Below are 72,089 nucleotides of genomic sequence, written 5' to 3'. Positions count from 1 at the left end.
CCCTGAAGAAGTGAATGATTCATAAGGTCTAATATGGATTAATTTATATGTAAATCACTTGGTAATACTGCAGCTTCTGCTTCAAAATCTGTCTGCATTCAAGAAAGAAAAGCACTTTTTTGAGACTACAGGATGCTTTATATTTTAAAACCGTGTCACCCCTGTATTAAAAATCTATCACAGAAGTCCATAGGTTCACTTTCTCTAATTCACAAGAGTTGTGATTCTCACCCTCACCTGGCCTACCTGCTTGATTAATGTTTTCCTCTGAAGACAAAATTGACAATTGATCAGCAATATTCATTTCCTTATGACCTATTGAGAATTAGTTGTTGTTTTAGCACACAGATGATTTTTAACACATAATTCACAGCATGCATTTAGTCTTGAGGTCACATGGTGGTTTTGGTTCCCAGACTGGTTAACCTAAGTTTAATGAGAAATCTTTGTACCTGACCTACTTATCGCTGACAATAGTTCTGTTGCATGTGAGAATAAGAAATCATTCTGTTCAAAATGTCAGACATTTTAGGTGTGAATACTGCATTAATATATGTGGTAATATTGGGGATGGTTTTGCTTTAAGAGCTTGTTTATTAGATAGGCCTGAGTAGGTGATGAAAGAATCCTGTGCAAATGAATATGACCTAAGTGGGATTTAATCATAAGAATACTATACCTATTTTTTTTCTTTCTTTTTCTTATTTTTTTTTTTACCTTTTTCCCTAATAGCCAATTTCTAGTTTTTGTGCATAATGAAACATCTGCTTCTTGCTCTGCTTCTCAAAGTAAACAAAGGACAGTATTAAACAAGCCTTGCATCAAAAACATATTTTCAACTACAGGCGTCAGGTTTACAAGGAAGTACAGTTTGAGTGTTTTTAGTCTATTTTTAGTGCCTTAGAAAGTACAAAGGCTTATATAAATTGGAATGATTTGACTGAGTCCAGTGTCCTTTTAATTTCACAAATCCACTTTGCCAGAATGCATTATTAATAGAGAATCTTGTGAAGATATTATTTAAAGCATCAGACTGAAGTATGTCCTTAAAAATTAGCCTCAGCATTTATTTAAGATGACTAGAAAAAGTCACTGTTCAGAAGTCAGCTGTGTTTTACTATAGCTGTTCTCACTTATTATGGCCCCCTAGAAGAATCTTATGTGGCTATCAGCATCATTATGTAAGTGCTTTTGGGCACATTTAAAAGAAAGGAGTCACATAGCACAGTGATCCACATTCAAAGTCCTGTCAGGCACCAGTGTTTGTAGGCCTGTTTTGCGTGCATTCTGATTGGCTGGTGAACACTGAAGCATTTTTTCACAAGCACACTGATCTTCAAGGACTTATGGATATTTGTAGGTCACTCCAAAAGCAATGTATCCTATTTATTTCCATGGAAATAGATACAAAGAGCACAATAACATTTTTGATAGCGGAAATTCTCACCTGTAAGATACTATTTTTCAACACAGTCACCACTATTAGCTGTATTTTCTCCAGCAATGCACAAAAGCCTGCATGCTGTGCACATAACAGTCTGCATGGCCATCCAGAACATGGCTTGTCTTACATGTCCCTATTGCCACTGCTGAAACTCCTCCTCTGTGTGCTCAAATCCACTGTTTGGTCTCCATAAATGTTCAGCAAGCATCAGTGAATGTCCACAGGTGCCTTTTTTTCTGCAAGGAGGTATTAAACAACATGCCTTCGCTTTGTATGCACTTCTGTGTCAGACTGCTCCTCTGCTGCCATCTGTCCCTTGACAACAAAATGTGTTGGAATATTGGCAGGAATATTCAGCCTCTACTGCCATACCACCAACATCCACCTCTAATACCACAGGCCAGTATAATAAAATAAAAGGCATTACTTTCAGAGCAGCCCCTGTAGTCAGTACGGAACAGAGCCTCTAACCTAAAATGTGGCTTTAGATTTCGAAAGTATATACTAATTGTTCCACCTTTCACAGGCGTGGTCGACACAGTTTCATTCACTCCAGCTTCAAGTACTTGACAAAAGATAAGCCCCCGCTTTAGCCTACACAAAGAAATGAGACATTTCTGGTGGTGTCAGACAGACAGAATTTCTCTATTTCTGGTGACTATAAAATATGCCTATAACTACTGTATTTCTAACTTAAGGCACTTAAATTGTCTAAGTGAGAAGTGATGAATCTCAGCCACTGTCCTTGTATTGTTGCTCAACAGGAGGAAAAGGGATGAGCTAATCCTAAAAAGGCTGTCTCAAGAGAACAGATTAAATTCCCAGGTCTGCTGCAGACTCCCCTGTGCCCAGGGAATTGCATTCCCTGGAGCAAACTGCACGACCAAGGACAGACAGTTCCTCGTTCACATTAATATAGCTGTAGTGCTGTAAGCACATCTTTGATTGCTGGGTGATGATTCCCACTGTAACCAGAGCTCAAAAGCAGCTTTTCTTTCCATTAGGCAGTGGAGTGGCACAAAAACAACATGATTACAACTGGACTTGGCAATTGTTTTGGGGATGCATCTTCTGGGGAATGTGGGTAAAATATAGTCTGCAATACAGTCTGCTCTTACCAATGGGACCTATGGTTTCAATATCCACCACTGCTGTCATATATTTTCCTCTCCATTTCTCTTATCAAAAAGTCTGAGATAGTTTACTGACAAGGAGAGGCTCACGTGTTCAGTGCAGGTGCTAGCTTCAGCTAAATGCCAATTTATACAGATCTTAAGTAATGAGGAAACATTACCTGAGCCAAGAACACAGGTATCTTGAATTTGATTAGAAGCTTAAGTGTCTCTGTGGATTAATTACCAGCGTTTCTTGTGCTGGATTTGGCAGAGACATTCTCTGAATAGAATAACCAGAAAAATCTTTCTTGCTAATAGTTTAACGTCTCTGGTGTAATGTATTTCTCTCCTGCCCTCCCCCACTTCCATTTCTAAATCCCTTTAGCCTTACACCGTCATCCCTTCAGTTTTAAAAATGACTGGTTCTTCTGGCCAAGCCACTTCTCAAAATTTAGAGATGAAAGGAAGTCACGCTTCTGTATTTTTTACTGCTTCTTTTTACCCACCTGTAAGTTATTTCCTTCTATCTTAATAACTGTGTAACTAAATCTCAGGATGTGGTAGAGATGACAGCTTTCCGCAGTGCTTCCCTGAAAGGGCAGCAAAATTCAAGGGCTTGGCCTGTTCCTCTGTCTTACCATTGTTCTGCAAAGCCAGAACTGGCTGCTGTGTATCTGAGGGTGTAGGCACACTGCATCTCCAGCTTTGATCTGGCCACAATCCCTCAGTCCGAGGGAGCAAATCATAGCTATGCTTACTGAGCATACTAAGACTGAAGCATCCCATGAAGAAACCCTGCTCAGTGAAAAGCTGCTCACCCAAACAGTTTGCAGAGTCCTTCTTATATGCCCATCTCTATGAAATCTTCTGCCAGTCCTTATAAAAACTTCAGCCTATATGCACAGAAAACAAATCTTGCAGAAAAGTTTGTCTGCACAATGTAGACATACTTGCAATGAGTTGCATTGCAGCCTCATTTTTCCCTGTAATTCATTCATTTTCAAGCCTAGGACTTTGAAATACAACTTCTGAATAGCTCCACTGCAGAGCAGTTAATATTGGACATTTCTGTCATTTAATTTAAAGCTACCAAGTCCTTCCCATTTCTCCACATTCACCTCTCGCACACTGAGTGCCTCTCTCTCTCTTTCTCACTTCAGTCCTATGGCTTTTGAAATACACACCATTAAATGGAGAATGCCATAGGATTTACTCCTTGCAGTTTGTCCCTGAGGACTGTAGAAATGAAATTTTCAGTTTTATAGCAACTTGAGTTTGGTAGGCCCTCCGTGTATCCTGTGCTCCCCCTCACTTTTTGAGGGGAGAGAGGCACTTAAGGGTTCCACATCCTTCTCTTGTTTTTGGATGAGTAGAAGTCTCACAGTGCTGCTCAGCTGCACTAAATTCAGAGGGCCTTACATTAATAAATAAAAGAATGTATGGGAACAATATAGGCTATGTAGAGCTGAAATAAGGACTAGTGACACAGCTGTAAACAATTTGCTAACAGCAAGACAATAACATGAGATAGAATTGAAGTAAACCGTTCTGTGTTTCATGTCTGATTAAACTGGCCTATAGGGAGAGAGGTACAAAATATAATAAAGCCTTAACTTTGCAATATATTATGACAAGAAGGAACTATGCCTCTTGGAGGAAGGCCAAATGATCTGTGTTTCCAAAATGAGAAGGCACTTCTTTGAAAGTCTTCGTTACTCAGACCTCAATATATACATATATAGAAGTACAAAGTGTTGTTTCAATTAAAATCATTGCAAAGCTCTAACAGATTTTGTAGATGGGTCACTCCAAAAGTAATGTATCCTATTTATTTCCATGGAAACTCCAACCAATACAAAAAACAAAACAAAACAAAACAATGACATTGCTGGATAACTGGATAGAGCCAATGCTCAGCTACATAACATTATTTTTCAATGCAATAACCACTATTAGCTATGCATTTTCTCCAGAAATGAAGAAGAGTTCATGTCACACTCGTAGCAATCTGTGTGGCTATTCAGAACGTGGCTTGTCTTTCATGTCACTGCTGCCACTGCTGAAATGCAGTACCTATTGCCTCACTGTGCTCAGATCCACTGTTTGGTCTCCATAAATGTGCAGCAAGCATAGACGATTGTCTGTGGGTGCCATTTTTTTGCATGGTGTATTCAATGACATACTCCATGTCAGATGCCATTTTGTCAGACTGTCTGTCTGCTGCCAATTGTTGCATGGCACCAGAAGGTAATGGAATGTTGGTGAGAAGATTCAGCCTTTTTTGCCATACCACCAACATCTGCCACTGACATGGTGTGCCAACATCATAAGATAGGAGGCATTACTTTCAGAGCAGCCCTCATAGATATAGAGGAACACGGAGTCAATAGATCAACACTACCTAGTATTATCCACAAATCTGGAGTTGTTTTCTTTTTAGGGAACTTCAAAATTTCTTCTTTTTTTTTTTTTTCCTTGCAAGTGTTTCTGCTATGTATATCAGTGCATATGTCAGAAGTTCTTCCAAGTATATATTTTATGAAAGAGTGTGGTAGCTCCATTGCAAATTTGTTTGTTTTTTTTCTTTATTCTTTCTCACAGGCTAAAGTGCATAGTTCAGTGTAGGCTGAGAGTCAAAACTGATAGTGTTTGTTTATTTACAACTGGATGCCTCCTGATACTCTTTTATCTTTGACCCCAGACCTTGTATATTTGTAGGGTATCGGTTCACCCCTTTGATATGTCTTCATCTCTCTCAGGATGAAAGAGAAGTTTGCTGTGCAGGCTGGAGAGACAATAGACTCTGAATTTTGGCAAATGTCTCTCTTGCACTCCCAGGGAAGACTGTAATATATTCTGAGCCCTGGGGATGTCACAGGCTAAGCTATTCTGACAAATAAAACATAACAACAATCTGATGTGAATTTTATGAAGCCACTGCTAACATTCATCTTTCAGCTCCATGGAAACACACAGAAATATGGCATAGCTTCTTTCTGTCTGCTGAGGAATAATTAAAAAGTGTGAAAGGGATAAGAGGAGGAGGACAGGCTAGACTAAAGCTGTCTCTTTGAGACCTTCAATGCCTGGGTGTCAGTGTGAGGGTAGGAAGTATTTTGTGTGCACAGACAAAATAGTCCTGCTTTGTAGGCAGCAAATTTGATCTCTTAAGAGCTTATAAAGCAGCTCAGCTCAGGAAAAAAAATAAGGATAAAAGTGAACTTTGTCATGGGAAAGATGAAGCTCAACAAACTACTGCTGTTATCTGGGGAGCAAATAAGTTGAAATAACATTACGACTCACTTTCCCAGAATTGCCTCAACTATCTACTGCTGTACTGTGAACTTGAGAAGACTGCACAGCAAACCTGGGTTTGCAGAGCTGATTAACCAGGCAGTCAAAACATATTTGGTGAGGAAGATAATGACTTTTTAAAAGTAATCCATGTCGGCGTTTGTGCTTTCAGCTCCTAGGAATTTTACTTGGTGACAACTCTCTGCTTTCTGACACAAAGTTCACATTAGCTATCTGTGCATATTAATTTAATGTGATGGCAAAGGAAAGACCTAATTTTGATCCAACTTCACTGTTTCAAATCAGTTGTAACATCTTTGTGAGTGACACTGCCCCAAGGCCCTTCACTCCCAGGGAGGAGGAGCTCAGTCTGGGGGACACCGAGCGCAGCACTCTCCTCCAGCAGCAGCAGGCTGCAGCTTGCATTCTCCCTCCCAGTTCCCCTTGGGAAAATAAAATAAAATAAAATAAAATAAAATAAAATAAAATAAAATAAAATAAAATAAAATAAAATAAAATAAAATAAAATAAAATAAAATAATAATTTTAAAAAAAAAAAATCAGTAAAATTAAAGCCCAGCTCTAGCTGATGTTGCTCTCTGCTTGATAAACATGTGGTTTGCCTATGCAATATGACAAATCTCCCAGGAACTGGTGTTGATCTTCTAAGCACAGTATAAAAATTTGCTTTATCTGCTTAATAATGTATCTAGATTTAACCTCTGCTTTGCAACAGACAAAATTAAACGGAGTAAATCTGTCTTGGGATATGAACCTATTATTAAAACAGATCTGCTAACTGTATTTTAAAATACTATTGTGTTCCTTGACACATTCACTTCCACATGCATTATGGAAAGCTAATGCATTATCTTGGCAATAAAAATGCATGGCCTTCTGAAATGAAAATGCTGGATGAATGAATTCTGCTGGTTCTGTGTACAGCCTCAATGCATTTCTGCTATGCCCTTATTTTTGCAAGGATAAATAATAGAAATAGCCCCATGTTCAGCAGCTCATTTTGCAAGACTCACAAAGAGTAATAAACCGGTGGTGAATTTATCATCTCATAGACACCTCCCTATGCAGAAATATGTTGCATTTATTTTTTCTTTGCATGTGTGTGTATGTGTATGTTACTTTCTTCCTTTCAAAGCAGCGTATGAGATTCAGTGTGTTAAAATGCTTTCAGCTCTTTGCCGTAAAAAAATGACAGATATCAGAAACCTCTTTAAATATGGTTCTCTCTGTTTCACAAGCTCTACTCTCAGTCTGCAGAAAGGATTAAGACATCTCAGCAGTACTGTTCCAGGCTGTGATTACCCAGGAAACTAGAAACAAGAAACATTTGATGTCTAATGTTCACTGCATCTGATCTTTTCAGATTCACTACTTCAATGCCTGTTGAGTTCTTATGTTTCAGTATGTGCCCCCGAGAGCCTTTAAATGAATTGAAAACATTAATGCAGCTGGGTAGGTAGCAGCTTCTGAAAGGGTATTAATGGCCTTGTATGTACATCTCCATACAAAGTTCTAGCTGACCTAAACAACCCACTTGACTCCCCAGATGTCAGGATAAATGGATACTGAATAAAAGACCAAGCATCTGATGCTTCTCTGAGCTATAACACTCATTTAAAGGCTAAGAAGCCTGGTTCTGTGAGAATCACTCATGTGGGCGAAGTCTAGCCTGGTTTTACTGCAGCCCTTTTCTCCTAAAGTAATGTGAGGTATTTGTCAGTAGGTTTGCTTCCTTTTGCCATGTCAGTATAACCACTGGCTGATGTCCTAAGAGAGAGAGAAAAAAAAAAAAAGGCAATAAAATCAGAATGTCCTTCATAAAATTTCCTTTTTGTGCAGATCCTGCTTCTTCATAGAATATTTCAATCTCTTCAATTCAATCCCAGAACTATTCAAAACAGTAATACAATATGGCTCAATTTCTGGCTGTAAGATAAATGTAATGAAAGCAAACTTATGAGCTGAGTAGAAGGAACCCAGAGAGTACTGGAATTCTGGATATGTTTGAACAGAAACAAAAGTGACTGAAGTATACATTTCTCTCTCAGATATTAATTCTGAGGAAAATGAAGAGAATTCATCTAGTAATAAAATATTTGCCTGAAATGATTTTCCATTACTTCAGCAGACAAAATAGACATAATATAGATAAAAGTTCACGAAATAGTTTTCTTCCAGTATTGTGCACTATAGATTCCCCAAGAAACAGGGAAAAAAAAGGCAGCTACGTCTCAAAGATGAAATGAGCCACAGACTGTGGAATACTACACAGATCTAGCAGGCAAAGATTCCACAGTGGATGCTGATTCACACTTGTAATGACCATGGATGAGCATAATGACATCAAAAGACTGAGCATGAGGAAATCAACGCAGTTCATAAGGCTGTATCATTTATTGGTCAGTTAAACAAGGAAAAATCATAGTACATTTAGGGAATAGAAGGTAAAGGAAACTAGCACTTTTGCTCATTGTTAACCTCTATGACTGACATCCAGTTTCACAAAATGTGCAAGAAAGAAGCCAGTACCAAATCCATGTCACTCTACAACCAAACTCAGACCAAACCAAACCTAACTTGCTGATGAGAAATGAGTGACTAATTGATTGTTAAAATGCAGCTCATAAGCTCTGTCTTACTGCATGGATGCAGTTACTGATCTCATACTTACTTGGCCTGTCTGCATGATAATAGTCACATGAGCAGGATGGCTCTCTGCCCTTTAACACAGTGTGGTGGCCAACTGGCTAAGTGTGCCAAAGAGTAAAAAGGAACAGCTCATCCACTGAGGCTGAGTATAAGCCACTAGAGAAACTGGAAACAATGCAAGCAAAACAGTAGTTTTGCCAAAGTAGCCTTAATCTTCCTCAAGATGATCCTGTTGTTCCATTGCAGTGGTTTGGAGCAAGATAGGCTGTCCGCAAGGGCCATGAGCCCTGTTTTGAGTGAGTAAGACAAGACCTCAAGACAAACCTCCACAAAAAGCACAGCAAACACAATAGTGCAGCATGATTAAAGGTGATAGGATACACAGTACCCAGTTTGTTTGACAAAATGGAATAAAGAACAGAATATCAATTGACAAACATAAATAAAAGATATTGTATGGATTTTCAATTGTTAAGTATATATGGCTTAATTCACTTCATATATATTTCCCATGTTAACCCCAGTGTGAGTCAAGAGTGAATGGCCTTTCTTCTTTGAGTGACCTTTCCTAAATATAAATAATAATCAGAGGAAAGAGCTTAAAGCCAGTTAAGGAGTTATTCCAAGAGGACTTAGAAATAATGAGGTAAACAAGTTCCTGTTAAAGTTAAAAATTCATTGTTCTTCAGTATTTTTCTTTTGAAAACTATCAGTCAGCATGGATATCATGAGGTTACTGTGGGGAAAAGAAATGAACTAGCAAATCTCTCCAGACTGCTGGATGAAAACAAAGCTTAGCACTGTTGTCAGTACAGTTTCTCCCTTGTGGAGTGAATAAACTTGAAAATTATGATTAGATATAATATAATATAATTTTCAACAACAAAAGGCAAGAAAGAATGCATTGTTAAGAAAAAGCCAATTAATTAATTTTTTAAAAGCAAGTCAAAAGGTAGTATTCAGAGCATATTTATGAGGGATATGACTTCTCTTTACCTCTCATAAGCACACAAACTTTGAGATACACAAGGTTAATGGCAATTGTGAGCACAGAATACATGTACTCCTTAATTCATGCATGGGGGAATAAAGAGTAAATGACTTTCACTGAAGAGGCTTCTCCAAATCTTGGGCCCAGAAATGGGCTACTTACCACTAGTCAGTGTCATTTTTATTCCTGTTAATCTCCATGAAAGCCAGTTAATTAGCCGCTGTTTTTCCTTTCCAATATCATCTAAGTCCCTAAAGCAAAGACAGAGTAGAAGGAATGGTTTTTTCCACATGTATTTTTCTAATGATCATGCTCCTCATTTCATAGTCATGACTACATGTTTACATTAAAAAATATTTCCTATTTGCTTTCATCATCAAGTGTATGCTGTATATCTATGTATATCTAGTATATTTAGGTATGTATATCTAGTTTAGCTGAAGAAAATAATTAGAAGATCTGGAATGTCTTCCTTCTCTTACCATATTAATACAGAAACCTTCTAGGGAAATTGTGAACAAGCTGGTTAAAATGCAGACTACAGCTATTTTTAGTGAGTGAGAAATAAATAATTAATGTTTCCCCAGATGCATTTGCTAAAAACAGCCAACTTCCATTCCATAATATGCTGCTTTTGTTCTACATAAAACACGTACATTTCAGCTTCTTATATGGGAAGGTATTTCCTGTTGCCCACAGTCCTGTTTATCACCAGTTAAAATCAAGAATCAACAAAGGCAGTTATTTCTGTTCATTAGTGTTATCTCTATGTTTTATTTTGGTTTGTTTAATTTTTTTTTTTAAATCACATATATGAAAGGTGGTTAAGGTTTTGTGATTTCTGGTCTGAATTCCAAACGGAGAGGAGTCAGTCAGACAATCCTGCTCTATTTGTCCTTCCCTCTAAAGTTAGGGTATGTCTTCAATATATTTGATTTATTCTAGATTAATATGAACTACAAAGATTTCCAGAACAAGGTATTGTATATTTCAGTGTAGTAAGCAGCATCTGTTCTATCTCACAGAATGGCAGCTACCCCTGCAGACTGCCCACTCCCATAAATTTAATGTTGTAGTCTACAAAAAACAGGTTTCTAATGGTTATATATCTATAGACAGAGATTCATGGTGCTAGAAAAGCCCATTCAATCACCTAGTTGGACTTTCTATATATTGAGGTGGTCTTAAATTTTACACTGTAGCCCACAATGCAGGAGTAAGTACATAGTTAGTCATCTTTATCACCTATGGCAATTTGTTATGAGATTCAGAAACCACACTGGCAGGTCCTTCAAGGTGCACAGGAGGGACTGCCACCACCTCTGGGACAGAAGAAGGGCATCAACCAGAATGGATGTTTCTTCCTAAACCTTCTTCTTCAAGCTCATTTTCTTTCATAACTCTCTGTTTTGACATAAAAATCTGTGTGTCCAGATTTTACAGTATTTGAAAAGACAGAATGTAAAATCAAATATCCTTAGAATTGGAAGGATTTTTAATGATCATCCAGTCCATCTCCCCTGCAATGAACAGGGACATCTATAGCTAAATCAGGTTGCCCAAATCCTGGCCCAACCTCACCTTGAAAGTCTCCACAGATGGGCCTTCCACCACCTCTCTGGACAATCTGTTTCAGTGCCTCACCACCCTCACTGTAAAAGACTTCTTCCTTATATCCAACCTAAATCTTCTCTCTTTCAGTTTTCAACCATTTTCCCTTATCCTATTGCAACAGTCCCTGCTGAAGAGCCTGTACCCTTTTTTCTTACAACCCTCCTTTAGATACAGAAAGGCTGCTATCTGGTCACCTCAGGGCCTTCTCTTCTCCAATGTGAACAGCCCCAGCTCTCTCAGACCTTGTAGGAGAGGTGTTCCATCCCTTGGATCATTTTTGTGGCCCTCCTCTGTACATGCTCTAACAGGTTCACATCTCTACTGTACTGACAACTCCACATCTGGATCAAGTACTATTACTTAGATTTGCTGAACTCAGCCTTCAGAGCTTCAATCTTGATTATCAGGCCTAACTAGCCCATTCAAATTGCATGACCATCCCTACTACAGATGAATATCTGTGTACTTGAACTCAGAGATGAGCTATTAATTCACAGAGGTCCTTATATTAAATACATGTGCTATATAAAACATACTGTCACCAGTGTCTTTTTCTTTCTACACTGCATCCATTTCCCTCTTTCATTAATCTTGCTTTCCAGATAGTTGGTTAAGTTAATGTATTTGCACTTGGCTCATGCATTAATCTCTGCAAACTATGTGACATTTTGTGTACTGCATACCTTGTCATAAATTATTACTTCATAATATGTATCATTCTATATTTTTAACCACTCTAAAAGGTAAAAAAATGCATCAGCTACCGATGACTCACAAAATAACGTTGACAGAAGGAAGCCATTCACAAGTAGAGAAATAATGAAGATCTCTTTCCAATCTAATGAGCATTAGTGAAAATATTTTAAAGTTCAGCAAGTAGTTTGAATTTTAATATACAGTTTACTAGCACAACTCCTAAAGCTGGCCACGAATTCTAAGAAGGATAAGAAAATGTCACTGTGCTATGAGATAAGGAGTCATTTAATCTTCTCTGTCTTATTCCATCTTCCATTCAATTTTCTTTTATTAACACAAGAACAACAGGTTTCTCTAGGTCTTGAAGTATTCTTATTTATTTCCCATTGCTGAAGTTCAGTTCTGCAGTGAGAAATCAACTAGCTGGGGGTTCACACAGTGCCTGTCACTCCTTTCAGCTGGCTTCCATGATATGGAACAAAAAGAAGAGCTCTTAATATATGCAGTAGGAAGATTAGATAGCAATCATCAGCTCATCACACACAAGGCATGGTGCTCCAGTCCCTCGTTACAAATTACCCTGGCATCACGGATCGTCCCTCTGGGATCTCACAGTTTGTCCTACTTGGGAAGATAAATTTCCCAGACTAACGCTGTGTTCCGGTAATATATAAATAAATCAACAAAAGCCTTTTTCCTATTGCTTTGATTAATTTGACACCCTTTAATCATCAAGCAAATGGAAAATTATATTCTTCCTCATAATCTTTTATCCGGACACACAGTGGTGAAAAGCAAGAGTTGCAAGCTAAAATATAAAGCCTTTGAGACGCGAACAAAAGCCTTTTCTTCTCATGATAGTTGCAATGAAATGTGAAATACTCCTGTTAGGGACATGATGGTCAAGTGGCTGCCCTCCTTGTGTGTCTCCTTGTGCATTACACTATCTGAATGTTCCTTTGTTGCTTCCCTTTTAGCAGAATTCCTACCAAAAATGTTTTTGAATGAATTGAACTGCAGAAATCTGCAGCTTGTGAGCTCAAGGACAGTCATGTGGTTTCAAAGCAAATTATAAATTTTTGTTAAGAGAGGGAGACTTACACTAAATCAACAACTTTCTGTTTTAATTGTGAATTTTTAACTGTGGCACTGTCAGGTTGGATCTTAGGAAAAAATTCTCCTCAGTAGTAGTGATAATGCATTGGAACAGGCAGCCTAGGGATGTGGTGAACTCACCATTAGTGGAAATGTAATGGTGATGTATGTGGCACTGAGCAACATGGTCAGTGGGCATGGTGGTAATGGCCAGTGGTTGGACTAAATGGTATATTAGTGATTTTTCCAAACTCTGTGATTCTATGATTCTGTAATTCTGTGAAAAACTCACTCAAATCATTGGGTAGTAAAAGAATGGAACATGAGACATTCTGCTTTATCATCTCAGGTGCAAGTTCTGTGATACACTGTATATTATCGTGTGTTTGCAACAACACCAGGATACACCTACCTACCCAGGCAGATGTAGTTAGGCGGATGTGCAATTGAACAATACCAAGAAGCTTGAGCAGAGAAAAGTTAGTCCAAAAACACAAGTACAAATCAGTCCTTCCTGGAGACAGAAGACTAACTTACTACAGACTTGGAGAGCACTATTTGCTCCAGCTTCCTTGATAAATTGTCCATTTGGCATCTTCCTGCGTTCTCTCTGATAAGTTGATCTGATACACTGTCTAGGTGCGGGATAAATTTGACTTGCCCTTGCCTCTCACCAGTATTGGTGCAATGGCTTTTCATATGCTTGTTTCCATGAAGGAATGGCTGTCCTAAGAAAAGAAGATGTATTTCCTCCTTTTCATGGTACAACTTTGGGAGGGGGGGAAAAAAATAAACTTTGTTTTATTCTGTGGATTCTCCCACATACATTTCTTTTTATCACAGAAGTCAATTATATCAGTTAATCATAAAGATTCTGGCAGCATTATGTGATGTATGTGTGGAGCAATATATAAATGTCAAATCTGGTTGCTGCAGGCTAGAAAGGAAATGCTGTTTATGAATTATGCTTTAGAAAATGAAAAGGCCAGAGTATTTCTAGGCTGGAGCTTACTAGCAACTTAAGTGCCCTTATCCCTGAAAGTCAGGCAACACACAAGCTGAAATCAGAGTTGTGGCATTTGCAATTATATTTGGACAAATGCATGCACCTTCAGGGATAACATTTAAAGAAAAACTTAGACAATAGCCTTTTTTCTCCCTCTGTCTTCCAAATCTTTGGAACTGCAGAAGTCCTCTGTTGCAGAGGTACCACCAAACCATTAATAAACAAAACAAACAGATACACAGTGTTATCATATCATGGAAAAATACTTCACTTTTTCTTTGTTGTTGTCCATGTTGCCTGCTAAGGGAAACTGCATTTTAAAGGCTGAGAACAGAAGGCTGAACTTGAAGCTGGGTGTATTTTTGCTACACTGACATTGTTTGTGTCCTCTTCCCACTCTCCTTTCTGGAAATCTGATGAGTTCCCTTGAGAGCTAGTTATTGGCAAATCCCTCATGGGAATTTCCTTTCACCTCTATTACTGAATTTCATCTAATCCACATTGATCCTATTCTCAAGGGAAACCTGTCCCTCCTGAGTGGTGTTCTGGCCCTTTTCTGTACTGAAAGCACTTCCCAGTGCTGTCACCAGTAAAATTTCTTAGTAGGCACATCCTTTTTGTGTCACAGATATTAACGAAAGAAGAAATGAGATCATCACGCAGTGGGAAAGGAGTATGGAGGGGAATTCAAAACCGTTCTATAGCCAACAAACTAAAACCCAGCCTTGTTTTTCAGTACTGGCAACGCTGTTGAAGCTTGGTTGCTAATGGAGCTGAGGATCTTACAAATAACGTAGCTTCTGGGGAAGAAGCAATGCCCCAGTGATCTCAGTAAAGGGAATAATAAGCAGTTTATCCCATACCTGCAAGAAAACCAATAGATTGAATCACAAGCTGAGCAGTAATGATCTCTAATAAATTTTCCATTTGGAAAATATTGTATGTTTGGGACAATAAAGACAATAGACTTGTGAAAGGGAGGCAAATTAATGCAGACCACTGCTGGTTTACATCTCTGACCTCAATAAAGTATTTCAACGGTAAGGAAAAGTGTGAGGAAAACTCAGGTCAGGTATTTTCTTTAGCATTAACTGATTTTCAAGATGATAGATTAATATGACTGGACAAAACATCTGCCACAGAACAGCATGGAAAATGCTGGAGTATATTTTTAAGCATCTTGCAGGAGTTCTCTTCTACTGGTGCAGATGCCCAGAACCCCCAAAGCAAGCAGCTTCCACTGATACCTACTAAAGCATGAAATGGAACCGACCCAAAGACAATGCAGCTTCAAATGGTGTTTGCTACAAAACAGATTGCCTGCTGATTGCAGGGCAGTAGAGAAGAATAAACAGAAAGATAATCAAGACAGCAGAGTCATTCACTCTCCTGGCCATTTTCTTTGCCTGTGTCACTTCAGATGAGGGGAAACTGGTTTTAGTAGTGAAGCAGGATAGGCAATTGCATTTCCACAGTTCTGTCTGACCTATGAGAGTTGTATTCTGTCCACATTTGCACAGATGAATGAGGAATCTGGCCCACTGCCACAACAAGAGCTTGTGTTACATTTGAAACCCACCCACTATATCCTTTCTACTTAATGAAACAGGACTTTTAATTCAGCAGCTGTATGTGAAGTTCACATATTTTCTGTGTGCTGTTCCCAAGAAGGAGAAAATATATGACGTACCGTGGATTTTGTTGTTTGTTTTCACGAAACCTTGACTGCATAAAATAGGAAAGCAAAAGTTCATGAGCTGTGAACTAGCAATGAGCGTTGAACATCACAGTCTCTGTAACTTTCTAGCCCTCACTCAGTATTCTACAGCATCTGCCTTTACTATCTATAGCTACTGTATTTCTCTTCAGTATCTTTCCCTCGCTGAAATATTTCTGCTGCTCAGTGGAAGTAAATCTGCACACTGAGAAGGCCTTGCTGGGCATCCTGGGGACTTGGTAGCTCAGCTATGAAAATGACATTCATATTGGCCTTTAAAAAAGATTGGTAGAAGGTGCTGTGTGTGATCATCACGCCATTAATAGGAGATGCCAAAAGCAGAGTTGTTGTTTTTTATTTTAATTTTAATAGATAATACACTAACTGATAAATGTTTCCCTTTTTTATCACTTGAGACTAGGAAATTATTATTTTACTCATACGCAATGGGAGAAAACAGCCAAAAGCCAGCAGGTTTTTTTAAGGAGCATGTTTTGTAATGAATCTTCTTAATGCCTTTCTTTGTAAATTACAACTGCTCAGCTTAGTCATTTCTCTGCACTTTACAGATGACAATTTTTACAAAAGGGGTTTATCATTTCCTTACTAATAGTGTTTGAGTTTGTTTCTCATCAGTTCAAGCTCAGATTTAAAATAAAAGCAGAAAGCAGTGTGAAAACAAATAGCTCAGACATACAGGGTTGTGCATTTCCTTGCCTTCAGACTGTATGCACTCACATGGAAACTCATCCCGACTGTTAATCTTCAGCAGTGCAGTCTGTATACCAATGGGTACCGAAAATCACACAAAGTCATACAATCACCAAGCAGTATTTATGGAGGTGCTGAGCAAGCGGGGACTTGGCAGAGCCTGAGTAGGGAGAAACAAAAGGAGAACAGCAGTGGCTGAAGGGCTGTGGGAGCTAATATCATTTTTCGGAGGCAGGGAAGATGGCAGGTAGATGATGAGATTCAAGGATTTGCAAGCATCGATCTGCACTAGGGAGACATTCATTGCCGTGGCCACCTCTTCCTCCCTTCTCTTGTAGAAAATTACTGACTGTAGAAATAACGATCGTGAAGTAGGTTATGTTATGCACCTAAAAGGAAATTATATGGCTCTTATCTTTCCTCTGTGAATCCATTTTTAAGGCTTTGGTCCTGGTTGTTATACTCAGGGAAAGGAAGGACCTACCTAGATACCAAACTCTTGGTTAGCAGCTATAGGCAAATTTCCATTCAGTTTTTTTCTACTATGACTTAAGCTATACCTCTGGTGAATAAATAGAGAAGACATGAAATTGCAGGGCTCTTGATCTTCATCCTACAAATGGACAACTGAGTAAAGACTTCAGATGATGAAACAAAGACTTTATCAATGCCACTGCTGTTATGATAAATTATTTCAGTACATGTTTGTGATTTCTATCCAGCTTTTAGTTACAGCAATCTTAGCGGGGATTTGACCTAAATTCTCATTTAATCCTAATATTCCTATTATTTATTTATTTTTGTCTTAATATTCTATTTCTACTTATCTTAAGTTTTCCTCTTTTTTGCTTGTGTGGGCATGTGTTGCACATGGAGATCAACCCACGCCGACCAATTTAAAGCGTGAATCTCAGCGGCTGGTTTAGTTCTAATATTTTGGGGTTTGTTTACATTCATGGCTAGTGGAATGGGAGCAATTCCAGGACAGCACTGTTATTTGCTAGCTGAAGAAACCAGCATTTTCCTTCCTGCAGGATAAGAGAGTGTTTTAAGCCCTTGCAGCTTTCCTCTTTGTCTGAGCCTCTCCTGCATGGCAAGGGAAGGAGACTTCATCGAGTGCTTTGGGGGTGCCTCCTGGGTGTGTTGCTCATGTCACTGGATCTAGATTTGAGTCCAAGATCCTAGAGATAAGGGTAACTGGAACAAGCCGGTAGGGATTGATAACATGTCTAGGCCTATAAGTGGCTGAAAAATTGAAGGAAAATACTCATTCCTTTTGTGTTGGTGAACTGGAAATCAGCTGAACCATGTCAGAAGTACAGGAAAGGGTTTATCTATCAAGGCACAGAGCTTGACATAGGCAGATGAAAAATAAGGGAAGTCCCTGGCTTGTGAAGGGAACCACTGGAATTGCAACAGCAGCATTAAAAGCAGGACAAATGAAAAGATGACAGTTCAGAGACTTGAAGTGCTCTGAAGTCAGCATTGCCTTTATAGTGCAAGTCTTCTACTCATATCTGCCTCTGAGGGCCCCCCCCCGTCAGGCTGGAAGGAGCAACCAGGCCACACAGATCAACAGGGCTACAAGTCAACAGACCCATAGATGCACTGTGACCAGACTGTCAATAGCAAGGGGCCCTGCTGTGTCTGCAGTCATACATAGCTGCTGAGCCCCAAAACTGCCTGGGACATACCCAAAATCCAGCCTGTCGTGCTCTTCGCAGTACCCCCATTTCTCTGTAGCCATTCAGACAGGCTGATGTTTAGGCTAGAGATCTTTCTGAAAGCAGGAGTTCGTGGTTAGCATATTTGAATAGTAAAGCTTGCTTTTGAGAGGGAGAAACCTTGCAGTGTCGTGATGACACAGTTTCTGATGTCTGTGTGTGTGATGGGTGGAGTTGTTTTATTATCCAAAGCGTTCCTCTCAGGAAGGTACTGTTGATTTTATGGAATGAAACTAATTAGTCATATATTTTTCCTATACCAGCTACATTACTGCTGCAAAATTCAAATTGTTTCAGTGCTTAGGATGCATGAAAATAACACGTGAGGTAAAAAGAAAAATATTTTTTTTCCTATACCTTATTCCTGTTTTAATAGAAAATACAATCAGTGCTACCACGTCCAAGTATAATATTCCCTGGGTAAAGCACCACTCCACTGCACCGAGCTATTTATTGCCTTGTAAATGACCGCCGGCTGTGCCAGGCTGCATGACAACAGCACAGAGGTGGTACAACATTGCCACCATGTGGTCTGCGGCGAGAAGGGCACTGTTGTCAGTACTGTTCCCTCTACTCACATTGTTTTGGAGAAATTAGAATAAAAAAAGAGTAAGGAAGCAATTTCTCCCTGAGAAAATACTTGTTTTATTTGGGATTTAGGTACTGGAAAACAGCAGCCAGACCATCTGGAGTTGTTAGGTGATGCTCAGCAAGCCCCATAGCAATTTTCTAACCCAGATTCCCAAACTGACACATGCATTTACTCTCACTCTTCCAATCTTTGTTCAAGAGAAAAACAGATTTAGTTGCTGCCTTTTTTTTTTTCTCCTTGTGTCAGCTTTCCCTTAAACCCTGCGCACATCTGCTGGTCTCTAAGGAGAGTCCATCAGCCAGCTGCACACTTGGGATTGTGTTATTGCTCTGCTATACCCATGGGGCACAGCCTGAGTTATGAATTAATGGGCCCAGGCCTAAGTGGAAAATTCAAGCACTGAAATAGATATATTCTTTCTCTCTCTCTCTTTTCTTTTTTATTTTTTTATAAATAAAACATTCGGTGTATAATATTTTTGCTGAGATCGCAAGGCACCATATTTCTTAGAGCAATCCAAAAGAGACAACATTCCAGTTATGGTGGGACTGATGGGACACATCTGGTTGCTTTTACACTTCAATGAAGTTCTCAGTCTTTGACCCACCCTTCCATCTTTCAGAGGTATTAGATCTTAGTTAACTGTAATGTTGACCCCAGCACCAGTAGAGGTCCCAAACCACCTACCTTTGCCTTTCAACAAGAAGACAGTGTGCATTTTTTCTCTTGAGATGAGGAGGCTAAGCTTTAAAAATAGAACATAAATGTGATCAAAATTCAGTAGTATGAATACATGTTATTTTTATTTATTTATTTATTTATTTATTTATTGCATCTTTTATCTAAGAAAGTATACAAACGCTTGTAATGACAGGAAATACATTTAAATAATGTGAAAGGAAAAATTATTTTTGCATAATCCCTTTTGATGGAACCTTAGACAGCTACATTGGCCCACTCATGCCACAGACAGAAGAAGCAAATATACAGAGAAAAACAAACACAGTTCTTTGCTCAAATCCATTTGCTGACTGCACTCAGTCACTCAGGCCTGACCACACAGTGATGGTCACAGGAGGTAGAGCAGGACTAGTAGGCAGCCAGCAGCCTACTGGGACCTGGGAAGGGGCAGGCACAGCATTAGCTGTGAGTGGATGTGAAACTTATCCTCAAGGAAGTGAATCATTAATGAAGTAAGTGGTGCAAATCGCGTCTCTCTACCTGCCGCCAGGGAACGTCATGCTGCTATTCTATTTGCTGGCTTTGCCATTCTAGACAATACTAAGTATTTTTACTGGTGCACAAGCCTAGAGAGTGCATCTGACCACTCTCTTTGCATACTGATGTTTGCCAGCCCAATTCTGTCACAATTCAAAATGTTAGTTATTAAATCCAAGATCTTTAATTAAATTAAATCTCTAAATAATGCAGAACTCACTAGCTCAGAACATACCAGTCCTGTGGTACAGCAATCACAGCCACAATTCATCAAGTCTAAAATTCATTTCCAGCTCATATTCACTCTCACATTGCTGCAAGAAAGCTTCCTCTCCTATCCTGAATCTCTCCCAAACCTTAGTAGCTAGTTTCCTTTTATAAACAGACCTTTCACCAGTTGGCACTTCTCTGAGTCGGAAAGAACAGAGATCATGCAATGAGAGCACTGCTCCTCACCTGTACAGTTTTTCATTACCTGTGACCTTGTGTCTCGCTCCAATTAAGGAGAGAGGCAAGGTTCTTTTGATAAATTATGCTCGGCGTGAGATTAAGAAGAGAAACATTCAAATGTTGATCCGACCAGTTTATTAGAAATAGTAGACAGCTGAGGGGATGGGGAAGGGAGAGCAGTGAATATCAAAATTAGGGTGATGGGGAAGGGAAAGTGGGTGATAGGAAAGGTGGAAAAGCTGTAGGACAACGTTGGAGGAATCTGAGGCCAGAAACCTAATAATCCATGGTTTGTCCATGCTCTTTTTATCCTACTTCTTCCCAGCCTTCCGGACATTTCTGGAAGGCTTGGGTCAGAATCATGTGAATACCTCGGAGATGGCCCTCTTCCTTGGGATGGGCCCACACAAAAACACCACTTTAGGGCCATTCATCTGTATCTTATCTCCCTTTTGTAGCTCCCGGACTTGTCCATCTGTCACGTCCCCTTAAACAAAGGGGGTATGGAACCGTGGTTCAGACTTGCCTGGACATGTCCTTCTGTGTGTCTCATACAAAGGGAGTTCTGGAACCTTGGCCAGGCTTCCCTGAACTTGTCCATTTCAGCAGACTTTGAGACAGTAATGTAATAAGCATGGCCTCTTACACCTTGGGATATCAGAAAAATGTGTGACGATCTATTATCTGAACTCAGACCTTTGTGAGTGAATTCATAAGATAGATCCTCTGGTAGTGGACTCTTGCCTTTATTATCCACCTGCTGGATATTTCCTTGTGCACTTCCACGTAAAAGATCCAGCCTCTGGCACAGACCCACCAGGGAATGCACAGTGAACCAACTGTAGTGGTTTAGCAGTACAAGAAAATGACTGTTAACAAAGGCAAATCAAGATATTTCTTAATATTAATTTTATTTCAAAAATAATGTATCAACATTAATGATAAAGGAATACTTTATTTGTAAAAACTGTTTCTTATATTTTGAACACTTGAATTGATAGTATAATTTACAAATCTTATTCTCAGCAAATACAACAAATACAATTAATTTCGGCTAAGAGCTTGAGACAAACAATGATTTTAAGAAGAAGCTCATGTATTCGATGCTGCTACATATTCACTATCACTAGCTCATAGCTAAACAGCAGTTTGAGGACCACTTGTCAGTGCATGACACAATCATTTCCACTTCTCATTTCAGTCTAGGACCAGCAGAAATTAGATGTGAAGCCTGAATATCCCCAAGCAAGGGCTGTGTTAGGGCTCAGGTGCCTGGTTCAGTCAGTCCCCCTCATGGGTACAAGAGACTGAAATGTAGCTCAAATTTCTCCAAAATTTTGACCAGAGGAAACATTTCAAACTCTTCGCTGAAAATGGCATTTTGTTTACTCCATTTAGCCTCTCATATACATGAATGGCCCTAATAGCTTCTACGTCACATGCTCTGCAATGAACAGATAATGGAGTCGACCCAGCAAGAGCATGAGTCACGATGAGCAATGCCCATTTTCAACAGAGCAAAAATATCAGTGGAGGCCCACTTAATCGTTCCATGATACAATGTAGCACTGCTATGGCATGTATTAAATTAATTAAAAGGCTTTCCTTCCTGTCAAAGGTATAATCAAGGCAATTTGCTTCCAAACATAATCAAGAAATGCAAGGAAAGTTTAGCAATGAGCTGTTTTTTCATGTGGAAAGTTAATTGATTTTCTATCATTTTTCCCCTGTGGGATTCAAATGAATCTTTACAAAAGTTGTTGTCCTCTTATGTGTAATTGGTCCACTTGAACTTCAGAAGGTTACTTGAAACTAGGACAGCAAAGTACTTGCTTTTTAACCTTGCTTTGTAAGAGATTGTATCAACTACCATTTATAGGAAATAATAATAATAATAAAGACCTAGAGGCCACAGAAAATTCCAAAGTGCTTTAATACAGTTAATATTTAAAACAAAGAAACTTCACTGTGAAGTAACAATCAGTTTCCTCTCTTACTGAATATATCAGCAAACATCTTTCCAAACATAAATATTGTAATATCTTAAAGAAGCAGACTTTTGTTTTCTCAGTGTAGGGCCCCAGAAGTAGAATTCCACCTGGAAAACAAAGGTTAGGGAAGGTAAACTGAAAAGTAAAACCAAACACTCAGTTAAACCAGCAATTGGTAAATGGTCTAGGCATTGATAGCCTGCTCTAGCCATCCCTTTGGAAAGGACAGGGTGAGGCAATGTTACCCAGAAGCATGCTTTGGAAGGGAAAATGGGAAAAAAAAACAGCCAGCTCTGGGTAAGCTGCAATTCACTGGAAGTGTATAGCACTGCAGGTTCCATGGGACAAGAGTACAACTACACGAGGTCACAGGGAAAGTTTCTATGTTGGGTGCATTGGTTGAAAGTGCTGCGATGGGATGATTTACGAGGAATTTATAGTGACCAAAAGACACATTCTGGAGTTCACTGAACTGAGTTTTGGTTCAAATTATTTCAACCAGTAGCACCTCCCTGATTTGGGTAGCACAAATAAATGACAAAAATATGTAAAATGTGAACTTAAGTTAGTACAAGCCCATTCAAATTGACAAGAGGCCAACTAAAGGCATTTCAATGGCCTCTTCAGCTCTTGGCAAGCAGAAGGTTCCCCACTCCTGCTGAAAAATGTGGCAATGCCATATCCTGTTCTCTATGTATTGTATGATATTGATTGCAATATCGCATAGCAGTTAAGATTTATAAGGGCAAGAAGAATAAAGAGTATAAAAAGCATGCTCTGCAAATATTAAGTTGATGGCATTTTTGGATTCCAGAAAAAGCTTAGCCTTGTATTTTCCAAAATAAGATCAAGAGTGATGTCATTTACTTAGGCAAAGAGCTTAAAGCTGAGTCACAGAGTCACGAGATAAAGCTACACGCAGATACAGGTTTTCTCAAAACACTAACGTGGTTCTGATCCAAAATTCCACTTGAGGTTTGCTTCTAAATTAAGCTTCTTTAAAAGCAGGAGGGAAAAGTCCCTTCTGTTACCTTACTGTGCAATTTTAATGTAACTAAGCTGTTCAGAACAACAAAATACTTAAATAATATACCATTTCTCATTTGTGCAAAGCTGGCAGTGATGCTTTATAAATTGACTGCCCAGCCTGCATACAAATCAAGAGCTCGTAGAGATGCTCTGGAACTCAAACAGTCAGACTGAACCTGCATCAATACATCGAAGCAGTCTTTTTCAATTATAAGAACTGAAATCCCAAGTCTCAACAAGTAAAATTGAAATCCCAAGTCTTAACAAGTAAAATTCTTTCAGACATCAGCCATTCATTCTCGTGTATACCAAGCCTTAGAGAGAAAATATTAATCAAATCCAGCTCCTGGCTGATGCAGTATACTGTTACTATAGCATGTTCTCCAATATTTTTTAATTGCCTTTAGCAAATGAGATCCACCAACTTCAGAATTACTTCCAGAGTTTAGTAGATACCAATTTCAGCAATCCTCCTAAACCTAACATCATTTCATTTTGTTCTTAATTCCATCACTTCTGTTCAGAGCACTCCATGGTATATTTGGCCATAATTATCTTTGAAGGTTGACTTTGACCTGTTGGTTCTGGGGCAGCAAGTGAAAAGTATCAAAAGAACAAAATGAAATCCTGAGGATTAAGGGGGAATAAGCAATATTAGATAAACATTTATTCAGACATATTTGATCGGGGCTTAATACTGTCAACTGGGAAATGCCCTCAGCTGCAAGCACCTTGTTGTGGAGAGTGTTTTGGATGGGTGATTCACCAACATGTTCATAAATCTGGGTTTGGGTGTCTGAGAAAGAGCGATATTCAGCCAAATCTTTTGATAACCTGGATTCTCATACTAATATTGCAAGAAAAAGAAAAGCAAGACATGAAATGTCACATTCAGAGGCAATATTTGGTTGTTCAAACAACCTCTCTTCCCATCAGCTCTCTTCTCCCTGCTCTCAGCAGGAAGATATCCACTGAGCCCTTATTTTTCTTTTTACAGTTTATGTTATTAATGTTCGTGCATGGCAAATAAATCTGCAGAATTCAAGAAGTGTTTCGCAACCCCAAACAAAGAGCCTTAAACAGATCACAGTTTTGCTGCAGGAGATGCTACTCAGCTAGTGCTGGCTGTCAATATTTTTGACAGTCTGGATTTTGAAATATGTTAGTCAACAGAATCCTTGGTGGGCAGAGGAACTGACTTGCAGGCAGCTGGCTTAAACAAAGGCAGTTTGGAATTAAATTCTCATTCAGTAAACCGGCTGACCATTATTTGTATTTTACTGTTTGTTTTTGAAAGCTTTGCAAATGCTAAGACAGTGCGTGAAATGCTAACAGTGCTTTGATGTTTCCTGGCCCAGGCACCAGCCTCCCATCTTTTTTACAATGAAATTTTATCCAACAGGAAAGTAGCTCACTGGATTAATGTAGTATCTTGTCAAGGGTAGGGAAGCCAGCTGTAAATCTCGTGGAGGAAAGACAAACAATAAGGAAGAGAGGATAAATATATATATATATCAACATTTCTCCCTCAAAGAACAAATGTACAGAATTCAGCAGATCTAACCGGCAGAGTTAACACTTCCAAGTAATCAGCAGAATGTGTCCTCTAGCTAACTTATCCTGAGGAGCATTAGCAACATAAGTGATGCCTCTTTCTAAGAATTATGCATATCATATTGCATATTACAAGGCTTTATACAAATGCACAGAAAAGCAGATGGATTCAAAAAAGCTTGATGAATGTGAGGTTTACTTGCTGTAAGTACACACCTGCACTCCAGAAACAGTGCTGCCCACGTACTCAACCACAGAAGCCACAAAAGAACAAGTTCTGTTGTAACATATGAAATAATGAGGCTAAAGCCTTAATTTATGGTGTTAGAACTGCCACAAAATACACTGAAGAATCCCACACATTTTTTAATCTCATTTTAATTGCTTGAGAGATAACTGTTGTAAATCCACATGAATTACTGAATGACTACACTTATTTCTCAATTGTGCATTGAAAGGTTCTCAAGAATTTTATCAAGCCAACAAAGTATTTTAGTATAGTTTGCCCTCCTGAAAAATATCCTTTTCCATTTAATTCTACTCTTTAGAATACCACTATCTCCCTGTATAATGCAGTAATTCTAATTGTGTTCTCAAGTTCTTTTCATACAGGCTGGTCCCCAATTGCTTTGGAGTTTTTGTTTGTAGTCCAAACAGATGCTAAATTGTTGCTCGAGGAATGTTTGGTTAGAGATTTTTAAAGTAAAGTATCTACTTGCTCAAAGCTTGGGGATATTCAGATCAGGGAGGGCTTGGAATAGACAGAGTTACTACAGCCTGGAATTCAGAGTGAAGGTAGATTTAGGGAGTTTGTTCAGATCTATCTTTGCTCATTATTTTGAAGCATGTTTATGTGGATACATGTTCTGAACTAGACACAACAGAGCACATAAAATTATAGATTGTTAATCAGGGGAATTTTATTATCTGTCCTCTTTGGAAGTGCTATAAATGAGACAAATATTTCTGCATTTTCATAAGGCATTAAAATTGATTTCCATTTTAACTGTGGGGCACTGCAATTGCAAATAAACTAGCCTGTCTATACAAACTACAGTGCTTTCTAATACTTACTTTTCTTCTTGCAAACTTCTCATAAACAAGCAGTAAAATGATCTCCATTCTAACTCTGTGGCTTTTCACAGCTTGTACACCTGCAGCACTGGCTTACAGTACCTTGCCAACAAAAAACAAGGCATCACTTCCAACTGCCAGCAGTTGCAAACTCAGTGTTCTCATCACCTTCTCAGGAACCCTTAATCTTCAGTCTTCTGAGGTGGACTTAATCAGTACCATTACAATCAAGAGAAAACTGTCGGCACTCTTTTCCCAGGGGATAGGCAAATGTACCACCTGGGAGCACCCAGGAGGAGTGTGGGGAGGGCCTACCCCTCCCAGCTTGGCCCAGGACACATGCAGCACCTCAGACCCACCTGTGCCAACTGACACCTTGCCACAAGAAAGCACACCATGGTGGGAATGCCCTGAACTAGTGCAAGCACTCGGCTCTGTGGTGCAGAGAACTGGAGGCCAGTGAGATCCCTTATCGGAGGCTTCCTCACTTTGTACTGGGGGTGGTCTGAGTGAGTCCCGAGGGAGCTGCAGTCTGTGGAGAAGAACTGTGAGACATCTCAACACAGCCACAACAAGGAAACGGGGTTTACAAACCCCTGCCTCAGCCCTCCCAGTCACTGCTTTCCTATTTCCCAAGGTAGAGCTTACAGTCCCAACTAAAGACAAGGGTAGGGAAAAACAAGATACAAATCAGCCTGCTATCCAAGTTCCCCACTGAAATGCATCATGAAATGCATGAAGTTGCAGAATAATTAGGAATTCAAAGTTAGTGTTCCCCACAAACGGAGAGAATCCTCCTTTCTAATAAAGAACAGCAGGCCATATTAAAACAAGTTTGAGATAAAGCTAAGTCCATTTCTAACCCTCATCAAGAAGCAGAACAAAAGTGGGAATGCTTAGTAGTTACATTGCATGGTGACAATAATGAAAAGATGGTAGTTGTAAAGACCCAAAAGGTTACTTACAGTAAAAACTCACCTGTAAGGAAGCCTTTGGTCAACTGGGAACCACCAAGGCAATCTCCACCAAGGAGCAATCTCCAAGATGCTGCCTTAGTGCTGGTCAGCCCTTAAATGAGGTCTAAAGTAGGTGGATTCAAGCTTCACCCAATCCGGGAGCACAGCTAAATTACTCTCACCTGTGCTCCCATAGCTGACCCAACACTTGTCTCAGCTGATTAATCAGAGGTTCAGGCTGTGATTACCAATTTCCCATACATGCATATATAATCAAGTTTCACTATTTGAACATGATTTGAAAATATATCTGATATTTTTATTAAAGCAAAAACAATGTTCTAAGCAGACAGTACTAGAGAAACACCAAAATGACTTGTGTAAAATTAGTAACAACAATTAAAGATATGCTTTTTACATTTAGTTTGCATTGTCTTTGTATTTGAATATTTTCTCGTAAAGATAATGGTCTATATATATTGCCTTGCATTCAGTAGAGTTAAATCAGCAATTGATTTGGTTTTGTATTCTTTCAGCAAAGAAAGCTGTAAATACCAGGATCCTGCCTGCTGTATGAACACAAATGGCCTCAGTGGAACCCTGTCAGTTTACAGCAGTAGAAAATCAAGGCCAGAGGATCAGAGGGTCTTTTCCATAAGAGCAGGGATTTGTTTCCATGCCACCTTCTTCAAAAGGTTCTGAATTATCTGGTGAGTACTCTCCATACTGAAATTATTTTCTTTCAGTGGCAGTGTGTGCATAATGATACCTTTGTGCATTAACAGAAATATATTTAGAACCATAATGATGTCTGAATCAGTCAGATCTGTCTGCATCTCTTTTCACGTCCTCAATTTTTATCTTATGCTTTCAAAGCCATTATTTCATCAAGTAATTACTTTTCCTCTTACACCCACAAGAAGCAATTCAGAGCATTAATATCTAATATTGGACCATAACCATCTGAGGAAACAATCCTTCAGAATCTGACCCAGTGAAAGTAGTACTAACTTCTCATAAAACTCAGACTTCCTCCTCATGACTCAGGATCTATCAACACTGAAGTAGGAAACAGTTGCTTTCATTCTGGTAACACCTCAGTAAGTAAAATGTCCAGAGCTGATCAGGTCACTGTCTGAGATAGGTGCGTATTTCTGCTGCACCTTAGACATCCATGAAGTCATGAACACAGAGGGATTAGAAAATCCCGTCACACACCTTTCACTTCCTATGAGTTCACCCAACATCATATATCATATCATATATATGAGTTTTACCTTTAATGCTTTGGAAAATTAGAAAAGTGTTTAGAAAAACCATAAACAGGAAAGGAGGATGTACATTACTATGCTGAAAGCCTAAAATAATAAAGAGGAAAAATATATATTATTCAGACTCTAAAGCATCTCAGAAATATAGATACAAATCCAGATAACTAACTCCATGTATATGTATAAATTTTAAAATGCACATCAAGTATGTTCTTTAAAATGATGATTTGGAAATGGAGAAAAGGAAAATAGGCCTTCTCTATGTAGTCAGTTAAAAGTTACAAGCCAAAAATAGCCATCAGTATGTCTAATAAAGCCGACATGTCACGCTTGAAAAAGGTAGCCTACATTGCCTAATCTCCACTGTGCTGGAGATTATCCTATCTCTCTTTGCTAACAAAGAGCAATAAGAGCAAAAAGTAACATAAATGTAAGTAAATTATCCTCATTTCTCTGCTTGGGATCAATGTTACCAAAGAGTTCCCATTTTGTTGGGTGTTCTGCAGCAAAGTGTTTCTTTATATCTAATGGAACCATATAATGACTATACAGAATGACACTTATGGAGCTTAATAGGTACTCTGAACATTTGGTAAGAGAATCATCTGCCTGTGAGAGGAGGAACTGAATGGCTGAATGTATCCCTCATGTACAGAAAAAGGCTGTTAATGAAATGAATAGGAAACACACTCAGTTTCCAGAGCTGATTTGGCCTGAAGATCATTAGGAACCCCTGGATAAGTTATCATTGATTACACTGACAATAGGACTTCAACACAACTTATCTAGAGTTTTGTACTTCATACTTTTGCAGAAATGTATATACAAAGAGTGCCAAATTCATCATCAATTAGTTATTTTGTAAAGTCACAAAAGCCCACCTTTATGGTTAATTCTTTGTTTTCAAAATAACAAACTGTACAGAGCTCTCCTAAACTGAAAATTCTTTACCGCATTAAGAACCTACGTTAAGGAAGTTGAGTTCCCCATTTCTCTGTTGATGCCCTCAAAGGCTGACCTTGCTATCTTTATAAAGCAGCTTTCTATTCCTCCTCCTGGATTTACTCTTGGATCTCTTCCAGAATTTATTTCTCACTCATCCCATTCTTTGTTCTCATAAATTTCTGACAAAGGAGGTACACCGTCTTGTACTCCATCGAACTCCAGAGCTTGCTGAATGTCAGTGATGCTGAGTATAAGTCATAAACCAGTACCCAGAATCATCTCAAAAAAAAAAAAAGTAAAATGTGACAGCCTCTCAATGCCAATGTCTTTAATGGCTTAAATCACTGTGTTTCTTTCTGTCTGGGTGGGATTTTGTAGCACCATAAGTTCAATTGTCAGTAGTTACACAACAGCAATTTTGATCAACTCTTTCAAAAGACTTTACAATTACCTGGCATATTTATGTCTCAGAAGATCTAAAGCAACTCAGAAGAAAGAAAAAATATACCCCCAAATTTATTCACTGGTATAACTCCACATCTTTAAATCTTACAGTGACAGCGCCTATAGACCAACATGTCAGCTGCAAAAAGTTCTTTCAGCTCTACATTACAGAAAGAAATAAGCAAAGGCAGCTTTAGGTCTAGCTTTAGGCTAGTTGGTACCAAATATAAGCTAGAGTAGCCATGCCTGCTGTTCGAAATCACACCAGTTTGCTTATGTCTCATGGAGCAATTATTCCATCATGCCTAGAGGCTATATGGGCTTTACTCCAGTCAGGGATTTTACTTTATTATTTCTTTATTTAACAAATGGGAATTCGTGGCTGTCGTTTGAGACATCTTCCAGCTGCTTCGTACCACCTCAAAAACAACAAGGCTGAGCAACAGTGAGACCACTGATCTATGCAAAACTCCCTTTGGATTTAGGGACTGGCAGAGACCTCCTTTGCCAATCTGAATGCCTAAGCAAATCAGTGCACAAAATATAAAAAGAAGGTAAACATTCCTCACTGCTGAAGGGCTACCATACATGTGGCTTTGAGCAAGCACTGCCTTGCTATTCTGTGTTTTCAGACTAAGACTAGGAGGCGCAGAGAAGGCCACTGTCAGGTTCCAAGGCACCTTGATGGAACAAAGAAAATCCTGAGTATGTCATTTACTTTCCACACAGACAAAAAGCATTTAGTAAGGGTACAAGAAGTTAGATTTATTCTCTAAAACAGTATTTCATCAGCACTGCACAGAATGCCATTCAGAGTGCATCTGATTCTGTCTTCAGCTCCTGCTGGACTTTACATCTGTCCCCTTTTCTTCTCCTCAGACAATTCTTTCATGGGCATCAGCTCAGCATCAGAGAACTTAGGGGTCAGCGCCACATTGTCATAATCAAATTCTTCATCAAGTAAGAATGGTTGAACATCATCTCCCAGTAGCTGTAATGAACAAAAAACAGATACATAAATAATACTGCTGCAAGTAATGATAAGGAAGCTCAAAATACAAACTTCTAATTAATATTTAATTAAACTATTTTTCTGACTCCAGCACTCTCAGCTGATTAAGCTGTTTTTAAGTAAAAGAATAAATTCAATTATTCAATTTGACCTAATTTAAGCCATTTAATGTGCCCCATTTGTACTGTTCTGTATCTGAATGAATATCATTAGCTAATTTTGCTTGAGGCAAGGAATCTGAAAACCTCTGCATACATCTATTACAATTCTGCCGCTTGTAGAGACAGGGCTGTGGGGATATGGGTAAGTTATGTACAGTGATGTTAAATTTCAAAGACAGATTCCATACCCTTAAAATTTGGGCTAGTATCTCACAACACCTCAGTGTACATTCATCTGATACTAATGTAAAATGATGCCCAGGACACAGTTTCAGCAAAGAAAAGGCCTGGAATATGCAAAATGACACAATCTGTGTTCATGCTATTATAATTTTCACCATCTCAGACATATGTAATTAGTTGTTTTGGATTTCTTGTGTAATGAACATAGAGCCTGACTGCACTTGCCAATATTTTCTCTGTTGACATATTGTTCAGCATTTCTGTATTGCTTCTCACTGAAATACCTTAGAATAAACTTTCTGCCTATAAAATAATGAACACAAATAACTACAGCAGGATGCCCACTCAAAAGGAACTGCAGGGAGCCACAGCCCAAAAGGTTTATAGTAAGCAGTTTCATAAAATGAGTTCCAGAAGTACACAGGAGATACATCCTCACTGCCCAAACTGTACAGGAATATTCTTTATCCTTTTAGAAATTAATATAAAATATCTAGAATTTTCAACTGTGACAGATAACTTATCTCCTCAAGAGCCCCGTGTTTCAAAGTCTTATGTACTTCAGTAACAAATCAGCACAGCATTTAAAACACGTTTTTAAACACTGGATGAATCCCCTATGAAGCCAATAACTACCTATGTACATAGTAAAAAGAAATGCTTCCTATTTATAGCCTCCGAAGCTACAAAGAGCACAATAACAGTACTTGATAGAGCAAACACTCAGCTACAAAGCAGTATGTTTCAGCACAGTCACCACCACTAGCTATGCATTTTCACCAATAATAAGAGCCTGCATGCTGCGCTCAAAATCTGCACCAGCAGAGGTGACCCACTGTCAGAATCACCACTGCTGAAACACCACCCACCGCCTCACTGTGCTCACATCCTCTGGTCTCCACAAGTGTTCAGCAAGTATCAGAGAATATCAGTGAGTACCATTTTTCCTGCATGGAGAAATTCATTGACACACCTTTGCTTCATATGCATTTTTATGTCAGACACTGTTTTATGAGACTGCCTCTCTGCTGCCATCTGTCACACCACAACAGCATGTAATAGAAGACTGGTGGGAAGGTTCAGTCTCTACTGCCATGCCAACAATTGTCTCTGATTTCTTATGGCAATGTAATAAAGAAGAAGGCATTACTTTCAGAGCAGCCCATGTATTTGAAGTTAAGAATAGTCTTGCTTGTTTTGCAGAATGCAAGGAAGAACATTCAGCATCTCACGGTCACTGCTTAATTTAGAAGACACAGTATAAACTCAAGTTCTGTTAACGTTCTGTCAGAAGTTGCAGTGACATAGTTCATGCCACTTAATAAATCACAGTAGTAGTACTAGGATTCCTCTCCAGTGGCAGGGCACCCAACAGACATAGCAGTGAATATCCTTGTAAAGGATGCTTCATTAAGTAAACTCCAAAATTTCTGACTGACCAAGAAATATTTTTCCAGTTTTCTACAATTTTATTAATCATCTACATTGTTTAATGTTCCATGGATCTAGCTTACATTGGCTTCAAAGACACTGGAGCACATAAATCATCTTAGATGCAGACCCATAGATACTGGCATTAACAAATAATTAAAGTGAATTTTGTAAATAGAGTTGGTTTACAAAAAGATATTCATTTTGCATGCAGACATTTTCCTTCTTATGTCCACAGTCTAACTCAGGTAAACCATCATTAGCTTTTACATGGCATAAATATTTATATAAGACAAAGCCTGCAAACAAGCACTCTTTCTTGTTAGGGATATGGTCAACTCCTTGACATCCTCACCGCATTTATGTCCAGTTTCTTTTTTTCCACAAGCAAAGCCTCCTAGAATTCTGTATTGGTAAGGGTACCAGTAGCTGGGCAATGACTGGTGACAGCAATTGCAATTCATTAGTACTACATTAGCAATTTCAGTAGTACTCATCTATTCTTTGGGAAAATACAAAACACTTCTAAAATATGATGCAATATGCAAACAAATTTTTCTGTTAGTTTGGTTGTAACAATATTTTTTACCACGTCTAAAAGTAATTAAGCTTAGAATAGTTTAAGTTGCAGCGTACTCTCGCAGGGATTCTACAAGTACAAATCTATCCTTTCTCTGCTTACAGAAACCATGCGATCATTCACTGTGCCCTTGTGTTGAACTTTGTATCAATCCAATAATATTTCATGCAAATACAGATAAATACTGGAAAAACTTGTTTTAAAAACTCAAACCCAAAATGGTGCATGGAGATGGATACCAAAATAAACCATATCTGATTTCACTATTACCAATTTTTGTTACACATTCATTGCACATTAAAATGTTTATTCACATTACGTATTTATCAGCGTGCTTCATCTCTCAAACAAGTACTCAAAGCAGTGAGGATTCTATCTTTCTTCTTCTCCCAAGAAGTTATTCACTTCAACCTTCTACACAGATAAGTAGTATAAATTTTTTATACTGCAAACTGCAAATTTGATCTATTTCAAGAGGAAGACATTTCACAACAGAACACAGAATCCTATGAGCTGATCAAGTTATTATCATGTTATTTTTTGCCTAAGGAGCTGAGAGAAATATATGAATTTCAGGTCTCTAATTTAACATCTAATTGAAATCTTTTTGAGAGCTCTCTGGGAATAGAATTCTGCTCTAATAGAAAACTGCCAGTTTGCTTAAGATTGCTGCCGTGATTTACTCTCTGAAGAAACAATTTTCATTTACAGTTCCCACATGTCCAAATTAATGTTCATATTAATAACTAAAGTATTTTGCTGGAGGTTGCTTTACAAAGTAATTTTGTAAATAAAATACCTTAAAGTTGAGACTTCCAAAATAACTGGCAACACAGTCATTATCATTAATCTGTGTGGAGTTACAGTTAACTCAACAGTTTGTCACTGTACTTCCAAAAACCTGTATTTTTATGTAATTACAGCACTCCTAAAATCCACTTGCTCGAATTATGTGAAGGATGCACATACACCCTTGAGCTAGGGCCACTGGACAATAAATACATCATGGTCTGTTTTCCACTACTGCTTCATCACCCTGGACGACTCACTCAATCTCTGTCTTTACTGGCCTCTGAAAAGATACAGCTCTTCCATCTTCTTTCACTTAGTCAATCCTGTCTTAAGTTCTCTCTCAGTCTTGAGGCCTATCAGTAAAATCTCAAATCACAGGAAGTCAGTGGGATCTACACTTCAGGTTTTAGATGCTGTCATTCCACAGATGCAGTGATAAAAATAGGCACAGTAAATACTTGTTTGAATGTCCAAAATACTTTTTGGAATTCTCAAACTAAATCCTAACAATGGAAAACAGAAGGGTAGAATTCATTTTTCCTAATCTCAGCCACAGAGAAGTTAAATTTCTAGATTAAAGTAGCCAACAACCAGCCTGACAGTCAGCCTCTGATATCAAACAGATATATTACATCTTAGGACAAATGCTGACAGCAAGTGGGATAAATCACTTTCTGGAGGTGCTCATCTCTTCCTCCTGATGACAGCACTAAATTAGGCTAAAAGCAGAGCTGAAGTCAGGTGAGATGAATCCCACTTTGAATGCATGTGAACAGCGAGAGCATGAAAAATACACATTCAACTCAAGTCAAATATATGCAAAGGGAAAATAGTAACAAATAGAAACCCAGATATTAATACATACAGTTAATTTAAAAAAATATTAAAAAGATATACTACGTAGAGATAAAGGAGAGAAAAAATATCTGGGCAGAGGAAGTAAATGTTCTACATAATATACTTCAATCACGGAGTGAATGTTGTTTCTGCTCTTTCACTTTGGATTGGTCTGTGGGAGGTCATGTATGCTGTGCTGTATACATTAAAGTTTGAGAACATATACGTATGAAATATAAATTGAATATATAATACATTTATGAAACCAGAAAAATTGCTGGACCAATACAAATAATTTCTTGTGTCATTCACTAAGCTGCTCTTTAATAATTAGGCAAGTTGTATGCTGGCTTTTAACAGAACTTTTCTTTGCACACTAAACTTTCCCTAGCATTAAATTCCACTGAAGTCCTTCACAAATAGGTCCACAGCAAAGAATTTCTCCTCCTACACTGAAATAAGATAGTTTATTTTTTGTAGGAAATGGCTTTCCATTATATCCTGTGAAAACAAAATAGGTAGCCACATTCTGTTGCCTTCCCCTAGCAGAGCCGTTTTGTTGGGCAGAGAACAGTCATTTCAGAATGTTGCCAGGGTAAATCTTTTTCTTAAGCAGTCCTGCCATAAGCAATGCAAGACTAAATTTTCACAGCAATGACAATTTAAAGCATTGAGGGATTTTAAAATAGACCTGTTCAGTCTTGACAGTTCTAAAAATCAGGCCACATTTCTAATACCTAAGTGAAGGCACTAAAATGCACATAATCTAGGGAAAATACTGACTTCATTTTGAGAATTGTGTCATCTGGTACCAACCAAAAGCTTGTGAAAAAATGCATTAACGTAATAATACGCTATTTCCATTTCAAATCCACCTATTTCTGAAACTGAAGTGAATTCAGCATGCAGTGGAATCTTCAGTTATTTTTCATGAATTATGTTAAAGAGTCACATGCAATCGTTTATGAATTCTGCAGTAACAACCCCCCTTCTTTGGTTTTGTACAGAAGTTATCAAATGAGCAAACTACAAAACCTCATACTAAGGGTTTTTGTGTGCCAATGGATATTTCTTAAGGCAAAAGCTTTGAATTACATCAGTCCTTAGGGAAAAGTGCAAATATTTTTATTCACAGAATGGAACGCACTAGAGCTGGAAAGGTCATTTGAGAACATTTATTTTCTCCCAAAGCAGGCTTGTTCCTTACAGTGAAGAGTTTATTGCAAAGAACCAAACACAATTCAACTCAAGAAAGGAGGCACTATAGGCACTGTTCTAACATCAATCCTTCACTGGTCACATATCATTATCGTTTATGGTTTAAACCCCATGGGATATCAATAAACATATGATATCAAAACTGCCCCATTTTAGCCAGCAGCGAGCTTCAGCTTCTATTACCATGATCAGGCAAGGGAAAAGAGCTATGAAAAAGAATTTTCAATAGAAACATCCCCAAAAGCTAATGCTCACAATGACTGTTTGGATAGGAAGCTAAATGACTTAGAATAAGCCCGTGAGCAATCCACACCTTCTGTTCCACCTTGAAAAGTCCTGAAATTCTGAGAGAAAATGGCAATTGTAAATTAAAGCATGTATTGATTGTGTCTGATTAAGAGACTGAGATTCCATAATGCAAAGCTGTCCACACCAGTCACAGACAATACAAATCCTCAGCAGCATCATACTAGCACTTATTTCCAAAGGAACAAATCCCAATTCTGATCACAATATATCCTAAAACCTTTTTTATTTTCAGTGTCACATTAAAGTGATCATTCACTACCTCATTGTTGCTAAAAAATGGCTTCCATATTCAGCTCAGTGAGAACTGAATGTTATTTTAAGACCATGTGATCACTGGAATATTAAATGGCACATCACTCTTCATAAGTTACCATTTGTTATAAGGTCAGAAATGCAAGAGTTTAATTGAATATTTTTTTAGTTAAAGCAATAAAATATTAAAAAGCCTACATGCAGTTTGGAGCCTTGAAGTCCACATCTTGAAAATGCATGATAATGCAATAAGAAAACAACATTTTTTTTTTATTCAATCATTTATCCCAATGCTTAACATATCTAAGAATTTGCTTTTAATTCAAAAATTAATATTATTGTTTTTTAACTCACAGAAGCTCTTCACAATTTCTCTGTTCTTGCGAAAATAACATTGGAAGCCAAGAGGTTAAAAAAAAAAAAAAACTAATAAAAATATGGCCTCATACCTCTTCTGCTTTGTTGTCCAGTGGCTGTGGAACTGAGGAGGTTCTGAGTTTCCGTTGAATGGGCTTTTCCAAAGGAGGTGTAGAGCAAGTCCCTATCTCTTCCACCTCTCCTGGAAGAACAAATGACTCTGCTGAATAAAAAATAATTTATGTTAGCCTTCAATTCAGTATATAAGATAGCAAAATCACATATAAATCATAAATCCCATAGTACTTAAATGTAGACGGACGTTTTTTAGTTGTAAGCGTAGTATACTGATCATTGCACAATATCAGGCTGTTACCTTGGGAACAGATGCATACATTCCTGGGCTAAAATCTAGGTAATAAAATATACTGTATTATGGAAAAATCAAAGTTGATTAAATAGATGGCTAGCTCTTCTTTCTTGAGGACACTGCATAGAAATTCTGCAGCTAGACATGCCCAGACTCAGAGAAAACTTGGGATTAGATTTATGTCTTTCATAAAGAAGAAGGAAAGTCCTGAGCAGACATACAAATAACAGACTGAATTCTAGTCTTACTATTGATTACCTGGACTACCTATTTCAACTCTCTTTTCCTAGAGCTTCACCATCTGTACATTGGGCATAAGGAATCTTTACAAACATCTGCTTTCATATTAATCTACTGAAGTGTTAAGTAAGCAACACCTGATAGAAGCAATAATATTTCCCATTACGATGCCAGATGACTCATGTCCAAGGATATTTTATGGAAGTTTGCCCATCCCTGAACTTTCCAATGAGAGGCACTTAAGAGGAGTTACACATATCTGGAACATGCCATCTTTCTATATTGGCAGGATTTGAACCACAGTTCACAAGTCTACAGACTTTCTGAATCACTTCTGCTTTCCACACTTACAGAAATGTTCATACTGGGAATAGTGGGTTTGCTTTCTGTGACAGCTCAGAACGATACGCCTTAGGTTTAGAAATATCTTTTAACATGAATCAGTCTTAGCTCTGCTACAGTACAGATGCATCCATCTTGTCTCCATAATGCTTTCATACGAAGAAACTTAAGGAAACCATATGTCTTGCAATTTAGTTGAAGAATTATGTAAATCAACCTACTATTTTTTCTGCCTGGCATACAAATTTCTTTACAGCTTTATACCAGATTTTTGTGGCTTATTTTTCTCTTGAAATCTCAGAATAAACTTTCAAAGTGTTGTTCAAATGTTAGTTAATGGAACCAATGAGAGGGCAGATAGATGCAGAGTGAAAAGGAAGAAGTGGCTATTAATCTCTACCTGCACACTTTCACCAGAGCAGAGTGGTTACAGACCTCTTATCTTCCTGCAAACCCGCATTTGAAAATAATGATTTCCTAGCTAGGTATTCTTGAAAGGTACATAATGAATTTCTTCATTTCCTTTTTTCTTCTAGCATCTCTATATATTTTCAAAGCCAGCAGGACTATCCACTTTGGACTTGTAAAGTAGAACATTCTTTAATAAAGAGTCGAATCTGTTCCCTCTGGTATCTCATTCCTGGACTTATGTGTTTTGCTTCATGATTCACAAATAAGTGGTTTTCAATTTTCATCTCTACTCTTGTGGCTGCTCATACCTATCTCCAGTCATCTACGTGCTTTCAGTCCCTGTCCTCAGCATAGTATCTGATCTTATTCTGCATCAGTTATATGAGAAAGATTTCTGAACAAACTGGAAAGTAAAAATAAAATATATGTACTATGGCTTCACGCACACACTGGAACTATTTTTTTCAATTTTTCATAACCAGTGTCAAAATTATTTGTAGGACAGAAGTGAGAAGTGAATGCTCATTTAAAGGCAATGGCAACTTCTGCTATTGTTTCAAACTCGCACCCCTAATATATACCCTCCCTGAAGAGAGGAAAGCCTGGACACCAAGAGGTTTATATCACCTCCTGATGCAACGCCCATTATTTCAGTACCAAGAGCAGCTTTTTCCTCACAACAGACCACTCTGTGGAGAGAAGATGAAGAGGAAACACTTACGTAACTGCCTGGCAAAGGCTCAAGAAGACATCTCTTAAAAATTGGGACAACAGAAGGAAATTTATTTTTGCTTTTAGCAAGAAGTGCTTGTCATACTCAGAATGTCAATTCCAATTTTTTAAGGCTCGTTAGTAATGCAAACAGTGTTTCAGATTTCCTTCAATCACCCCGTAAGAATGTGGTAATCAACCTTTGTTTGCCAGTAGACATGCCAGAAATGAGCTTTGTCTCTCTATCCTGGCTGCATGACAGCATATGCAAGTCTAATCGGTAAATGCTGCTTTCCCCGATAATGTTTAATCAAGAAACTCCTTCAGAGAGAAAAATTAGAGAGTTTTGACAGTACTCCTTCTCAATGGGAGCTCCCAAAGGAACTGTAGGCTATTGTAAGTTCTAGCCAGTACCTCACAGCTGATTTAGGTTGATGTTACAGCACTAGTGGATGATGATCCTAATTAAGCTGCTAATTATGTTCTCTATGGAGGTGATTAATTAGCAACAGGAATGCCATGGATATCGCCAATGGCACTGTATATAGAGATAATTGAGAAGGCAGTGATATCAAAAATGAGAAGACACTAAAGAATCATCTTCCTGGATGGTATGGCAGCACTCTTCCACAATACTGCTCGAGTCCAGTGCAGTTTAGCTGAACAGATTTGGAAGCCGAGAAATTCTCTTTAGCTCTTTTGCTCCATGTGACTGGCTCACAGAAAGTGATTACTAACTAAATTTGCAAAGACCGCTAAATTGTTTTTTTAGATTCAGTTTGTACCATCGACGTTAATTATAAGTATAGGGAAAAAAGTAATCTGCTGGCAGAAAACTGATCTGAACCCTCAGGAATGAAGAAGTTTGCAGTTATCTATCTTTACTGAGCCAAGTGATGCACAGCTATAGATAGGCCACTGCAGGCTTTACCACTTTCAGACACTATGTTTGGCAAAAATTCTGCTGATGGGAAGCTGAGGAGGAAGGTAGTGCTAACGAAAAAAAAAACAACTTAAAAGCTAAATTTTGCCTCCTCTCATCCTCAGGCTTCAGGCTGTTAGCCCCAAAGAGCTGTCTAGTGTGAAGTCATCCTGAGGCAGTGTTAAACGGGTTGCAGAGACGAGAGGAGATAAAAAGGAACAGAATCGTAGGTTGGGTGGAGCCCAATACTTCAAAAAAAAAAAAAAATCCACAGAACTCTGAATCTTGTTCCTTAAGATGATAAAATAAAAAATAAGTTCAAAATATAAATGGGAAAGCACAGATTATGGAAAATAAAATACTGCTAAATATTGCATAGAGAACTGTATAGTTAACTAATCACAGTCATTCAGGTTCTCCTTATTTTCTATGGGGCAGCAGAAAATGCGGACCATGAAAAGACAATCTGTGTATCCTTACTCACACATTTAATCAGCTCTTTTTTAATATTCTCCTGTTTATAAAGAAGGCTACACTCAAGGTCCCTAGAAACACTTCTCACATACTTAGCATTTGGTATAAATACTACCTACTATTATTACCTAAGTATCCTTTGAGCCCTACAGCAAGTGATTTGTCACCCATCCTGGAAAGGAATCTTGTTGCCAAAACACAGGTACTAGGCATTCTCCATCTGTCCCTGGAGAAAGCCTCATCATTTCTATTGTTGCCTTAAGCTACTTACAGATTAAATTCAAAGAGAAAAAGCAATTAAGCAGTCCACCATACGCATGCTGTCGCTACACTATGGGTTAAAGCTATGATCTAGGGCAGCAATTTTCCTTTGCCAATCCTCATTTGCCGAGCCAAAGATTCACAGTGAAAAAGTACTGCCTTGCTTTCAGGCTTGCAGCCCAATGCTGTCTAATGAAAGCAGCTACAGTGAATTTGCATACTGACTAAATCTATGGGCTACTTCTCACATCAGAAGCAGCTGTGTTCACACTGTAAAAGATACCTGGCTTATTAAAATAATAAACAAATAAGTAGCAGAATGATTCATAGAATCACAGAACAGTTTGGGTTGGAAGGGACCTTTAAAACCATCTAGTTCCAGCCCCCTGCTATAGGCAGGGACACCTCTTTCTAGACCAGACTGTTCACATCCCCATCCAGCCCGGCCTTGAACGCTTCCAGGGAGGGAGCATCCATAACCTCGCTGGGCAACCTGTGCCGATGTCTCACCACCCTCACAGAGCAGAGAGGCAGAATCACCTCCCTCGACCTGCTGAACATGCATCTCTTGATGTAACCCAGGATATAGTTGACCTTCTGGGCTGCAAGCACAAAGTGATTCTCACAGAACATCCTCCAGAAGGCACTTGGCTGTTTTAACACCTATTTTCTACCATGCTTTTCACACCTCCAGCTTTGAGCCAATTCTCCTTAAGTGTGAATATTTATTGCATTAATGTACAATTGCTAAGTCAGCTAAATTATCTGCCCTTAAAGTTAAATGAAGTACAGAGATGCTGAACAGTTGCCAATATCAAGTAGAGATAAAAGCCTGCTGTAATTCTATTAGCAAGGTGTATCTTTCACTGGGTGTCCTAGCTTGTTCTGCCAATATTAACTCATTTGTCTGACATACAGGTGGCAACATATAAAGAGAACAGCAACAGAAAGCCTTTCATATTTGCTTCACACTTAGCCTTACTTATAAATTAATTGGAGTCCTTCAGAATTAATCCTTGATTAGAGTGGCCATTAGTGATATTTTATATTCATTATGGCAAACAAGAGTAGCAAATACCATTTTACATTTTATTTTGCATGTTGTTGCTATGTTATAGAAATGCGGTTACAGATCTCTCTTCATGAAGCCTATCAAGTGGATTTTAAGAGAACTACCAAATTACAAGGTCTATTTTCTGCATGATGCTTAGGAGTATAGGTGGTCTTTTATGTTGTTTTGTTGTGGGTTGTTGTTTTTTTTTTGGCTGAACAACCACCCTCCATTGAAGCCTTGGGCAAGAACCAGGCTGTGCATTTCTGAGGGATAAGTTTTGTTGCTGTTTACTCTCCTTACAGAGCATAGACAGAATAATTAGCTTCTGACTGTGCAGTATTGCAATGTTATAAAATACAATCTAAATGCTTAATGTCATTAGTCGGCACTCTTGATTGCTTAGGAGATGATGCAGCTGCTTTCTGCACAGAAGCAGTTTGTGCAGTGAGGGCTGTCTTGTGGGAAGAGTTGAGGACAGCAAATACTGAAAGCCTAATCAAATGTCAAGTTGAAAAAAACCAAACTAGTAGTTAGCATAGTGATAATCTACAGTAGTGGTGGCATAATAATAGCTTTTATTATGGTTTATAGCTACCATTAAAAGCCATCACTGAAAAATTTTCCCAAGTTAGCCTGTATTCAGACAGTACAAGCAGATACCATTTTTGTAATTTTAATCTTGTTCAAATGCAGTGTGTTTTATGAGAAGGCTTCTAAATGTATGGGATTAGCATTTACTCTTGCAAACTGAAAGGCTCGTTGATAGACAAAGGTCTGCAATGGTCCAGAAAGTGGACTCCAAATCTGTCAGTTCTTGTTCATCACCACCCTGCCTGCTTCTGTACTGTTGGGCTTATTTCTCATCCTCCAATTTGTGACCTGTTTTAAACTAGAGGTATCTGATGACACTCCTACTAAACTAGATATAGACAAGCCTTATTTCAACAGTGAAATGCAAATGAAGTCTTCCACCAGTGAGTCCCAGTTCTAATAGATATTATGATAATTGAAGATAAACACAGAACAATGAGAACAACATTCTAAAAGGGAGGAAAATGGGGAGAAGAACAATGCACAGATATTAAGTTTTCCATTTCTGTACCTGACACAGGTCAGCAATCTCACTCTCCCTTTTCTACTATGCCCAGTTTAAAGAAAGACTGTAATAAACCTGACTTAGGCTGGCTTATTGTTTTCTTGCGAGTTACAACCAAGCTCTAAATATTCATCAATTCAAAGTCTGTAAGCCCTCTGACTTTATAAGGATTCTGCACATACAGAAAGAGAAGAGTAATCAAACAGTTAATGGATTAGACAGACTAATTACAGTAACAACTAAGGACCAAAGTCTGCTCTGTCACAGCACCTTCCAGTGATCTTAAGCAAAACTCTTAAACTGTATGACTTGGTTTCTTCGTGCAGTCACAAGTATAGATGAGGAAAATCACCAGAAGGTGTTCCATTTTGGTAGAAATAAAGACCACACAAGTACGTGCAATAGACAACTATAACTGCAAACAATATTTCTATATGCTTTTCAGTGTCAGGAGAGTTAAATTTTTTATAGTCATAATGGAGCAGTTCAAAACAATTCAAAATGCTCATAGTTTGAATGCTTAAAGAAGTTCACTGTGCATTAAAGATAATTCTCATTCATTTTAAGCCCAGGATGAAATCACTATAATGAGTAGGGAAAACATTTTCATTAAATATTTCCACTTGATAGGATTCTCTCTTAGCACCCAATTTACTTCGTGGGTTACACTTTGTAATTAAAATAATTTCTATACAAAAAAAGAGGAATAGGAAAATGTAGGAAAGTTGCCACAGAAAGTTGAAAAACCTTGAAAAAAACATCACTGCCTAGCAGGTAGTTTAATATCTCGTCTTACAGAGAGGACATAAATCCATTAATCTGGGGAATATGGGCAACTGGGAAAGTTTTCTAGCAATGGAAGAATGGAGGAAAAATATAATTTTTAAGAGATAAACTGTTCTGCTAAACAATGTTTCAGAGTCACTAAAAAGAATAAAAAGTAAGATCCGTACGCGTGAATCCAAAGACAGTGATTGTGAATATGAAGAGGAATAAAACCTACCATTGCATGGCTCTCCATCTATGTCTCTTTCTAAGTAATGGTCCACCTGCAGTGAAAAAAATATATATATGAAGTGGAAAACAGATCGAATTCCTTTCAGTACAATCTACCGAAAAGCAGAAAAGCATTAAATCGTCTTCTTCATCACCTCGATTCTCCTCTGTATTTTTCCAAGAAAGAATATGATTTTTTTTTTTCCAACGTAAAACACAAAGGAAAAACTTCTAAGTGTAGACAAAGGATTGCTACTGCAGCTGCTGCATACCGACTACAGCGAAAGGAGCTCAAGCTGAAGAGCAACCTTTTCAAAAACTTGGTGGGAAGATGGAGAAGTAAAGTATTTTCAAAGAAAAAAACTACTTTGCAGATTCACAAAGGCACTACATACGACACGGGCACAGCTTAAACTGGAAACAAAGCACACTTGATCTTTCTATATTTGATATTAATATTGAACTGAATGAAAAATGAAAAAGCAATGAATTATGAAATTTTTAGTGCTTCAGCTGGGACGTATTACTACTGTTTTTATCAGGCAGATATCTGCTTAAAACAGTCCACACTGTAGAACAAGTATCACAAAAAGAGTTGTTTCGTATTCAGGGTAGCACTCTGAATAGACACAACTGTGAGAGTCAAAGAGCTTTCCCAGCTCATCTGTAAACAGTGTTACAACAAAGGATTTATTTACTATGTGCAGTAGAGTCTTCTGTGTTTCTGTGCAGTAATCAGGGCTGCTCTTAGATCATTTTTTTCCAAACTGATCTAGCACTATTGTGTTACACAACCTTTATACTTTAATAGCACATGTTCATTAACGCTTGGAAAAGAAATTTGGAGGATGATGGTCTCATTCTTCTTTCCCACAGATGTGAAAGAAATACACTGACAAGCTGCAAATGCTTTGTTTGTACATAAAGCAAAATTCAGTGACATTCAACTCAATCTCCAGTTTGAAGAAAATGAAAGGAAACCTCACCTGAGCTCCTTCAGATAGACTGAGGCCATTTCCATCAGAGCCACCAGATTTCCAGGTCTCATTTATGACCTTCTGTAGATGGATGTGCAGAAATATGCATGAAACAGAACCAAAGCAATAGTCAAGCTTATTTATACCCTTACTGATTTACACACACAGATTCTTGACAGTGATTAAAACTGATTAGAACTTTTACAAAGTGAATGCAGTGCTGCTGAAAATAGAATGCACGTAGGTAATCCTTTGAAATTCCACATGGGACCAGACTGAATTAGTCTAAGTAATCACACTATGCCAAAAAAAGCAACATTTGGAATAGAAGCATTGTTTACAAATGCAGTCTTTCCCCTTCTTTCCTCGAGGGAGGTTTAAAGGTTACTGCGGCCAACTTAATGTATTAAATTCTCTTCCCACAACTATTCTAGCGGCTTTTCTGATGCATTCTACTACTACTGTATTTGTTTCTAAAACTGCTAATGTGACAAAAATGTGGTGTCATGGCTGAAACTTTCTTTTCTGTAGCAACAAGGACCAGTATTAAGATCTTCCTTAACATAAAGGATAATGGAAGCTTCACATTGCTTTACAGGGCAGAAAAACAATTCAAAGTGGCTAAAGGAAGAGACCCAAAGGCCATCTATAACAGTGAAGCAACCATACTCTTCATGAGATCAGTGGCAAAAAGACTTTTGTCATTTTTGTTATACAATCAGCTGATAGAATGTGACTGTTTAAAAAGCCTTGCTTGATTCTACCTCAAAGGCATGTGTTAGTAAGGAGAAAAATGACAGCTTTTTCTCTTTGACTGAGGCCCGGCAGCGCCATCTTTTGAAGTCACTGAAGTGTGCTGCTCTGTGCATTGCACAAAATGACCTTCTACTTCATTTGTAATAAGAAGCTTAATGAATGGAATTTTCTATTACAGGCAAGATTGCACCTTGATTTTTTGTTATTCATGAAGGAGGGTAGAAGTTCTTAAGAAGTAGACTCAGATTTCCACCTTGCTCTCTCAAGATGATGTCTGTGCTTTTCCTGTCCCTACACATTCCTAATCTCACAGGTTTCCAAAGATTAAAAAGACCTCTGGCCTGCCTAATATTTACTTTAGGCAGCTGAAGCAACAGGATTCTGTATTTTCTAAAATCCTCAAGCAAAGTAAATCTGTGCATGCTGGTATCCACACACTCAAGTCTTTTGCCAAGCCCTATCATTAAATGCAGTTCTGAGTGAAAGCCTAACAATGGTCTTTGCGGGGCTCCTTATTTATTAGTCAGATTAGGACAGCTTTGCAGTAGAGAAAATGCCACTGTCAAATGTGATCCCTGCAGGTGCTTCTGTAAGCATTACACACTTGGGTAGTATTTTAAATATTTGCCTCAGATGGGATAATACCATCAGCATCTAACATTTAGACAGTATATCTCTCCTTATTTTTATTTCTTTTAGTCTTTTTGAAACTGATGCTTGTCCACACAGACAAATATTAACTTCCTACCTTATTCTCATTTGGAGTCTGTGGTGGGAAAGACACGAGCTTTTCTTTGCTTCTTTCAAGTAAACCATCCTGTTTAACTCTATTTGAGATCTCAGAAGCAGAAAACGATTTTCTTAAGGACTTTTTACGTCCTTGGATTGTCTTCCTCTCTTCTTCTGCAAGGAGAATCATATTACATCAGATATTACAACAGCACCATCCACGATAAAGAAAAGCATATGAATTTCACTAGATGTTATACCAACTTCTTTCAAATATTCACTTCTCATCTTATGCTCAGAACTTTCATGTGCATGATATACATCTGTTTTGCAACCTTTATCATAAAGCTGAATATGCAGTTTGAACTCCTAGTGAATAAAGTATGACCTATTCCTTGATATGGAAAAATTCATTGTTGAAAAAGTTTACAGTATGCAGAAAACTTTACATACCTTCATATACCTATCTATCTGATAGGTTACTAAGAACAGGAAAATGCTCTGAAATGATTATCGAGTGCTGTAATTATCTGATCCAAAAATTCTTGTATTTTCTACCTCAATATCTTGGTATCACCCTGTTTATACTCAGGAATAGCCCAAAAACATGCCCCTGCATGTGAACATCCCAACCGTTAGAGCAAGCATCCACGTTCTCTGGTATAGAAGTCAGCCCTGGCAATTCATTTGTTATAGCTATTACTGACACCAGCTGCGGTCTGCAAAGCTCTTGGGTTTCCACTTGCAATATTGCCAGAACCTCCACCAGACCAAGACTATGTGATGAGATGCAGTGACAGGTCATATAAGCTATTATCACTTTAAAGTCTGTAGAAAGAGGACAGCACACAATTTGCCACCAGGAAGGTAGAGCCCCAGATCGTAATCTGATAAAAGTTTTCTGCCTAGAAAGATGTACAATCCTAAAAGGATTAGAAAGCAAACTTCAGGGTCTGGCTTCCTACACTGTCTTTGACACTGAGCTCTCTTTATCACAAACCGTGTCTAGCTTCTGTACCTTTATTTAGTAATACACCTCATTTGAGCTGAGACCTTTAGGTACTGCTGCTTTCAGTGTTTAAAACCTACACTAGCAACCTGACTGGCCAGGAACAATTTTGCAAGAGAAGATTAGTTTCTGGGATCAGACTAATAAACAGCCACATGCCAGTGGCATTTACTTGTCAAAAGTTGAGGTACTGAAATTAAAGACTAAATATAGATGTTTTAGAAGGGTTTCTTCTTTTAGGGGATGCTTCTTCTGTTGAAAATCAGACTGGAAAAACATTTTGACATTGCACTGACAAAACTGGGATACCTTCTCTATGTTTCTTCTATACATCAATAGTGGCTAATTGGTCCCATGGTGAAAATAAGAAAGTATTCCAAGATAGAAGTGAGTCAGAGATAGTTTCTGACACCTTTCATACCTTTTAAAATGTCATGTACAACAGAAGGAATGACAGGACAACTCCTGGTTCTTCTGTCCATCCTAGCAGACAGGTCTCTGTGGCACAGAACAGCCAGCAAAGATTATGACACAGCAGTGACGTCATGGATGGAACCTCCACAGTGCAGAGTGCAGCTGAGAGCTGACCAGGGATCAAGACAAGCATATGCATGGAAGTTTGGATTTCTAAACTCACGCTGAATGTTTGCCCACAAAGTAGCTAAAAAAAACAAAACTAATTGTAGCCACAATAAAACTGCCCAACTTTTATTTTAAAAATAAATAAATAAAAAACCATTATAAAATATGGAGAACCAGGTGAACTTTGCACTATGCAAAAAAAAAAAAAAAAAAGAGGATTTTAATCAAGTTTCTTGGGTTTCATTTGAAAGATCTGCTCCATAAGAATAAGAAACACTGCAGTACATTTCTAAAGCAAAATTACATGTTATAGGCATTAAAGTAATTCTTGCAGAGAGCCTTAATGATGCCCTTGGGGTTAGTACATTCAGCCATCCACTTTCCCACAGACTTATTAATCCCCACAGACAGCTCTGTGCCGCAGTTACTATGACACACAGAAAGGGCTGACATTCTGGACATAACCTTACGTCCGTACTCATAAGAGTCAAGTTCATAAAAAGTAAATTGCACCAGATCAGAACAGCCTAGCAAGCAGGTTTTAAAACTCAACCACAGATGGATCCTCTGAATAATTCCTAAATCCCTGGTCTCTTGATACGACATCTGGCTTCTCCTTGCTTTTTTAGCAAGTGCTTTCCTAAAACAATATTTGGAAACAGCACTACATATGGGCAATGTCTTCTTCCTACACACTCTCTTTTTCAAGCCATGGAAATGAAGCTGTGTTATATCAGAACCCTCTTCCAAACTCTTGACAGGTTAAAGTGATCACCCACTATTTGAAGATACTGTCATCCCTCTTTACAGGAAGAACATGATTAGTGGCTCAAAAAGCTTCAGTCTTTTGTTGTTACAGTGGTAAAACAGGATGAACGTTTTGTTTTATACCAAGAACTGAAAAGTTTAATATTAAAAACTGACAGACCATAAGAGGATATTAATGTCATGCTGCAGCCAAACACATGTATCCACACCATAGCAATAGGAATTGAGGAGCCCGTATCCAAACTGTGCACATTTAGGGGGCCTTCATGTATGAAAACCAGAAGAAAGCTTCTGGAAGCAATAGACATTACTCAGCAAAATTAACAGAGGCAAAAGGCATCATCAACTTTAATGTTCAGCATCATAATTCACACACCAGTAGGCTGTGAATAAACTTAAGTGTAGAATCATAGAATATCCCAAATTGGAAGGAACCCATAAGGATCATCGAGTCCAATCTCCACACAGCACCACCCAGAAATCAGACAATATATCTGAGAGCACTGTCCAGACACTTCTTGAACTCTGGCAACGTGGGGCTGTGACTACTGTCCTGGGGACCCTGTTCCAATGCCCAACCACTCTTTCAGTGAAGAACCTGAATAAGCCACCATCTATCTTGGCTGCCACTGCGATCATTCTTCTGGGCAATAATTCTCCTCCAAAGCACAGATCCTGAATACTCCAAATAAAAGCATATCATTTAACATCAGATGACCTAGGACAAGTAGCTGTCATTAGCTACAATAAAGCAGTCCACAAACTTATTTTATGACTTATTTTATGTTTTCTGGACAGCTGAGCTATTGTCACAGACAAAAAGTGCATTCACAGCATTTGTGTGCCATTCATTTACTTCAGACTAGCTAGAATAGTGCTCATTTTCCAAAGCAGCTAGCCATAACCTGCTGTTAGACACATTATTTTTTGTTAAGACCACCAGCATTGTTGAGTTACATAACATTAAACATTATATTTGATGAAACATTCACAACTGCAATGTGATACTAGATTAATGACTGCAAGGGGAAAAAAGATTTACAAGGACAAGAAAAAAAACGCAAAGTGATTGTTATATGCTTCCTCTGTAAGAGTATCAGCTATGCACCCATGTGCATAATAAGGCTATGTCACATGAGCAAGCAGGGAGTGGGAGAATCAAACATAATGTTCCACACACATCATGCCTCAGGGCAGATGAGATCCACTCTTCAGATGACTACTGATACCTGTCGTTTCTCAACACATGCATCACATTACTGGCTCTCTTTAAGCAGTAAGTTATTATCTTAAAAAATACATTTTAAACAACACAAATTGTTCTAAATCTAAAGAAACTGGCAATTTGCAGAGAAATAGCTTTATCCGACAGTATTCTGAATTCCAGCCATTTCTTTCCTTACTTTTGAAAGAGAATGGAAAGGAAAGCAGGTCACATTCAAGCCAGTGAGAGGCTCGCTTAGCCTCCCTCCTCCTCCCCAGCCCTTGGCTAAGTGATAATTGACTCATTATTCACAGCAAAGACCCAAATGTGTACAGCACTGGCTACTCATAGAACCATAGAATTGTTTGAGTTGGAAGGAACCTTTAAAGGTCATTTGGTCCAGCTCCCCTGCAATGAACATGTACACTAGAACAGGTGCTCACAGCCCCATTCAGCCCGACCTTGAATGTCTTCAAGGACAGGGCTTCCACCACATCTCTGGGTAACCTGTTCCAGTGCCTCATCACCCTTATTGTAAAGAACATATTTCTTCTACCCAGTCCAAGACACCCCTACTTTTGCTTGAAACCATTTCCTCTTGTCATATGACAACAAATTCTGATAAAGAGAATGCCCCCTTCTTTCTCTTAGCCCACTCCACCAACCCCCCCCCCCCCCCCCTCCACTTCTTTAGATACTATGTGTAAAAAAAGTAAATAAAAGACACAAACATAAAAAATAGCAGAGGTTTGAAAGGATGGAAGGATTCATATATTCACTCCGCAGACAGCTATTCCATTTTACTTTCTAGAAATTCCATTGTCGCTGCCTTAACAATGAAATAACAAACAAGCCTAGGTCTCTAGTAAAGCAAATCTCAGTCTCTTAAAAGCAGTACCCATCATTGTCACTGAGAAGTACGTTGCAGGCTTCAGAGACATTTCTATCAGAAAGTACATCAGACTGATACATTCTTTCTGTCCAGCGTCTATCCTCTATATTGCTTAAAATTCTCTTTGTCTTTCAGTTTGGAAGGGAATCTTTTGAAAATGTCCACTGATCGCCCATATATTTCAAAGAATAATGGGGTCACTTACCACAAAGCCAGAGAAGAGAGCTATCAGGATTATCAGGAAAAACTTTCTGTCAGTGAAACCTATGAGATGAAATAGTAGCCCCAGCCCCAGAAGAATGATAAAAGTCCCTTGGTCTGAAACATTTCAAAGCAAGACCAGAAACAGCGATCAATACTGCAGAGTACCTGGCTTGGGATAACACACCAGACTAAACGATATAAGATACCAAGTATTTCACTCCTTCAATTCAATAGATTGATTCAAAAACTGTTTATAAAATTTGGATGAGAATAGGGCCCCTTTTAACTACCTTTTAACTATTTTAAAAAAAAAAAAAAAGCTAATGCAGCAAAGTTCCAGTTTGCCTCTTTGTCCTCAAAGTATTGGACAGCATAAGGCTTGTCAATCCCTCAGATCTCTTCAAAGTTACGCTTTGATGCAACCCCCGGGATACAAATAATGCAGTGTCCTTGTGCAGGGCTCCTGAACAAGAAGTAATTTACTCACAGTAGCACGATAATGGTCTTGTACAGAGGTCAAGAGTACAAATTTCAATTTTATTTATTATCTCAAACACATCAGCAAACAGACACGCATAAAGCATAAACAAACTGAAATGTTTCCATAAACTATCACTCTGGGATTTTCAAACCAGGAAAACAGCATAGAAATACCTACGCTTACCTGTTAGCAACTATGTATACGGCTTTATGGCGCTGAGGTAATTTACCCTAAATGCCAAGCCATAACAGGAAAGAAACAGATTTAAAGCCTGAAAATCCAATTTGTTGGGAGGATAATTTTTAAAGCTTATTTTTTTGCTGTTGTTTTTTGTTTGTTTTGTTTTGTAATTGAATCAAACCAGCTCCCAGATATAACTCTGCAGTACCTTAATCAAAATATGCAACCTCCCCTGCTTGTATATCGCACAGCCAAGCACAGAACTTGGTGTTTTATTTTAGTTTCTTAGCCAAGGAAATCTGCTTCGATTTACGCTCTTGAGCTATCTTCTTTTTCCCATGTATTTAAATACATAAATCATTGTAAATCAGTGCAGAATTTGTCCAACTTACTTTGACAAGCAAAAAGCCCTGCTATTCCATATAGTGAATAATACCTCAAGGATTTCAGAATTAGGCACATATTTGCCTGTTCCAGGACAATTCAAGTGCCTAAACAGTTATCTAATGCTGTTTTCAGAGCACTGTGGTGTCCTGCCTAATCTGCTGCCACCCAAAAAGGCAGTGGATTTTCCATAGACACTGTAGCATATCTGCCAGCCGTGGGCATCTGAATTATCTAACTCATAGATACCAAATCGCTGAAGTCCTATTCAAATCTTTCACAGCTAAAACTCTCACTGATTTCAATGACACCAATCCCATAGCAACACTAAAAGCAGAACTCCTCTGTCAAAGCTACTCAATCTGTGAAGCTGAGAAAATAACAACTTACTGCACTGTCAAGACACGTTATGAATATTAATTTGCACACTGAGGCAAGTATGTCAAACATTGTTGTCTTCCATTTCTGCATTTCTCCTCCTTGTTTGATTAACAGGGGGTTTTATGCTGCTGGTTCCCCTTTCCCTCACTGCAACTTTGCACCAGTGTAATGGATGTCTATGGAACTCTCTTCTTATGCCAAAACAGAGATTCAATCAGTATAGCCCTTTTCCTTATATGTTTGATCTTATCCTCATTAAATCACAGATGGTCAGCCAAAAGCACCATTTACCTGTATTTTTTTGTTTGTTTGTTTCATTTAAAAGATCAACTTTTACTGTGTTCAATAATATAGCCTTGATACTGTGGCCACCAATACCAGTGTTCTAATGAAAGTTCACAATGCCATGTCGAGCAACTGAAGGAACAGGGTCTGCTTAGTCTGGGGAAGAGGAGACTGAGGGGAAGCCTTATTGCTCTCTTTAAATACCTGAAAGGGCCTTACAGCAAAAGTGGGGCAGGTGTCTTCTCACTGGTGACAGGACAAGAGGAAATGGCCTCAAGTTGTGCCAGGGTAAGTTCAGGTTGGATATCAGGAAAAACTTATTTACAGAAAGGGTAGTTAAACACTGGAATAGGCTCCTGTATTGGTTGTTAATATACAGATGGTAGCAAATGTACAGAAGGAATAAGTAAAGGAAAACTCACCGGTGGTGGTGCCTTGGCTGAAGAAGCTGGGGCAGTCCTCACTGGTGAGCTATCTCCAAGAGATGCAGCCTCAGTGGGAGTCAGCCCTTAAATGAGGTCTCAAAGGGGATGGAGTCGAGCTCCACCCCTTCCGGGAGCACAGCTACATTACTCTCACCTGTGCTCCCACAGCTGACCCCATACTTGCCTCAGCTGATTAATCAGAGGTTCAGGTTGTGATTGCCAATCTCCCATACAGCTCTCCAGGGAGGTGGTTGAGTCACTGTCCCAGGATGTGTTTAAAAACCGTTTGGACGTGGTGCTCAGGGACATGATTTAGTGGAGGGTTGTTAATTAGGGTAGTATGGGTAGGTTGTGGTTGGAATCAATGATCTTAAAGGTCTTTTCTACCTGAGCAACTCTATGATTCTGTGTCCTCAGCTTGGATAAATAAATATTCTGTAGACAGGGACAAGTAACGTGTAATCTCTTAAGTACCAATCATTACTTCTTCCAGGGAAAGAAGAATGACTGTTGTTTACATCAAGTATATTTCAGCCGCCCACACATCTGCTTTAGCTTAATGCATAGAAATACTTCTTCATAACTTAATCAGCTCTTCATTTTCAAAAGTTTATCTGTTCTTTTACTGCATCAGTATCTCTCCACTTCTCCTTAATGGCATCTATATGCTGTGTTTTTATGTACTGCTTATCTGTATCAATATCTATGTCTCTGTTGGGTTTTAGTTATTATCAGTGTTAGAAGAGTGGCAGTATTTCCTGTTTATACCACATTCATCCAAGCTGATCATTTTAAAACATGTATTATTCTTCCACAGATCAACAGTGCTGTTTCCAGATACCTTCTCCGTTTGAATACTGCAGTGCCGTTAGTTAAGCAACAGAACAGATGTGTATTTGAGCACCTCAGCAGCATCCGTGAACAAAATTCTACTTCTTCCAACAGGTAATGACCAACAGTAATCTTTGAAATTTTCAGAAAACCATGAAAGGCTTTTTAGAGCAGATTCTCAGCTGCTATTAATCAGCTCAGTTCTAGTAAGGGAGATATACCTCTAATATCTGCCAGGACCATGAGGCATCTACCATTACCAAGTAGTGCCAGTGCACTAGACCTGATTCTTTACTTCAAACAGGGGGTTTCTGCTGTGAGGGAAAAATGTGTTCTCAAAGGCACAGACTGTTTAATGTTTAGGATTTTATAGTACATTGAGAGTGTATCATTATGTAAGAAATTGAAGGTTTTTTCCAGAAGCTGACAAAGGTGAGAATGCTTTGATGGCTTCAGAAAAAAAGGTGATCTACACCACCCTTTTCTGAGTGCACAGACTGTTACTGCTCAGAAACTGTGTTTGAGGAGTAGCTTGGAAAAATTTGAATTTGACAGTAGCTAACAGGAGAATTCTCATGCAGTATACAAGAACTCCACACTTCTAAGCCATCCTTGAAATGTCAGCTAAAAGATACAGAATGTATTTAGAATTATTTCTACACTTTGCGGGGGGGGGGGTTGATTGTTTTACAGTCTAATAAATCAGAACAGCGTTAGTTTTAAAAAGCTTTTGTGTAATTGCACTCTAGGAGAATTCAGCACAAGTAAATAAGTAGATAAGCACTGTAAGGAACAAGGCAACCAGACATAATTAAAGCATCTGACATCCACAAAAGGGGTTACGTTTTTTAACAAGTAATATCAATAAAGAGATTGCATCAGGTAGGAACAAACTTCAAAAGAATCACAGATCCCAAGTATTTTAAAAAATACTTGATTTTGGCCATCAACACTGAGAAATTAAGCTATCTTCAGAGTGGCCTGCTTTTTAAAAAAGGCAAGTAGATACTTCTTTGAAGGTAGGCATTTCTATGTGATCTCATACTGGACACAGGAAAAAAAAATAAATAAATAAAATAAAATAATAATAATAAAAAAAAATATATATATATATATATATATATATATATATATATATGGGAAGTTCAACACTAAATATAATTTGAGGTCACAGTTACTGTATCTGGTTGTCCTGCCAAGCCCTTATATGGCTCTCATCTCTGATGTTTGCTTTGTGCTATTTCTTCATCTAGAAAAAGAGAGCTAACAGTATTTCCTCACCTCACTGGAGTGTCATGAAACTTAGCCAACAGCTGCATTTAGCACACTTTGATGCCTTTCAAGGCAAGGTGAAGAGGCAGAGCAAGGGTTCACCCCGTGTTACCATTTTATATAGCATAACAGAATTCAACCAGGGCCAATATATCGCTAGAGGCTGAAATGTGTACCAAAACATTAACAGCAAAACTACTAGATATTTTCCAGAATGATAACAAGAATGATGCAAGTTATGCATAGAATAAAAACACATCTTTCTCCATCTGAAAATCTTTAAAAATTGTTCAGTAAGAGAGGCATCACAGGAAAGAAAAAGTTGCCATTAGGGAAACACCACTGTTCACGGGCTGTCCAATTTTCAGGGAGTCAGAGTGCTCCGTCTTTATCGGATGCTGCCAGTGAGCTGCTGTGCTCAGTAATTTCCCCTCTTTATGCCTTATTTTGTCCATCTATACAATGGAAATGAAGTATTTTACATAGCAAGCACCACTGAGTTCAAAGGACAATAAATATCCATAAAACAGACCCCCCATTACTATTTCAGAAATTAGACGTTGTGCTTGCATCTCTCTCTTTTTTCTCTGCATTTAAGGGCTCTGTATGGTATTTGATTCTATACTACATTGAATGAAGGTTACAGAGATGGCTACTACATTTATGATCAATAGGAAACTGCAGATTTTTTTCCCCAACCCATTCTTTCCAGTGATCCAACAAAACACATCAATAAAAAGCTCTGAATTGATGCTGTTTCCCTATTTCATGCCCTGTTTAAGTTCCCTGGGGATGACAGATTAATTTAATTAGTTTTATTGAACTGCCTAGTTGCTTTTATTGGCAAATCCACTCATACAAAGAAGGCTGCAAATTTCTCTTGGGGTTATCATTGTCCTACTGGTCCATTTTTTTTAAATTAAAGTGAATTTACTGTCATTTCTTATATAGTTTTCTGCTATGTTTTCTGTGGTTGGACTCAAATTTGTAAAGTGCCTTTGCTGACACTTATGTTGGAAGTTTAAAGGTGTTGTTTTTTCTCATCACGGTTAACAAAAAAAAGAAGCAGACAGCTACCATCAAATGGACTGTGAACTAAATACATCAGGAGCTTTCACTGGGGAGTTAAATTAATTTGATCGCAACACAGAATATAGCTCTTGCGTGCCACCTGGAAGCAGAGAAATTGTCAGCCACTGTCCAACTTCCTCTGCTTGACAGCCTGCTGTGTCCAGAAGCATTAAAAGAGCAGCAGTGAGGCTAGGAAGTATGCATCCAAGGTTCGGTTTACTCGGAAATGGGCCTGATCAAAACCCTCAGACCTCAACACTGAGCCAAGTAGAATGAAAATAGAGCAAACCTGAAATAGAGCAAACATAACAACAGCAATAGACTGAACTTAATTCTGGTGGTCAAGCAGCCAAGAGCATGGAGAAACTATCAATCAATCCTTGGGTTTGGCTAAGAATTTTATTCTAGCAACAGCTTCTTATTCTAGCAGCTGACTGACTTAGGATTATATATATATTTCTATATATACACTATATATGACACTTCTAAATATTATGCACTTAAAATTCATCAAGTTCTGTTGGATAATGTATTTTTAAAATGCTTGGCTCAGGGTTCTTACATATCATTTAAGCAAGTTAATTCATGTTCTATCATTATTAGATCTGGTAAAAGTGAAGGAAAAGTCTTAGAATAGAATTTATTGTCTATTAGTCTATAAAATTCTGCCACATCAGCAAGCACACTTTAAAACAAATAGACTATGAGTCACTGTTTTTTTAACAGTGCCATAATGAGGAAGACTAAATTCCTATATCAAAGCTAGGACTTTACAGTCCCATTAAGTTTAAATCACATATGTATCACTAAATAAATTACACAGGTTTTAGAAGGGCCTTATTTTGACTCCAAATTTTGTTCCATTCAAGCTGAGAGTAGTATTTTCTCAAGTATCACAATGAAGAATTTGATCTCTTTTCATAGTATATGGAGAAGCCAAAGGTAATATCACACTCAGATATAAAAAGACAGCATTCTAAGCATAAGATTTCCTTTAATAGGATGTTAGGAACCCTTAAAAATCCAGTGAAAGCCAGGCTTGCAATAATTCATTAATATTTGGTTTACCGTATTTACAAGAATTGAAGTGTTCTGTCAGAAGAAGACTCTAATGTGTTCACAAGGGCCTAGTCTAGGCTAATGTTTACAGTCTCAAAGGGATCTGTCTAGATAGCCCAGAGCAGCCAATGAAGCTTGGATTTTGCACTCATGGTATATATATTTTTTCAATTTGATTGTGTGTAAATTTAACTAATGAAGAGAAATCGCACACAAGTTAGAGAACCCGCTTCTTATGAGATGCTTGCAAAAGTAATGAAGAAGCTCCTGGTGAAAATATCCCTGCAACTCACCTAGGGAGATAGTACAAATTTATGTACAAGTGGAAGTCACCTTATATAAATATGGTACTCTGAAATCAGTGGAATCCAATCAGTTCTATTTGTTTCTTCTGTTTGCAATGTTACAACCTAATTTACAAACATAACTGAATAGGTTTGGTTATTTGTGTACACAAACATATCTCTATATCTAATGAGGCAGGACTGCAAATTCTAATGCTAATGCTCATTGTAGGAAGATGCAGAGGTTGGATCTACATTATCAGGCAAATTCAGAAAGATAATCTGTAAACAGCCAGATTTTGTTTGACAGTGACCACAAATGCACCTCCACAGTGAGTATCTGAACTTATGACATGAAAGTGAACATTTCTGGAGCCTATTAACAGATAGTCTTCTTAAGCTACTGTTGTTGCTTTTTTTATTATTATTATTATTATTTAAAAGACAAATGACTTATTTCTCAAGTGCAAAATTGAGAAACTAAGAATGTGATATTTTGCAGAATGTTTTTGCGCTGTTCTGATGTTAAAATGCCTTTGCCTTAAGTGGAATTTCTACAGGTCATTAGTTTATAATGCAAACCAGCACCTTCGGGTATTTTTAAAGGAAAATGAAGACGGTAGAAAAACAACCTGAGCTATTTTGTTTACACCAGCACAGGAAGCTACATTTCTAAGCATTTGATTCAGTTAAAACTCTACCTTTGATATACAGAGTTTTAGTGGCAGATGCTGTAGTGACAATGAAAGTGATTGAAATACACGCTGAAGCTTTTTGCAAGTAGCATCATGATATGAAGCATGCTTCTAAGATAGGACCTATCCCCAGTGCATCAATCATACATAAAGAAGACCAGAAGCTAATTTTCAATCCTCTTATCTCATCCCCCAGTGCCTCCTTTCTCTTCCATTTTTTATTGGGAGGAGAGACAGAAGACTGCCACAAGATTATTTCTGAGGCAGTTTTGACTCCCCCACTGGTTTTCTGCTCAGTGCCTGTGACTGACACTTAGTTCTGCCTGAAGGACAAGTACAGGACAGACTTCTGAGTGCTAGTCAATTGAGCATGCCTCGTGGTGTAATTGGAAAACAGTACTTCCACAGTAAGATGAGGATATCATTCTTAGTGCAAAGGTGTAGTAAAGAGAATTATAACTGAGTAATATGTAACTCTCAGTTATTTTTATTGCACCTGAAGGAATGGCCAGAATAAATGAACCTAAGCTACAGAATTTGGGTCCAAATGTAAACTTCCTTTAACTCAGCAATACTCAGATAAAAATTAAGCTCCACCTTTTATTTTACCTGTAAAGCAGAAGACCTTTTCAATCTAATTACCCTAACATGATATTCCTTCATTCAAGTTACTTGTAGAGCCAGTTTTGTGCTTACCATAACATAGCACAGAAAGCCAGCATTATTAAAACAATGCACACATCTTAGGCCACTGTGTACTACAAAGTATTCTTCTTAGCTGCTTCTTTTATGCATAGTTTCCTAGCAAAATGACATGGGACTTGTGTGAGGAAAGCCTAGCCTTCCACATATTGCCCCCCACAATGTTCCTAAATAAAGTAAAACACGGTTAACCACCTTGTAAGGCCCTACCTCAGCAGTGTGTGAACCAGACTAAGGAAAGCTGTCATTAGAGATTTCACTGCTGTTAGGAGAAATAAAAACATCAGAAGGATTTGCCTAAGGTCACAAAGCTGAACTCTAAATACTACTGCTGCACTTCTTACCATCCTTTCAGGCTGCAGTTTCTGTTGGGAGACTTGGGATTTACATACCTTTCAAAAGATAAGTGAATGTGCTTAGAAACTCTTCGTATGACTGCTCATGGCTATTAATAAATTGATCAAGGATGCAGTTGTTTATCAGTTGTTCTCCCATAATCCACACCTTGCCAGTCAAAGGGTTAGCAGACTTCTCCTGCAATAAATAAAATAATAATAATAATAATAAAAAAAGCATATGTATCTGTAGGCAGCAAACATATGAACTGAAGAGTCCCTAACCATTTATAACCCCTAGAATGTCATTTTTTTCTTCACTCCTTGTGAAGTCCCAATCTCTTCAGTTAGACTGTGTACCACGTTTCCCCTGAACTCAAGGGCATGTAGTAACTTAAAGTACAAAGAGAAAAAGTGAGAAGATGTATGCCTGAAATGTATGTTCTTGAGTAATATGGGCCACATAAGAGCCAGATTCTCTTAGTGGGGTTCCTTCCCCTCACTTTGAGTTGTTAGTCTTCAAATCTGTCAGACCCCTGCCTTCTTTGCAGAAACAGTGACACCACTCGCTAACTTGCTGAATCTTTCAAGTAGGACACCTGTACGCTCAACACTTGGACCAAATCCATCATTTTGCAGGTGCACCACTCACTGTATCATCAAAGCCACAACACCCAGATTTCATACAGCACGTGAATCACCATGTACACGTGCATGCTGAGGCAGCGCACAGGATGTGGAGAGTATGATAGAGCTGGTCAGCTGTATAGAAAAGCAAGGACCCTGTCTTGGGAAGGGAACAAATGCCGAGAGCTGCAGAAACACTATGCAGTATTTTCTTAACTTGTGTGAATACATTTTAACAGCTGTGTGATATTAAACAGTTGATTATGTTACTAATTTTTTGTACAAGTAGGACCAGAGTGACAGCAGTAGGAAGCCACAGGTAGGGGCATTGGACACACAGAACTGCCACTCTCTCCCACAGTCACAACCTAACTAGAAAATTGAAACAACCAGTTTGCAGACACAAATGTAATAAGGATGCAAGAATGCATTATTCAACTACTGCTTGATTTTCACACATTCCCATGATTCTTCTGTCAATTTACCACAGCATTAGAAAACATCTTTTGGGAATGAAACCTCAGTTCTTCAGCAAAACTTCAAATCTAACTTCAAATACACTAAGGAAGGGCTGCCAACCTGATTTTATACTTACTAACATCAAGCAAGAATTGTTCCAAGCTCAGAATGAAAATAAAGCATCATTTCTAATGTCAAACTCTAATTCTGCTGGATTGACAGCTTGCAAAGAAGGCAAATGTTCCGAAGATGTGGAAACACCTGCATGCCCACATGACCTGAAGCCGGAGTTCACTAATGTTCTGCCAAAAGCAAACACATATTACTCTGTGGACTGACCAAGAAGAATATCAGTTACCAGACTCTCAGAGTGGTTTATGCAAATTATGGTGGTTTCAGAGGGAAGCAATGCCATTCTATTCCTCATTATTGTTCAGTTATTACAGACATTATTTGAGGTAAATTTCATTATATGAAACACTGCAGTGATTTCGAAGGCTGATGTCAAAGGAAAAAATATACATAAATATATTTAATGCGGTAATAACAAATTTTTGTTTTTCTCTGGCATCAATGATCTCCAAGCCCTTATAAATACTAATGAAATAAACACCACAATAGTCCCGTGACGCACAACAAGCACATATTATACCTAATCACAGATGAGAAAAACTGAGTCACAGAGAGCTTAACTGACTTATAAACAAATCAGAGGAAGGCTGGCATCATAGATTCCTTTACTCTAGAGCTCTCTAGTAAGAGTGAAAATTGATAAGCCATTTCGGGGGGGGACGTTTGTATAATTAACCAAGCTGAATGGCAGCATTCTCAGTGAATGCTGTATTCTGCAGCCACCCAGACACCCAGTCATGTTTGAGACTAAGCACCCAGACCAGGCATCTGCATTTTGCTATAGCTCAGCTCTAACCCTCCTGCTCAGCCTCTGCTTTCTATAGAACTTGAGAAACCACTTCAAGTTTTAACATGCTGTGCTGGTCAAGCTGTGGAAGAGCAATAGTACAATAAGACCCTGGAGGAATACCAGCTTTTGGTCATTATTGTTAGCTATGTGCAGTGCTGAATTCAACTTGACAAAGTTTCAGCCATATTACAACAGTGAAAACCAGAACATCAACCTCATGAAAAAGCCAGCAATGGATGTTGTTGGAATATATTCCAATATTTAATACCTGAAATCTCCAGATATAGGCTAAAAAGGAAGTTATCCCTAAAGGTTTTAAACATACATTACACTGATCCTATGCATTTTCATCTAGCATGTAGTTCAATATGCATGTACTGGGAAAAGCTTCACTAGAAAAGTAATCTTTAAGAGATAGTGGAAAAAATGCCCTGGATAGTTCAAGCACGGAAGAAGATGGACAGCATTCTTTACCGAAATACAGACCAAATTTTTGTCCAAGACAAAACAGCATATCCAGAGTAGTTCTGCTACAGCCAAGATAGTTATTGTTGCCTGACACTTGTATATGACAGCTGCTGTCATATACACATTAGCTGTGTCAATGCCATTCATCGTTGAGGAAATAACTTATAATTCACATTTCTTTATTTCTTCTGAAAAACACAGAGAATATATTATGTAACCTGAGTTCACTGAATTATTAGTATTTTAATAAATCCTATATTGGAAAAGAGGGGAGAAAACCCTACTTGTAGTTATGACATCCATCTGTTTATTTTACCTCCATTGCTTTTATGAAAACATCACAGTTGTGTTAAATAAAAATCTAAAGCAAGAAATGAATAGAATAATGGAATACAGAAGTAATAACCTGACATAGATTGAATCTTTTCTTGCACATCTACAGAGCTGTTAATTAAGACTACGGAATCAGGATACCACAGGTAAGAACCTGTTAAGTCCAAATGCAAGCTTAGGTTCTCTCAGAAGAGCACTCCTTCAGGCAACCAATAGAGAGAAGCTATACCTGCACGTTCCACCTATTTTCAATTACTTTGAAGAACTGCACAGTCTTATTCTACCAGCCTAAATAAAAGCACAGATGTCAGCTTTCGGAGTACACATTCCTGAAACTGAGCATGTGGTTAGGATGGATGACATCATTACGAGGTGTTCAGAAACTGAACTCAACCTATCAATGTTTTTGTATTTTTTATTTTCATTCACTTCAGTTTTCTGCAGTTTCCCACCTATTTTATTATTGGGCCATTCTTAAACCAACTGCACAACGTGTCAGCTGCAGAGAAGTTTTGCAATGTAAACAACTGAAAGCAGACTGACCAGAAGACTCTCAAGAGGGAGAAAAAATAACATAGGCTATTTTAACTTACAGTAATGGATTGGAATAAACACACTGTTTAAGAATTGGATACACTCTCACCTCTAAGAATGAAATGACTACATTGTTCAGATGGAGAGTAACTACCACTGAAACCAAAACTTTCCTTTTTCCTCCTAAAGGGCATCAAACTAAGTGTCAAGGAAAGTGAGGCAAAGACATCTGATCCTCTCCCTGTGCTGGCTTTGAATAGTTAAGTTTGGACTCAAATATTAGCAAGAGATTCATTTAAGCAGCAACTATTATTACTTCTTTTTGCATCTCAATCCTGCTCGTTCATCCAAATTACTATAATGAGGTTTCTTGAGGTGATCATTCATTTAGTCTTGCAGATCATCAGCAGATTGTGCAAAATCAATTTTATTTCTCAAAATACAGTCCTCTTCTCAGCAGTTTAAGCCAAACCAGAAATCTCTGCATTGAATCACAAAGCAGATCAAGTGAATATTAGCATGATTTCAATTACGCAGTTATTAGTTCCATTAAACAATTTTTAAAGTGCAGTGGAATATGGTTTTCCTGCATTTTTTTAGTACTCCAGCACTTCTGGCATAGCTCAGTCAGGTTGCCACGCTATGAACGTACCCTACCAAAAGTAATTCTCTATTAAAATAAGGATATGCAGAAGTACACATAGATCACTTGTGGGCTTGTGGAAATTATCACTACATACACCTGCGCTCAAGATTTTATAAACTATGTACAAATCAGATCAAATACAAATGTACTATTTTTACATCTTACATGCTGTTACTATTGGACAGTGCCTGATCTTTTCCTCCTGTACAGCCAGTACGGGAAGCAATGTGTCACAACTAACCTTTTCCAAAGGAGTCTCTAATACTTAAGATCTAACTAACACCTCATAAATGCAATCTTACCCTTTTACAACCCGCAATACAGAACAAAGGAGCAAACATTTCTCTAGCAGCTCTCATCCACAAAGGTTTCAAATACCAATCTGCACTAGAAAGAGCTTAATTTTAGAGACTCCTTTGACCTGGATACTTCAGCAAGGAGGCATGGAAAGTTGCAACCTCAGCGTGTCCTTGAATGTTTTTGGTTTCATATGGACACAACACAAGCACCTCAGGATGACACTTCAGAAGTGGGCCAAGGGAAAGGAATGATCCTGCGGGCTCTTGACTGCACTGAGAAAAGCAGAAAACATTTTTAGTGGTGCAGAACAGAAGGTTACCCACTCTCCAGAAGGCAGTCAGCTGTTTCCTTGCTGGCTAAACAGCTGCAGAGCTACGGTTGCAGAAGAAAACCTCCTGCACACAGTCCTGCCCTACTTCTCTTCCCCCCACTCATCCACGCTGACAGCAGAAACCCCTGGCCACCGCCAGCTGCAGGGCAACCCAACCACAGGAATGAGCTGGAAACAAAAGTTTCAATTACAAAGCACAAAAACTTTCAAATGATGCTTCTTGCAGCACCTCTCAATTTAGTGTGATCTGCAGCAGCTAATCCTATTTAAATCAGCTGGATGTTTGCCACTGCCTTCAGCAGGAGAAGGTCTTAAGGGCGTACACATAATGCATCAGCAATTTGCTTGAATGGAAGCTGCATCTGCTTATGTAAGTGCATTACCAAGCCTCAGAGTCGACCTTCCTGACGGTCAAAAACACAGGCCTCTCACACACAGCTTGCAGAGGGTTTTACAGGATGTGTAAGAGCTTTAATTGCAAGTAAGCATGCTGATCCTGCTCAGTTTCAGCACTATTATGTTAGTACCATACAATATCAGGGGATTTAGGTTTTTGTTACTGTCGAGTTGGCTTTTTTTCTCGGTTATTTATTATTATTATTGTTATTATTGTTATTATTTTATGAATTTCCAATTGCTTCACAAGTGATAAGCACTTTAAAGACCATCTAGAGACCTTTGACAAAGGGCAACATCTCCTGTGCCCAAACAATTCTGAAGCACAGTAGCCACCGTCCCCCGGAGTGTGATCTTCCAGGATGTTACCATCAAAGCACAGCTGAATGTAGTCAGCTGTTTTAAACCAGGCCTACAAATAAAGCCCTGTCACTCATCTATCAAACACTGTTTACTGATGGTTTTGGAAGAGACAGAACACTGAAAACTCTAGGACACTGGAATCCCCATGCCTTCCTTCCTCTACAGGCTTGAGCCCTGAGTTTTGGCTACGTATCTAGCCACACACTTGCATCCTGAATGGTTACTTCCACAAACAAGGAGGATGGCATCCCCTGTCTTGACTCCCTAAAGTGTGTTGCTGTAACCCATGGAAAGCCATCTTCACTCCTCGAATGGAAGTTTACTTGCAGATAATATACTGACAGGTGTGGAAATATCTCAGCGCAACTTGGAATGACATAGGACAAAGATGTAAATTATATATTACCTAATTAAGTGTAGTAGGAGAAAATGAAGTGAAACAAAGCATCTCCATGACAATGAGCAACCTGCCGAAAAGACAGTATGTCAACGTTATTAAAATAGAAAACTGTGAAGAAGTCTATTGATTCATTTTCACCTTGGTTCTCTGCCAAGTAATTTCCAGTTGCAAACCCTAGATATTCCTGCTGTGAACTGCACAGTTTCTGAACATGATTTTTCTGCCTTGTAGATACATTATTCCAAAGCCACCAGCTGCCTGCAGATCTTCCGAAGCAGTTTGTCACTGACAGTTACAGAAGACCATTTCGGACTGACCACATCCTCATCTAAAACCAACGTGATGTTGCCAACAAACTTTAATTTCTCTGTCTTCTCATCCACAGCAATTGGAAAAAGAACTTCTAGAGATCAGACACATCAAGTAGCAGAAGGAGAATAAAATGAATATAAAATATCAAGAGAAGGTTGGATTTTATCTTAAATATTTGTAAGTCTTCTACCAGTAGATCTTTTGATCTCAGTTCCAAACAAGGGTTAGACTATGTGAAACGCTCAGTATGAATCTGTCAAATATCATCAGAGCACTACTGAAAATACAAGTATATCTGATGTGAATACCCTAAGTTATGGGCAAAGCTAAGTTCTCTGGTTCTTAAGTCTGCAGTACAGTTTCCTTCGCTATTTGTTTCGCTGGAGAAGTAATAGGCCCAAGCAGACAATACAGGGCACAATGCCTTACAACTGCTATATTTCAAATGAGAAACTCTACCACATCCTATCTGCATTACAGTTTTTCAGTGTCTCCAGATGATTTTTCACAAACATTGGATGTGTTTGCTTTCCTGTACAAACCAAATTCCATTACAAGCTGTTCTTATTTCTATTCTCGCTGCAGTTTCAAATGGGAGATAAGGCATTTCTAAAATACTGTGTGACAGATGTTGGAACTCAGGAGTGAGTGAAATAGGTTAAAGGAAACAGAAGCAAGGAGCTATGAAGAGTGAATTGTTTTCTAGGTTCTTCAGTTTACTTGCTGTGCTATGTTATATAAATGGTTTATCCTCTGTGCCCCAGCACTGCTGGCTGCTGAAAGAATATGTTCCCATAGGACTTTGCAGAGTCTAACTTGAAGAAAAGCTCTGTGAATCTGATGAAAAATGCCACAGGAGGGAGCAAAGTTTTCATTCTTTAAGATCTAATCAGAGGGTCACTGACTTCAGTGGGATTTGGACTGAAAATGTAGTCAGTCCTCAATCATTCTTTTACTACACACTGAAATTAGTCCACCTTTGAAGACGCACAAAAATTACTTCAGTTTGTATTTTACACTAAACTGGTAGCAAAAAATTCCAAAAAAGATCATAAGCTTGATGGGTGAAGCAGAGTAAAGAATTAACCTACAAAGAAGTGCACGCTCCAAGCTTTAACAATTGTTCAACTAGTTCAGCTGCAAAGAGTTAAACCTCCCAAAGGCTGGTGGGTTTCTTGTTGTGCCATCTGAAGACAAGAGAGGAAAGGTAAAAAAAAGAGAAAAATAAAACGGTCACAGCCAGTTAGCCACAGTAGAGTGAGTTCTCAGGAACACATCTGCAAATTGAGCAGATAGATTCCCCTCCATGCCACAAGCCCCTGTGCTGTCAGAGAAGATTCCTCACAGTGCTCACATTTGAATCTCAATTACATAGAAAGATTTTGGAGGACACAAAAGCACTCCAACAGCCAGGTACGTCTGCCTTACTGTTTTACCCAGAGCAAACTTGGTTGATACACTTAAGAAATGCGTAAAATACTATTTCTCAAAACAGCTCCTTTCTTAATCCTCTTTGTGGAGTACTTCAAAGCTCTGCAGGTGTCTGGATATTATTTTGATTGTGAAGAATTTGGAAAGAGTACTTGCTTGCTGTTTTGCAAAAGGAGAGACCCTGCAGATCAGACAGAGGAAAAGAAAAAATATATAATATTGCAAGACGAATTTAAACGTACTGTAGATAACTGTGTTGCTGCCGAGTTACAAATAATTACAAACTAATGACAGAGTTTGATGGTCAGCAAGAGGCATTTACCATCTAAGACTCCATGCTATCCTGCAATCTGTTTTCTCTCCATGTCTAATCAGTGCTATTCAAATGCCTTATTTTATGACTGAAAGGTGCTTTTGGTTTGCTGCAGTTTGTAAGATCTAATCATTTACTACTTGGCAACATTCCAATTACTGTGAAATTAACATGAATACAGGTGCTGTTTTGTTTTTTTATGTCATGTCAGTAATAGCTTAGAGGTGGAAATCAGCACAGCCCAAGATCAGCCACACAATGTGAGCATGCTACAAACAGCACGAACAACCTGGAAAGACAAAACAATCCCAGCAAGGGCCTAAGGAGCTACTTCTGTCACAGAATCCAGGATAAAGATTCTCTCCTTCACTTACTGAACTGCTTACTTATTTAAAGGCCAAGGAATACTAAGCAAGTGACAAGGAGGAAGTGCTTTTAAGTATGTTTTATTTAACCTGCACATTCTGTATGTCTATCAATCTCATTTTTAGTTACTTTCATTGGTCTTTTCCCCACTCTATTTCCAACAGTTTCTCTGGATAGTATATACTTAAGAACTCAACACTGCCAACACATCAGTTAAACTGTTTGCCATTTTTAATACTCCTTCGATTTCAAATACAAACCAGTTGGAAAATACCGTAATCCTAACTTACTGGTGTGCTCATGGCATCCTTAGTGTGGAAGTTCAATTACTTTACTAACAACCATAAAAACAAAGAAGCTACACAATATGAAAGACAGGAAATACAACCCAGGAAACCAAATGTGCGCATACTCCTCTAAACAGACCATGTTTTGAATAGCTGTAAGAAACAGGCAGCAAAGGTTTCTGTTTAGCATCTCATCCGGATGTAAACAATTTGGCACATTTCTCTTTATACAAATAATAACAAAAACATCCTCAGAACGGGATGCTGCTTCACCGTGATATTTGAGTGATACCACAATATGCAAAAAAAAAAAAGCAATTTGATTATTTTTTTCTTTTTCTTTTTTTTTCTTTTTTCTTCAATTGACAACAGTAGGGGCTGTGTGTTCCCTCCCATGTGCTATGGCCCAAGCACATCTGACGAGACTCATTTAACTGCAAAAGCACGGAGCAGTCAGCCCATCGATCCTAAACAGAGCCAGACAGCATGCGGGCAATAACATGGTTAGAAACACGGCTGGGCTCGACTGCTCCTACATGTCTTCAACTAATCTTGATCTTTGCCTTGTATTCCCGCCCGCTGTTCAGTTTAAAGAGGCCGGTCCCACGAGCCGGGCTGTCTAGGAAGCCCAGCAGAGCCCAGCTTAGCACCGCGGGGCCTGGCGCTATGGGCCCCCCCACGCTCCCAGCGCTGCAGGCCCCGCGCAAGCACCCGCCTTCCGTCAGCGCTCGGGGGCGGCTCCGCCCGCTGACGGCGGCGATGCGGAAAGGCTCCGACCCGTTCGGCCCCACTCACCGCCCGCGGACCCCCGTCGCACCCGGGGTGGCCTCGCCTCGGAAACGAGCCTGGTAGAGCCGCCGAAGGAAAACTACCGGGCCCAGCAGGCCCCGGGGCCGGCGTTTCCATGGGAGCCCCGGGCACTGTGTGTGGCCTTTACTGCACTGCTCGAATGGAAGCAGTAACGCTGGCCCAGCAGCCACGAGCGCAAGCATTATGCTTATAAATATTTCCAGGTTCTTTACAAAATTGCACAGAGCTGGCATGCAGTTTAAATGATGAGAGAACTAGCACGCAATTTTAATGCCATTTATTCAAGCAGATACTCACACAGAGTGTTCAAAACATCTTTCTTTTGTGTTCTTTGCCTCAGATATCGCAAGATGACCCAACCAGCAGATGCAATGTCACTGCAGATGGTATCGGCTGTCAGCAATTCATCCTTGCTTCAGCCAGGTTCTTCCCTGCTGAATTTTGATGGGCATGTCTTCTTTTTTGGGCAGAAAGGATGGCCGAAGAGATCCTGTCCCACGGGTGTTTTCTTCCTTGATATAAAGCAGAATGAGCTCAAAATGAAACCTGCTGCCTTCTCTAGGGATTCCTGTTACCTTCCCCCACTCCGCTACCCAGCTATTTGCACACTTAGAGTCAGCGGAGAATCCGATAAGCACCAGTACATCATTCATGGTGGGAAAACACCTAACAATGATCTTTCTGATAAGGTTTACATTATGAGTATGGTAAACAAAACTACCAAGAAAACCACATTTCAGTGCATTGAGAAAGATCTAGATGGAGATGTCCCTGAAGCTAGATACGGACATACAATTAATGTAGTTCATAGCCGGGGAAAAAGCATGATTGTTGTATTTGGAGGTAGATCATATATTCCCCTTGCACAGAGAACTACTGAAAAATGGAATAGTGTAGTTGACTGTTTGCCATCTGTGTTTCTTATTGATTTTGAGTTTGGGTGCTGTACATCATACATACTTCCAGAGCTTCAAGATGGACTTTCCTTCCATGTTTCAGTTGCCAGGGATGATACAATCTACATTTTGGGAGGCCACTCACTTCAAAATAACACCCGGCCTCCCAGCCTATACAAACTAAAAGTTGATCTCCCTCTGGGCAGCCCAGCTGTGACCTGCTCTATCTTGCCAGGGGGAATATCTGTGTCAAGTGGTATTGTGACTCAGACTGGTGATACTGAATTTGTCCTTGTTGGGGGCTACCAGTCTGACAACCAGAAACGGATGATCTGTAATACTATAGTTTTGGAAGATAATAAAATAGAGATTGTTGAAAGGGCGAGCCCAGACTGGACACCCGATATTAAACACTGTAGGATATGGTTTGGCTGTGATATGGGCAAAGGGTCCGTATTGTTGGGCATTCCTGGGGCCAACAAACAGTTAGTCTCAGATGCAAACTACTTCTACATTTTGAGATGCAACAGAGCAGAAGAGGATGAAGAGGAAGAACTGACAGCACAAGCATGCAGTCAGGCATCTACCGAAGACCAAGGAGACTCCACTCCATTTGAAGATTCCGAAGAGTTTTCTTTTAGTGCTGAAGCCAGTAGCTTTGATGTTGATGACACTGATACTTACAATGAAGATGATGAAGAAGATGAATCAGAAACGGGGTACTGGATCATCTGCTGTGCCAGCTGCAATATTGACATTAATACCTGGGTGCCATTCTATTCAACAGAACTCAACAAGCCTGCAATGATCTTGTGTTCCGGTAGGTCTGGCCATTGGGTTCATGCACAGTGTATGGATCTGTCAGAGAGCATGCTTCTACGGCTCTCAGAAGCAAATGTCAAGTACTTTTGCAACGAGCATGTTGACCTCAATAAAGGGCTGCAAACTCCCAAAAAGGCACTGCAACTAAAAAAGCAACCCATGAAGCAACTGCACAAAAAGAAAAGCATGAAGTTAACCACACCAGTGAAAAAGTCTTTTCTTCGGAGATTATTTGAATAGATTTGTAACACTGATTTGTATTCCGCTGGGAGACTAAAGCAGCTAGCAATGGTTGAAGAAAAACGGGTTCCTCAGGTTCCTACTGATTGTTTTATTAGATTGATCTTATCTCAATATTTCAGTTATATTTCAAAGCTCATGAACAGTTTTTGTTTCTTATGTATGTTTTTGTAATATCCATATAGGAAGCTCGTCACAGAGGGCATTGTACAAACACACAGTCACGTACAGTAGTATAACTTACTCTCCAGTCATTCCCAGTAAATGTGGTAGAACTGCTTGTAGGAAAAGATGATATCTCATGTACTCAGTGGTGTTAGCATCTGTCAGTAAACAAAGACCATATTGCCCATTTTATTTGTTCTTTTTAATCTTAATGAGTAATTCTAGAAATATTTGGCCTAATTATAACTGCCTTACTCCAATTTTATGTTAGTGTAATGGGCTAAAATTAATCTGTTTTTAAATTGAAGTGATTTTTAAGTCCCTTGTGTCAGAAACAATGAAATATTCAGACACTGAGGGTCAGTTTTCTTCAGGGACTTCCATTACGAAGATCTTTCTTTTCAAGCATTTAATTCTGGATAATTCATCTTTTTATTTTGAAAGGTACTGAATGGTGATGTGTCAGTTTTGGCCAGCATTAAGGATTATCACCTGACAGTAAAAATTAAATGGAGTTTGTAAATCACTGTTGTCAACAACTGCTTTGCATTTGTATTTTTTAAAATATATTAGTTGGACAATGAAGTTTGTAATAAAAATGAGTGGGTTATTTTCACCTGTTCTTGGAGTAAATCGAACACTGCAAATGTCAAAGTCTAGGAAAGGACAGTACGTGAGTATGTGTGCTTGGGAGGTCCATCTAAAGTCTGTAAGGGGTCTGACTTCACAGCTGCCACATGCTGTGAGCTGCCATTGACTTCAGAAGTTCCTTCTGATGAATAGGACTTTTATCATTTACTCCAGGTCTTCCCTTGCACGTTTCTTTCTCTGATCCTGCAGGGTGACTGGGTAGACTGTGACAGTATGAAAGTGCAAGCTGTTGCTCAGGGTGACTCACTGAGCCAGTGTTGCGTCATGAGGGTGAAAACAAATGCAGCTAGCTGCTCAAAGCATGGGGGCAAGATTGGATTCAGATTGAAAAGGACATCGTCAAGGTCGAATAGCCCAAGAGTTTACTAACTTGTTGTGGAATCTTTTATTGGCTATCTGTGAAGCCTCATCATTTTTTACTTCATTTTTTATTTTTATTACTGCTCCAAACATCTTTTCAAAAAATCGATACCATCTATTCAACATTTGTGAGCTAACACTAATAGCTCAGTATTCACAGTCCAGTTCTTGTGCTGGAGTCCTGAATTATAAGGAAAAGCAGCAGGAGCAGCTGTCAGCCATCTGATCAGTATGTGCAGACCCTGAGCAGCCACCCCTTTCAAAAGCAGCAATGTGTTCCCATCAGCACAAATTGTATGCACAGTTCTCCCTTTGACACCTTCACGAGTCAACAGTAGAGGATAGTAAAGGGTAACAAGACAAAATTTCTATTTCCAACCACTTGTACTCTGACGGAGGTTATAGTGTGGGTAGAATTTGTAAATGGGAAGTAGATCATACTGAGACTTGTTTCGTCCATTTTTACATTAGTGTAAATCCATGGATTTAAATGGTAGTTTCCTCTTTCCTCAAAATATACGCAGAATAAATAAGACTGTAT

General features: G+C 38.6%; 2 protein-coding genes and 1 long non-coding RNA gene across 3 annotated transcripts; 1 reads left to right on the top strand and 2 right to left on the bottom strand.

The window, feature by feature from the left end:
- Positions 1 to 22,389: 22,389 nt before the first annotated feature.
- LOC140253438 (uncharacterized) lies at positions 22,390 to 27,046 on the bottom strand. The gene is made up of 3 exons (XR_011903852.1): positions 26,964 to 27,046; positions 26,345 to 26,517; positions 22,390 to 22,435 (listed from the first exon to the last, which is right to left on the bottom strand). It is a non-coding gene; the product is annotated as an uncharacterized lncRNA (long non-coding RNA).
- Positions 27,047 to 28,588: 1,542 nt separating this feature from the next.
- On the bottom strand, positions 28,589 to 68,529 carry IFTAP (intraflagellar transport associated protein). Its single transcript, XM_072338312.1, is given in 8 exon segments — positions 28,589 to 30,463; positions 30,466 to 30,592; positions 36,826 to 36,953; positions 43,618 to 43,663; positions 44,597 to 44,668; positions 46,092 to 46,246; positions 59,174 to 59,315; positions 68,400 to 68,529. Coding segments are annotated over 8 exon segments (810 nt in total). The 5' UTR covers positions 68,511 to 68,529; the 3' UTR covers positions 28,589 to 30,434.
- RAG2 (recombination activating 2) lies at positions 53,736 to 70,372 on the top strand. The gene is made up of 2 exons (XM_072338311.1): positions 53,736 to 53,812; positions 68,755 to 70,372. Exon 2 carries the CDS (start codon positions 68,765 to 68,767, stop codon positions 70,370 to 70,372), a length of 1,608 nt encoding a protein of 535 aa, XP_072194412.1. The 5' UTR covers positions 53,736 to 53,812; positions 68,755 to 68,764.
- The last annotated feature ends 1,717 nt before the right edge of the window (positions 70,373 to 72,089 follow it).

This window comes from Excalfactoria chinensis, chromosome 5 (genome assembly GCF_039878825.1).
Source record: "Excalfactoria chinensis isolate bCotChi1 chromosome 5, bCotChi1.hap2, whole genome shotgun sequence".
NCBI lineage: Eukaryota > Metazoa > Chordata > Aves > Galliformes > Phasianidae > Excalfactoria > Excalfactoria chinensis.
This window is presented reverse-complemented; position numbering and strand designations above follow the sequence as displayed.

Coding starts and splice junctions, on each gene's coding strand:
- RAG2 (XM_072338311.1), top strand. CDS start 68,765: ATGACCCAACCAGCAGATGCAATGTCACTGCAGATGGTATCGGCTGTC.